This window comes from Eulemur rufifrons, chromosome 7 (assembly GCF_041146395.1).
Source record: "Eulemur rufifrons isolate Redbay chromosome 7, OSU_ERuf_1, whole genome shotgun sequence".
NCBI lineage: Eukaryota > Metazoa > Chordata > Mammalia > Primates > Lemuridae > Eulemur > Eulemur rufifrons.
This window is the reverse complement of record NC_090989.1, coordinates 44,091,264-44,163,352: the sequence shown is the minus strand read 5'-3', so window position 1 is coordinate 44,163,352 and position 72,089 is coordinate 44,091,264. Positions and strand designations below refer to the sequence as shown.

Here is a 72,089-nt window from a genome sequence, read left to right as displayed (position 1 = left end):
ATCTTAATAAAGCATAAAATCTTTGTTATCTAGACTAATTACTTAAAAAGAAAAATTTTAACAAATTCTAGTAACAGCAGATTAATAAACTATAAAAACTTTATCATTTTAACAGAGAATGCTAAATTCTAGTTTTGCATTAGTTTAGTTTTGCCATTTAGGCTCATTTTTCAAACTCTTATAATAAATCACTTCTAGCCAATTTGACCACATAAGATTCTCTATCTTTTCCCAACTGTATGTATTGCTTCAGTTTTTGTCCTTTTATTAATTCTGGAACAACCTGTAAAAACCCTCCAAACTAGATGCAATTACTCTCCCTTTAAAAAAAAAAATCCTCATACTTTGTAGCTTTTCTTATGAAAAAACTTCTTACTTTACTTGAACACATTGCACACAATGTTGTTTACTTTATAATTTCTAGTAGTTTTAATTACCATGCATTAACTAGAATTCTTAACTCTTAGTAAACTTAGTTTCTAGGATATAAGCAATTGCCATGTACCACACCAGCATTCTGCAGATTGCCAAATCTATAAATATACCATATCATAATTTCTAGAAACATGTGTTTCCTCATAGTACAATTTTTTAATGTTCTACAGGACATGTTTGCCTAAAAATCTTACCAAAATGGCACCCACAATGTGGAACTGGGCATCTTGGGTAGTTTGAGGCTCCCTGGATTCCAACAGATGGGGCATTTGGCTGCAGTAGTGTATCAGAGCTTATCACTGCCAGGTGGAGTGAAAGCCACCCATAAATGTCAGCTGCTTATGGTTACCCGACCCTGTGGCTGGGAATCCAAGGAAATCCCAGCAGCTGCCAAGAATCTTTTCATCTCAGGGACCCTCCCTTCTCTCTCCTCTGCATCAGTTGTCTGCAACGCTTTGTTGGTGAAAGGAAACAGAATTTGGGGAGTCAATGGGCTCCACGATTGAGTAAGTCACTCCAGTTTGTACAATTGGTAATTCCTTTCCTCACTGTTTGGCATTCTCCTCAGAATAATGTACTTTGTTCTTGTTTTTCTTGGAGTACCCAGTTGGAGAGGGAATAGTTGTCGGACTTTTACCTGAATTGAGAACTGGTTCATTTGCGTGTATTTTGTTTAATGCTCCCCAGGCTTATTAGGTGAGGTACAGTTCATTTGTTTGAAATATCTTGAATTTCTCCTTGTATTGAATGTTTATTTGTATTGGTGTGGAGTGTAAATGTGCTGTCTATGAGAAAGTTCAAAGGCATGCCAGGTTTTCTAGGACTCCAGCTGGTTAAATATTGTTGCTTGTTCGTGTGCACATATTTAAACTGAGGGGAAAATTACATCTAGAAAAATTCAGGGCTTCAATAGTCAATATGCCACTATAGCATTAAAATGCAGAGTTTGTTAAGCTATTTTCTGTTCTGCCTCCCTCAAATCTGCAGTTACTAAGCAACTGGTTTTGAGATAAAACTCATGATTTATTAATTCATGGCTACTTAGAGATTTTTGCTCCTTATCCAATTCTGCCCATTCTAGCTCAAATGTAAACATTGAAAACTCATTTGAAACTGAAGGGAAACAAGGGTAAAAGAAGCTTTTTAAAACTCAAACTGCCACAGAAACTGCTTTACGCACAACTTTGGTCCACAGTCTTCATTAGGGTAAATAAAGTTTAGCCATATGAAGAAACTGCAGTTTGCAAAATATAATTGGGATACAACCATCTTTTGCAAACTGATGAGTTTATATTATCTCATGGCTAAAATTCTGAGATAAAAGCTATTGAAATTTGTGTGCCTGTTTTTGTTTAGATGTGTTTTCTGTGTGTGCATATGTCATATATTATGTCCAAATGGTACCCAACTGGCCTGTAAATAAAAGGAGCTCTCATAAAGTAAGCAAATAAGAACAAATGCTTTTTACATTCATGTGAATTTAGCAATCTCTGATGAATAAAAAAATTATCAATAACATAAAAGTTAAAAAAAGGTCTTCAAAGTGGTCAGCATATATTTTTGCCTGGGTTTAATAGTCATTTTTATGTTTGAAGATGTTAAAGTTTGATGCAAAAGTTATAAAACTAAAAAGCCAGCAAAAACCAAATGATCTGTGTTTGTGGGATGTTTGATAAGTAAGACTTATTTAGTATTGTTGGTTTAATAAAAGCAGCTAGATCTCTTCAGTTATCAGGAAAAATATCCATGTGTTTAAGCTTCTTAGGTAAAAAGGTATGCCTAAATAAACATAAATATCAGTAAATTAGAATACATAAAACATCAAGTAATTAGGAGCACAAAATAGAAACTTTTGGTCAAAGATTTATGAATATGTTTTGGTTTTGGTCTCTTAATCCTAGTTGCAGATACAGTTTCTTCCATTGAGCTTACTGTCTTTGGAGAGGTACACACAAGGTTTGTTTCTGACTTAACTCTCTCATCTGATATTAACAGTACTGTTAGCAACTTAAAGCTGCCCTAGGAGATGTACTTGATAAAAGCTGAGATAAAATTGGAGGCTTTAGTTGTTCCTGTGGTCTTGCTCACTCTCGATTTGTTCTGTGATGCTGGTTGCAAGCTAGCTAGTTACGAGTACATTATGTTGCCATAGCAAAATCCTTTGCCTAGGAAAATTTGAAAAAGAATTCATGAACTGTTCATTTTTGTATTGTAAAATTTATTTTAAAATGAACAAAATAGTTATTCTTACAATCCAGTAAAAATCTACAATCTTACTCATTGGATGTCTCCAAATTTGCACTTAAGTTGGAAAATGTTTTGAGACTGTTTAGATCCGTTTTAAAAATATTGATTCCTTGATCTTGATCCTTATGTAAAAAACATGTTGTGACTTTGTGTCATTATTTGAGATGCTAAGGATTAATGTTAAAGGTTCACTTAGTCTACAGTTAGGTGAAGTCACATCAATAAATTTTATTGGGGATATTGGTATTTTAAAGTCACATCAACAAATTTTATTGGGGATATTGGTATTTTAAAAGATCTAAATAGTTAACATCTTTAAGTAGGTTGTATTCAAAAACTTATATTTATAGAACTTAGAAAAAATGTTACATTATTCAGAATGGCAAGTATTAAGAATACTTATATTTGTTTTCTCTGTAGTATTTTTTAAATTTAAAAGTAATATTTAAAACAATACTTTGTGATTCTTTCCTGGTCTGTGTTTTGAAATTCTTTTTCTTCTCTTTTCCCCATTTTTTTTTTTTATTTCATCTTATTGTTATGGGGGATACAGAATTGCAGGTTACCTACGTTGCCCATGTACCGCCTTTCCCCCCAAGTCAGAGCTCCAGGCGTGTCTGTTCCCCAGATAGTGTGCGTTGCACCCATCATGTAGGTATATATCCCTCCCTTCCCCAGCCCCCCTTCCCGAGTCAGCACCTTCAAGCGTTACCATTCCCCAATTTTTTTATGAAGATGCACTTAGACATATATTTGTTTAGACTTTAAATGACTTTCTTGAAGGCACACTTAGTCGCATAGGCTGTATGTGTCATATTCACAGGATTTTATAAAACAGTTAACAGGAAAATAACTTGAAATGATAATTAGAATCTAACTAAGCTGCTAAAGTAAATAAATTAGGTAGATAGAAATGAGATAAACAATTATGACAGAAAGGTTTAAGTTCCAAGTTGTCTAAATGGGCTTCCCATAAGAAGAAACAATTGCACTACAGAAGATTTTTCTTTATCTTTTGGTAACTGGCCTAAGAAACAAAGATTTTATGTTTTATCAAGATAATTCCTATATTGCCCTTATTAGGTTTTTGACGACTTGAGAAAAACTGAGCTTCACAAAGGAAAGGTTTTTACCTCAGTGTAAATTTCTTTTTTTTTTTTTTTTCATGCTAAAACAACGTATTTGTCGTTTATCTGAAATCCATCTTTAACTGGGTGTCCTGTACTTTATCTGGCAAGGGGAAGTCCTTAAAGTTTTAGGAACAAGAGAGTCCTCTGTGTCCAGTTGGGACAACTCATCTGCCTGTTGCGCAGCAGCTCAAGTCCAGGAGGAAGACCCCGAGTCAGGGCCATGCATGAGGAGGCAATGGCCATGGCCCCAGCCTGACCATGAGGACCTCGGTCCGTGTTATGGTAAAAATACGAACGAAGGGATGGATTCAGGGGCAAGTCCGATGTCTCAGTCCGTAGGGCTTGGTGACGGGCTAGAAGGGAGGCCGAGGAGCGTGGAGGTAGCAAGGATGAGTTCAAGGGTTAGGATCTGGGCTCGGCACGGTCACGGGAGAAATGGTGCAGAGGCAGAGAGGGAGTAAGAGGAAAGAGGGTGGACTTTTGAGTTCTCCTGGAGACACCCAGTGGGGAGGGCCGGCAAGGGGAGACGCAGAACTCAATTCCAGGGAGGGTGGGTTGGGGCTGTGGGTTCGGTGGTGGTGGCAGCTGAAGCAGGCGAGATGCAGACGAGACCTTCAGGGGACAGAGAGAAGCGAAGTCACACAGAGAGGCGGCCCAGGGCGGGAACAAAGCGAAGTCTGCTGTTGGAGAAATAGGTTCGAGTCTCCAGTCTGGGCTGAGAACTGAGGCTGATTTTTCTGTGGCCCAAAGGAATGAAAAACATTTTAGGTTTTCAATCAATCAGTGTAAATTTCTTATGGCCTTTAATGTCTTTTGATTATCACTCTTGGCTAGATAAAGTGCTATCATTTACAATAACCAGTGATTCTGCTTTGATTGATTGTTTTGACAATCAACATCTTTGACAAATGTCCTCCAAATCAAATCAAAGCTATATCAAATATTATTAATTAAGCCGTATGCTCTTAAGTTACAGGACCTTGACTCCTGGGTGTCTAACACCAAACTCAAGTGAACCAAACATTCATCTTCAGACCCAAGAGAAGGCAAAAACCAAAATGAATTGCTTTAATGAGACAAAGGACCACACTTGTATTCAGAGATATTGGGACTCATTTAATAGTTTTGCTTCTATCTAAATTAATATAATTTGTTACTAGATAATTTGAATATGTAGCTAGCTGTAAGCTTCCTTTTCTTGTAATTATCAGAACTAGGCATGATTTATAAACTTTTTGTTTAAAATATGGTTAATTCTTTGAAGCGGTCACAAAAAGCATTCTGATATAAGAGTCTCAAAATCCTTAGGCTCTAATGATTTTAACAAACGTTTATGTTTTGTATAGCACATTCCTATAAGTCTATAAATAAAACCAAAGTTACAGTAACTCAATGCTTATAGATAAGTTAATTTTGTAACCTTATCTTTGGCATTTTTGTTTTTTTCTTGTGTTGCCTAAAAAGTTTTAAAGGGTTAATGAATACCTGTTCAACTCCATTCCCATCTGTCTTAGAATATTTAATTAACTGTAAGTCTTTTGGCTTTAAGCCCCTTGGCCACAAGGGTCCCAGCAAAGGACGGGATGGATGCAGGGCAGGTAGCCAGACCAACCCAGCAATGATGGGACAAAATTGAAGTTTGGCCATTAATGCTGTCTCTGGCAAATCTTGGCCAAAAGGGAGAAAATGTAAACGTCTCTCACTGACTGAATGGACCCTCTCTTGGCAAAGGGGACCTCAGAAAACCTTAAAATTGAGTTCCTGGACATGAAAGGAAGGAAAATCAGACACACCACATTAAACCTCATCCCCTTTGGAGTTTGCCGTATTTCCTTCTAAGTTTGCTATAAATACATTTGTATGAGTGTATCCATGTGTGTGTAATTATATATGACAGTATATACTCTCTATATATAGTTTATAAAGTATATATGGCATATATTCTATAGATATCATATGTATTTTACATACATATGTACGTGTGTGTGCATATATATGTATATTGCAGAGAAGCGAGGATTAAGTCACTGACTGATTGACTGCCCCTTCTCTATATACTTCTATTATCCTCTGCTTAGTAACTCTAAATATACTAACCCTTTTCCTCAGTTATCTCTCTGGCCTAGTGGTCTTAGTTCTAGGGTTTGGATTACTTATACCAGGACACACAATGATTCAACAACTAGAAACACAACATTGTACCTGACACATGCATAAAATTTTAGAATGAAAACTATAATATTAGCTTCTTTCTGTATGTTTCTGTATGTTTGTATGCAGACATTTTTCTACCTCTAGATAGTATTCAAAATTAATTTCTAAAAGAGCTCTGTTTAATTCACTGAAGAAAGAATTTGTGTTTATATAAATTACGGATTCCTTAAACTCTTAGAAAAATAGGAACTAACCAAAATATTTTTCAAGTTCATGTGATATGGCCTAATCTTTGATAAACGAAAGCTAGTTTTGTAACTGAATGCAGGCTTGGCTGCCTGCTGCTTGAAAGCCAGACTCAAGGGATGAGGGGTTGGAGGAAGGAAAAGTGGGTTTATTCAAGAGCTGGCATCTGGAGGAGATGGCAGACTCATATTGCAAAGGCACCTCAAGTTTCTAACTCTGATGAAAGGCTTTCAAAGGGGAAGGAGGCTGGGGAGAGGTTGGCCATGTGCAACTCTTGTTTCTGATGAGTATCTCAAATAATGGGACATCTGGTGATTTGGTAGGTGATAGATGGCAGCAGAATTGAAGGTTAAGTGCTCAGCATTTTCCTCTAGGGGGAGTTCTGCAATCTTAATTCTATAGTTAGTTGCTCAAGATCCATTCCTGGAATTCTTAAGCTTGCACACAATTAGGCATTGTAAAGAGTTATTACTTAGCTTTAAGATGGGAGTGACTATTACTGATACCAATTCCTCACTGTCAATCTTGCAATATATTGCCACCTTGTTAGTCCTGTAACTATGTCTTCATAATGCCTTGTTATCATTCTATCCAATTATTAGATGCAAGATGGTGGGGAACAGAGTAAGACCAACCAGTGAATTCCATGAGCATATGCCATAGGTGTACTTCTTGTGTGCTGAAGTGAATTCCTTGATCCACTGTGGAATACTACAACTGTGGATAAAGAATTCTGGAAGTTCATGGATGGTAGTCTGGAAGATTCATTGTGTATGAGCAAGAAAAATAAGTATCCAGAGTACATGTCTATTACTTTAGGAGGAAAATCCTGCTACTTCTATAATGTAGTAGTTCAATGTAATTAATCTGCCATCTAATAGCTAGCTCATCACCCTGATGATTGGTGACATATCAGGGACTCAGTGTTGGTTCATGCTCCTAGCAGATTGGGCAGTCAGCAGTGGTCATAGCCAGGACAGAATGGTGAATGTAAGTCATGTTTCTGAAACTATGCATGGCCACCATCCCTGCCACTATGGCCACTTTTTTTATAGCTCATTGGGAGATGGCAAGAATGCCTGGAGAGAGAGGCTAGCTCGTGTGCACAAGAAGGGTCATCCTATCCACTTGATTATGAAAATTCTCCTCTGAGGTCACTCATTTGGAAATGTTCACATGTGATACAAATACTTTCATGTATTTTTCCATTTAGAGAGATGTATCCACATATCTTTCCCCCAAATTTCCTTATCACTAATTTTTCCAATAATATTCATTCCCAGTCTCTGACCATCCAGCCAAACTTTTAGCCACAGTCCAAGCATTGGTATGTAATTGCTGGCCTGGTTAATTCTCCTTTCAAACAAAGTGAACAACTAGGTGTACTGTCTGTGTTTACCCTCTGGGAGGATTTCTCTTCGACAAGTCCTTCAGGGATGTCCCAAAAAGGGGCTATAGTTCTACAGCTGTCCATTTTGTGGTGCCTGTGTATCATGCAGAATCATCTGTAAACCAGACCTGAATCTTCCTATCGTCTGTCAAGTGATCATACAAACTCCCCACGAAGCCACACGTGCAGTCTGGCAGAGAGGAGACCATGTAGAAGGTGTGCAAACCATGTGCTCATTCTTCATCAGATTTACTTGTCCCTTTAGGGCCTGTTTGGGCCCAATCACATCTATGCCACCTCCATTTGATGATGGAGTGCTGCTGTGCACACCCAACTTTATCACTCAGTGGGTCAGAGCTAACGTAGAGATCATAATGGTATCTCAGTTTACAGTATAACTGGGCTGCCTATGATTGAGCATTCAACCACCACTGAGGCTCAATAGCAGGAGTAGAGCTGTTTCTCAAAATGGGATTATTATCTGCAGAGGACTACAGAGGTTTGCTCCAGTATTCTAAAGGTGTGGACGGTGATTCACCTATACAGGTCGGTCAAATACCTCAAACAGCACGCTTTCGCACTATGTCTTGGACCTGTTGTAGACCTTTCTCTTTTCCAAGCCCTGCTTAAAACCAGCAGCTTTCTGGTCACTTGGTAAATGGGACAGAGTAACACAAACAAATGAGGAAAATGTTGCTTCCGTAATCCAAAGAGTATCACTAGGTATTTTGCCTCTTGTTGATGATAGGACGAGCTTGATGCAATAACTTCAGAAGAGATATCTCAACATGTCCTATACCACTTGACCCTTCACTGAGATAGAATGTTCCTGAATTGAAAAGACTACACAGACTGGATATTGCCATGCAGATCTTTTGTATTCCAAGATAGGCAAGAAAATGAGTAAGGAAATAATTACACAAAATTTAAGGGTGAGGACAATTTAAGTCACCTTCTACTCATACTAATAACGACCTCTGCACATCATAGTCCTTACTCCATCCAGCTGTAGAGTTTTCACAGTGATTCCTCTTTATCTATGTTATTTTTTCTTTACTTATTTTTTACTAGAAAATTTTCTGAAAGCAGGATAATTGATTAATGACTCTACGGAAAACTTTCCTGCTAACTTGGTGGTCATGACCCATGTCAGGCTACACTTTTAAAAAGAGAAACAAAAAACCTTTGATTGTGAAAATAGTTACATATCACTATTCAGTTATTAAATTTAAATGTTATAAATAAAATTTTATTTTTCTGAATGAATATTCATTAATAACTTCTGCTTAAAAGCAATCCTGAATGTTACCACCATGTACAATATCCTTCAATTCTTTTCCTCCTAGATGAATAAAAGATCCCATGTGATCTCATCCATGCTCTCCTTCTTGGTCTCATCCAGTTCCTTTCTACCAGTCACACTTACAAGCTTTTGTTTCTTCAATCCTGAAGGATGTGTGATAATTTAGCTTCTCAAATAATCAAGGCCCCATGGATAGTAGGTATTCACAGGCATCACCTTGTTAGAAAGAAAGACTCCTGAGCCCCACCACAGAACTACTGAAACAGGGTCTGCACCTTAACCAGGTTTCAAGGAAATTCATAGGCATGGAAATTTGGGAAGCACAGATTTAGGCCACCTCCCAAAGAAGTTCTTTGTCTTTGTCCTTTTTCCTCCCACTGACCTTTGCCTAATAAGATTATTCATCAGATTTTAGCTCATCTGGAAGCTAAGCATATGTCTGGAATTTGAGCTATATTTGCATGAGGAAGACACCTGTACTTGGGGTTGGCTTCTGAAGGGAATATCAATCTTGGACTTCATTAAAATCATGTTTTTATTAGCTTAGATGAGACTATACTAATCAAAGCACTCAGAACACCAAATTTTATGTGTAAACTGAAGTTTGCATAAAAAGTCAGAAGTGGGTAGGGGTCAGTGGCTCACACCTGTAATCCCAGCATTTTGGAGGTCAAGGCAGTAAGATCGCTTGAGCCCAGGAGTTCAAGATCAGCCTGGGCAGCATACACAGACCATATCTGTACAAAAATTTTAGAAATTAGCAGGCTTATTGGTGCATGCCTGTAGTTCCAGCTACTCAGGAGGCAGGCGAGTGGCTTGAACCCAGGTGTTTGAAGCTGCAGTGACCTATGATTGCACCACTGCACTCCAGTCTGGGTGACAGAGTGAGACTCTATCTCTAAAAAAAACTAAGCAAAACAAAACAAGTCAGAAATATCATCTGTTGTGGAAAATAGTGGCATAAAGTGTAATTTCAATTATTAAAACTAGAACTGTTTATAGTGACTTAATGTTTATGATTCTCAAGTCTGTAATACCCTATAGAATAATCTGGATCTCTCATACACATCTAAATCCACAATGCCCAGTTGAAGATCTTCACTTTGTCCTATAGGGAATCCTAAGACGCTCTTAGGGGAATTTCAGTTCTCCTCACTTTCCTCTCCTAGCAAAAACACAGATGTATAATTTGTGGACCCTGTATTGGAAGAAAAATTACATTAACAACATTTTCCTCACAATGAGAAAAGAAGCCTCTGAAATCAGTTAGTGTCAAAGAACTGCTACCCATGTTGTCGTCATTCCTGTGCTATTTATGCATTTTTTCTGCTTTAGAAAGTCTAATACTTTTAAAGGATCTCGATAATTTCTTATAAGTTATTGGTAAGAGTAATAAGTTTATAATATTTGTTATTCTTTAAAAAGAAGATTTAAAATGCTATCTAATTTATAATAATTTTCGATTTGGTTTACAGGATGCCAAAAGTGTCACAGGCAAATAGAACAAAAAAAGATGAATAATCTTCATATTTTTTTTTCAAGACTAAAATCTGGATGAGCAAAATAGGCGTAAAATTAATTGTCTCTATTCTTGATGATTTATTAACCTGTGTACCCAACTATAATGAGTTTATAAGATAAGTTCTGGTTAACTAGAATGTTCAATGCTATAATCATTATAGAAGAAATCTTTCTGATGATTCTTATATAAAGATTCATTCTGTGTAATCACACCCTCTGATTAAAACTTTTAAGATCTATCAAGTGATAACCCCTCTATGCCTTCACCATTTCTGATAATGATTTTATTGATTATATATGTATATGGCATAAAAACACATATACAATTGAATGTACAGAAATACACATATATTTTATTAAGTATTTTATATGTAAATAGTAATACCAGTAATAATTACATGTAAAAATATGTATATATCTCAAAAATATGTAGAAAATATACGTCTCCTACTCGAAGCACCATTGATGATTCATAAAGTACCCCCATACAAATCAAATTTGAGAATTTTTCATTATTTTGTAAATTGGAACTGCATGGAAGGAGACCCATTCCATATAAAATTCTACTTAAGTGAAATTATTGCCATTTGTTCTTGATATTGTCTGTATCAGGGTCCAGTCTTTGGCTTACTTGGTCATCCTAGCAAACAAGAAAACTAACAACTTGATGGAGAATAAAATGGTCTCAAATAAAGTCAGAAAGACTTCTAGATAAATTTAGTTCTAATTGCTGAAATAACAAAAATAAAGCATCATTTAATTATGGAATAATTTTTCAGGCAGTGACAATGTATTCACGAACAATGAAAAATTTATAAAGTAAAATTTCAAGCCAAAGACTCTTTATTATACCCAAATTCCATAGGAAAATAAACTTGATTTTCAGAGAGGAAAATGAGAAGAGTCTCAGAAATAACAACTATTCATGAACACCAGAGTTAATGCAAACATTAAACCCAGACCTCTGAAACTTTCCCTTTATTTTGTCTTCAAGCATCTTTGATATTTCCTCTCTTTCTCTTTTTTGGCTTGTCTTTCCTGAACTTACCCATCCATCACCTTGTTATTTTCTGCCTACATTTCTTCCTCCCTCTTGTTTTATTTTCACACACATTAATTTCCCTTACCAATTTTTCTGTCCCTTTTCTCCTCTGGATGTGTTCCTCTCCTTTCCGCTCACTTGTCAATCCTTTCTTTTGAAAACCTTTCTTAAAATGTTCTACAGGAGAAAAAAATTATATTAGTCTGTGAGTAGCAGATAAATGTCCACTGCTCTCCACATTCCAGAGTACTCTGTGTCATTCACCTGGCTGTTGTGACACATTTCCCATTCATTTCTCATTATTATCCCACCTTAATTCTATTGCATCAGGGAAATTGCTCTCACTAAAGCCACTAGAAATCCATCTCCGTAGTCTGTGATCTCTGTTCACTCTTTGTCCTGCAAGAGCATTTCTGTTGGCATTTGGCAATGTACTTTTTTGTCATTCTGTCTTTCCTCTCTTTATGTCCATGACACTCAGCTTTGTAGTTTCCCTCCTGCTTCTTCCCTTGATCACTCTGCTTAGTATCCTTTTCTTGTCTCTCTCTTGTCTCTCTTTGGACATCCAGGCCTTTGGGTAGCATCAGGAAATGAGTTTGCTGGATACAAATTGGCTCTAACATAGAAATTCTAGGGAAGTTAGAAGAATTAGCTGGAAAAGAATGGCAGGAACAGAAGGAAGCAAGGCAGCCACTCAACAGCCTATATCATGTCCCAAGGCTGGCTTCATAACTTTGGCTGTCACTGCTGCAGAACTTCCCATGACGCAGCTTATACTATCAGTGTCACTGTAATGGATACAGAAAGCATGTTCTGGAATCTTGATATTTCTGCCTTGTCTGCCTTTGCACTAATAAAATTTTTCTGTCCATATACATTTGTCTCCATGTCTCTATGTCAAAATCCAGGTTTGGTGGGTTTGATTGGACAAATCTAGGTCAAATCCTCTGTGTATGACCAAGACTCACATGGTAGAAAAGGGGAGCAGGTGTCAGACATCTAGTACATGACATCTATCCCTTTCATGACCTCTTTAGCATAACTTTTTCAAGTTTTGTCCTTGATCTTATTTTCTTTTCTCTGTGTACTCTTCAATGGATAAATCATCCATAACTATGCCTTCATCTACCCAATAACTCTGAAGCCATTATTTTTAGTAAAATTATATTACTAAGTACATCTGAGCTTCATGTTTAGAGGATACTCACACTACAAACTTGTCAATGCACCTGAGTTCTCAATCTATTTTGGATGAAAATCTCCTTAATCACCAAGTGACCTAATTTTCCTTCAATGACTTCTACTTTGATATCAACTATGTGGCTATATCCTAGTGACTCTATATTCTTATTGTTTTGGAATCTATTTCTTCATCCTTCTCATTATTCCCTACATCATATTACACATGGACTAAGTATTTTAATGCATTTTAATCACCAGAGGAGCATTTTTTAAAAAACAGAATATTTAATTGTATTTTTAGAATTAAAATAATTGAATTTATCTCATTTCCCAAAAATAGTTTCCATTTATTGCAGTAATATGAAATGAAATTAAAAGGCTACTGTAATAAGAGAATGGTTTTGTATCAATTTCTCTCCCCCAGTATTCACTTTATAAGTTTTAGGGAATGTTCTTTTATATTTTTTTCATTTCATTACAGGGGACGTGAGGATATGGAAAAAGAAAATGCGACATTGTTGACAGAGTTTGTTCTCACAGGACTTACATGTCAATCAGAGGGGAAAATCACCCTGTTCCTAGTGTTCTTGGTGATATATCTCGTGACCATCCTGGGAAACCTTGGCTTGATTGCTCTCATCTGGAATGACCCTCACCTTCACATCCCCATGTACTTATTCCTTGGGAGTTTAGCCTTTGTGGATGCTTGGATATCTTCCACAGTGACCCCCAACATGCTGGTCAACTTCTTAGCCAAGAGTTAGGTGATATCTCTCTCTGAATGTATGTTACAACTTTTTCTGTTTCCATTTGGTGGAACCACAGAATGTTTTCTCTTGTCAGCAATGGCATATGATCACTATGTAGCCATATGCAAACCTCTTCTCTATCCAGTGATCATGAACAATGTACTATGCACCCGGTTGTTAGTCTTGTCTTTTGTAGGTGGCTTTCTTCATGCTTTAATTCATGATGTTCTTATATGCAGACTAACTTTCTGTAATTCCAACATAATACATCACTTTACTGTGATATTATTCCATTGTTTATAATTTCCTGTACTGGCCCTTCTATTAATTTTCTAATGCTTTCTGTTTTATCTGGTTCAATACAGGTTTTCAGCATTGTTACAGTTCTTAACTCTTATACATTTGTTCTCATTACAATCTTAAAAAAGAAGTCTGTTAGAGGCATAAGGAAAGCCTTCTCCACCTGTGGAGCTCATCTCTTATTTGTGTCTTTATACTATGGCCCTCTTCTCTTCATGTATTTGCGCCCTGTATCTGCAGAAACAGAGGATCAAGATATGATGGACTCTCTATTTTATACTGTCGTAATTCCTCTGTTAAATCCAATTATCTACAACTTGAGAAATAAGCAAGTCATAGATTCACTCTCAACAATGTTAAAAAGAAATATTTAGTTCTCATACTAAATCTCTTCTTGTTTTAGTAAAAAGTTACAAAATTTTGTAGGTCAAATGTGGGTGTATTTTGTTAAATGTTCAAAGTTTTTTAATAATTATAATTGTCCTAGCATTTTAATGACTTAATATTCTGTACCTATTAAACTCCTTAAAATATATATGTATATAATTCAAATCATATAAAGAATTTTAATCAACTATTCATGTCATGTTAGATTAAAGCAGAGACTAATGAAAACATTTAAGAGATTAAATATTTTTCATGTGGCTTTATAGATTTACTAAGTGACAAAGTACTATAGCTCCTCTCAAAAGGATTTGAGTGGTATATATCATACAGCTGACAGAGTTATATAGTCTGGAGATTCATATCGCATTAACTGCATTGTGGAGGCAGGTTTGTGTTTACTTGAGCAGATGAAAATTCCAGGAAATCAGCTAACCTCAAACGTGAAAAGATCTCAAAAATTTTGTTATTCTAGTTTATTGAGAAATGGTGAATTTCACTTCTTGTAGGAATTTAACTCATATCACATGTAGAAATAATTAGAATGGTAATGCAATTATGAAAAAAAAAAAAAAGAGAGAGAGAAGTGAGTTAAGACTGTGAAGACAGGGCCAAACTTTATCATGATGCTTTTAGCTCCTTCTGTTTCTATCAGCCATGAAAATAGGCTAGTGGGCTCTCTCTGTTTATGATGCCCTCAAAGGCATCTTTTTGGCCAGGTGTGTTTGTATGATACTGGGCAATGTGGAAAGATTCCCTATTCAGAAAGCTAACAGATTAGATTGAAGAATTAAGTTAATGTGGGTGTAGAGACAAAGAGAAAAGTGGCAGAATGGAAAGTAAATGGTCTCGATCTTCCTGGAATTAGAATAAAAATGAAAGTAATAAGAAAGTGAAATCACTAATATTTCAGTAAGCCACTGAGATCAAGTGGCTTTAAATGCATATTACCAAAGATGAAATAATGTCAAGAGGGTATGGTCTCATAGTGCCCAGTAGGTGGCTGGAAAGGATTTAAAAATGAACAAGGGTTTGGATGTTTTGTGACTGAAAAGCCCTTGAATTTTAGTTTTTCTCACAATACCTCCTCTTTAAGGTTAATGAGAGATCCATTTTCAGGTCACCCACACCCTTCCTCTCTCAACGCTGAAATTCCACCGCCATTCCTACTGAGACCACACAGGCAGGCCCTCACCCTAAAACTACTCATCTGTCTGTTTTGCAAAACTCTAGTTACTATCCCCCCCATCCTTTATCCTCTCTTACTGCCTAAATACTGCTGCCAGATGATCATTCCTAAGCAGAACTCTGATTAAATCATATTCTGGTTCAATAACTTTGAATGGACTGTCATTACTATAAGACTATGTAAATATATTGTATATGTATCTAGATCCGAATATATACATATGGATACACTTATTTGTTAACATGTATGTACAGATTGTATGATATGCAGATATATATGACATGATATAGGTGATATACAGACAGTTTCTGGGTTACAGACAACCGAACTTATGGCGTTCCGCATTTACTACTGGACTCTCCCAAGGTTCCCCATAAGGATAATTTGAAATGAAATAATTAAATTTATAATTAGGAAACTAGTATATTTCATGCATGTAAACAAACCCGCATGGTCTAAGTGGTTCGTTGGTGCAGCACCTTTACACTAATAGCTAGTCTCATTGTTTCTACAGTTGCCTAAGCACAACATCACTTTCGTCTTAACTTTTTAATTCAATTTTGTGAGTCTTTATTTACCCTTGTGACCATGTCTCCAAAGTAAAAGTTGACTGCGAGTCCAGGTGAGCTTGCAGTAAAGAGAAAGGTGATTAAAATGGAAAGGAAAGTAGAAAGAATTTCACGTTTGGAGAAAGGCCAGATGCCATCACTCACTGGGAAAGCACTAGGCTTCAGTTGCTGGATTATCAGAACAATTATAAAGGGTAAAGTAAGAATAAAAGAACAGGTGAAAGCCAGTGCTCCGATGAAAACATCAATTATTACTAAGATGTATAGTGGATTATTGAAATGGAAAGATCATTATTGATTGAAGATCAAAATAAGCATAACATTCCTATTAGCCTAGGAATTCAAAGAAAGAGCACCATGGTTTCTGTAATATTATTACAATATAGGGGACGTGTCTGTCATGTGATGCTATACCAGAATCAGGTTGGAAAGTACGCTACGTTACGTTGAGTTAATAAAAACCCATTAAATCAGACTTTACCTTTAGTAGGTGTGATTCACCAGGCCTCTTAGAAAGGAATTTGGGCAAGGGAAAAATAGGTCAGAGTTCAATCTTCAGTAGCTATCTTGGTACAGCATATTGTTTACTCCACTTTTTGGCTGAGTATTCATAGTAATTATGATTTTATACATGCCATTCTTCTCTACATATTTCTTTTTCATTAGTAATATTGTAAGGAAATCAGGTAATTGATTAATGAATCTAACCAAAAAATATGCTCCTTGCTTTCCCCCATCTTGCCAGCGGGGATTAAAGTTAAAAAAAAACAAACACTGTAATGTGTAGGTAGTTACATACCACTATATAGATATGAAATCTAAATGGCAAAAATCTAAATTAAATTTTATTTCTCAGAATAAATGCTCATTGACCACTTCCTAAGTTAATGCTCAAAGGGAAAATCTAGGCATATTACAACCATGTTCATGATCCCTCCACAGTTTTTCTTGGTGTTGGGGTAAAGAACAAAGTCCTTCACCTGGCCTCCAAGCCCCCCGCAATCCCACTCATATCGCCTCTCTGGCTTCACCTGGTTCCTTCCTGTTTCTCTCTTTGATTGTCAGCCACATTTACCATTTACCATTCACCATTTTTTGTTTCTCCAATGATCTAGGTTCTGTGATAATCCAGGCCCTGCAATGACGAAGGCCCTGTGGATGGCAAGTCCACAGGCAGGGCACTTTGTTAGACAGGAAGACTCCTGAGCCCCACCCCAGAACTACTGAGACAGGATCTGCATCTTGACAAGGTCTCCAAGACCTTTCTAGGCATTAAAGTTCAGGAAGGACAGATCTAGGCCACCTCCCCACAGATGTCCTTTGTCTTTGATTGCCTTTACCCCTCCCTCTGAGCTTTGCTTGGACCGATTTCAGCATGACATTTGAACTAGACATATCTCTAGGATTTGAGCTGTAGTTTGCATGGGGAGGATAATTTTACCTGGAGTTTCCTTCTAAAGACAATCTAGATCTTTGGTTTCATTAAAATCATGTTTCAATTAGCTCAGATGACAGTATACTAATCAAAGCACTCAAAGCAACAAATTTTGTATATAAACTGCATTTTTCACAAACATGTCAGAAGTGTCATCTGCGGTGGAAAACATTGGCATAAAGTATGACTTCAGTGGTTAAAACTAGGACTGTCAAGGGTGACTTGGGGTTTATGATTGCAAAGGTAATGCCCTGTGGGACAATTTGAACTTCTCGTGCATGTCCAATCCTACAATGCCCAGCAGGGCCTCAAACTTTGTCCTGAAGGGAATCCTCATGCTCTCTGGGGGCAATTTCATTTCCCAACCTTTTCCTGTGTGAGCAAAAGCACACAGTTGTACAATTGGTTGACTCTTGTTTTCAAGGAAAATTTATATACACATTTACTTAGCTTGGGATATGAAGCCACTGAAATGAATCAGTGTGCCAAGAATTGCTACCTATGTTTTTGTCATTTTTGTGATATAATTGTATTTATTTCTACTTTAGAAAGCCTAACACCGTTAAAGGATGTCCACAATTTCCGTCAAGGTGAGTGAGAAATGATTTCTATAATATTTATTATTCTTTATATACAAAGTTAAAACTTTTATTTAAGATTGGGTTTATAAGAAGTCAAAACAGACAGGTGGAAATAAAAACTCTTAGTGAATTATCTGTATTCTTTATTTTTACAATTAAAGTCTGGACAAACAAATGAGCTACAAGACTAATTTTTCTCTTTAACAATTTTTATTACTATGTTAATTTATTACCCTATTAATTTTATTATCCAGGGTAATTTTATTACCCTGTTAATGACCTGATAAGGTAAGTTTTGGTGAGCCAGACACTAATTTAAAACTGAGTTTAAAGATTCAATTGCAATGATTGTTATATATGTTTTTGTTGATTCTAATAAAAAGATCCATCCTATTTAATTAAACATGTATTCTTATTAAAACTTTTAAGGTATTGCTTAAATACTTAGCTCATCTATCCTTTCACTAACTTCTAAAAATAATTTAATATATATTTAAAAGATACCCATACCCAAACAGAATTTGACATTGTCAATTATTTCAATTATTTCTTATTTGAGATTGCATGAAAGAAAGTCCATTCCCAATTCAATACATCTGAAATTATTACTGTTAGCCATTTATATAGGCTGGTTTAGGTTGAATTTGTGGCTCAATGTTATTCTGCCAAAAAAGGAAAATTCCTGGAAAAGAATTTGCTGTCAAGTAAAGCCAGAAGAATTCCTAGAGTGAGTCACTTCTATTAACTATAATAAAAAAGATAAAGTAACTTTTACATATGAAAAGAACTTTCAGATAGTGCTAATATAGTTATGAACAACACAAAGTTTTTAAGTAAATTTCCAAATTAGATCTCATTTTCATATACAAATTTCACAGGAAACTAAAATGTAATTTTGAGTAAAAGTAAAGAAAATAGCCCCAGAATTTGCATCTTTTAATGAACTCCAGAGTTAAGACTTACATTTACCCCCAAGCCTCTGAGCCTTTTTGTTTCATTCTTTTTCAGCCTTTCTCTAATACTTCCTCTCTCTCTCTTCTCTGCCTTGTTTTTCCTATACTTATCCATATGTCCTTTTTGTTCTCTGCCTATTTCTGGTTTTTTTTGTTTTGTTTTCTTTTGTTTTCACCACCCAGATTTTCCTTTTCAGTTCTCCTGTCCCCTTTCTCCTCTCCCTGCCTTGCTTTCATCTCCTTACTTTTGAAACCTTTTATTAAATATGGAGAAGTCTTACAGAAAAAAATGTTTTGTATTTGTCTATGAGCAGAAGACAAATGCTAACTTCCCTCCATATTACCTAGAGTGTTCTACTTCACACCCCTCACTGTTGTGCCTCCTGTTTCCCATCCATTTCTTATTCTTCTCTGACCTTCATTCTATCACAAATGGAAACTGCTTTCACTAAAGCCACTAAACTCTTATTTTCATACTCAGTAATCTCTGTTCACTTGTCCGGCTGGAGCATTTATTTTGGCATTTGGTCCAATACTTCACTTTGTCCTCTTTGAGTATTGTTCTTCTCTTTGTATCTATGACACTCAGCTTCCCAGTTCTCCTCTTGCTTCTGTAATCTTTCTCCTCAGTATCTTTATCTGGTCTCTCCCTTGTCTCTCTTTTGTTTCAGCCAGGACTCTTGGTTGCAATAGGAATTTATTCAATGGATAATGGCTCTAATACAAAAGAGTAGGTAAGTAGGAGGAATCCACTGTAAAAATGGGCAGGAACAGAAGGAAGGAAGGCAGCCAGTCAACAGCCAAAATCATGTCTCAATACTAGCTCAATGAAAGCTACTCTTACTGCTGTTGAACTTTCCAGTGCCACAATTCACACTATCAACTTTGTTGCTGTGTGTGGGATGTATCTACTGGAGTCTTTTTTTTTTTTTTATTTCAGCATAATATGCGGGTACAAATGTTTAGGTTATGTATATTGCCCTTGCCCCACCTGAGTCATATTGCTGTTTTGGCTGCCTTTGCATCCAAAATTCTTCTTGCCCCCGTTCCATTGTTTCCCACTCTCCAAATTCCAAATCTATGGTGGTGGATTTGACTGGCCAAACCTAGATCAAGTCTCCTCATTCTAGGTGCAAGATGGATGGAAAGCTCTAGAGTGGGTAGTAGTCTCTGTGGCCACCAAGAGTCACATGGTAGAAGAGGGGACTAGGCTTTGGCTATCAAATAAATGGCATATATCCACTTTATACCCTGGTTAATATGACTTTTTTCCTCTCTGTTCCTCTTTTACTTTTGGCTCACTTCTCCAATGCATATGGCATCTGTAACTATGTCTTCATTATACGAATGACTCCTATGTCATTATTTCTTTATTACTAAGCTCTAATAGAGTCCTACTCCTACTTACATCTCACTGGGATGGTCAGAGGATGCTCGTTCCAACACATCTGCCAATGAATCTGGATTCTCAACATCATTTTGAATCACCAAGTGACTCTTCCTTGCATTGACCATCCCCTTCACATCTAACATGTCATGGGGCCCTGCTGACTCTGCATTCTGAATTATTTGGGATTTATTCCTTTGTCCTAGTCGGTCCCAATGTCTTATCATACATAACTAGGTACTTCACATCATTTGAAGCACCTGAATAGCATTTTAAGAATGCATATTCCTATATTTTTTTCTTGAACCACTGAATCTATTTCTACACTAATCCCCCATATTATATAATTTGGCAAGAAAGCTCCTCAGACAATTCTGATGTGGATCTGGTTTGGGTTCCCTGGGTAATAGAAACTGCTTCCTGACTGGTATCTCTGGCTCCAGTATCTCCTTTTTGCAGCTGATTTTGTACAGGACCAATTGTTTCATTTAAAAGAAATCTTAAATGCCATTCTCTGTTGTAAAAGTTTTCATTCATGTCTATTGCTTGAACAATAAAGTTCAAGATTCTTCAAGTCTTAGAACTCATTGTATATTCCTGGCCTTACAAAGATCTTTTATGTTGACACTACATTCATGGGCTAGACACAGGATTTTTATACCACCCTCGATAGTGTTCACAGTAATTTAGCATGTGCTTATGATGCCTCTACATTTTTTCTAAATCTGTTTATTTATGCACATTCTATGGACTGAAACAATTTCATTTTTCAATTCATTCAATTACCCTTAAAATACTCTCCTCTAGTGTAATAAATGAAAGAGGGAATTCTGGTAAGTATGTGGTTTTATTTCAACTCCCCTCCTCTAGTATTCCCTTTATAAATCCTTAGTGAATATGCTTCTTACTTTTATTTCATTTCAGGGATGTGTAGTGAGGACATGGAGAAGGAAAATGCCACATTGCTGACAGAGTTCATTCTCACAGGACTTACATATCAACCAGAGTGGAAAATCACCCTGTTCCTGGCATTCTTGGTGATATATCTCATCACCATCTTGGGAAACCTTGGTCTGATTACTCTCATCTGGAATGACCCTCACCTTCACATCCCCATGTACTTATTCCTTGGGAGTTTAGCATTTGTGGATACTTGGTTATCATCTACAGTGACCCCCAACATGCTGGTCAACCTCTTAGCCAAGAGTCAGATGATATCTTTTTCTGAATGCATGGTACAATTTTTTTCCTTCGGAATCAGTGCAACCACAGAATGTTTTCTCTTGGCAGCAATGGCATATGATCGCTATGTAGCCATATGCAAACCTTTACTCTATCCAGTGATTATGACCAATTCACTGTGCATCTGGCTATTAGTCTTGTCATTCCTAGGTGGCTTTCTTCATGCCACTATTCATGTGGGTTTTTTGTTCAGGTTAACCTTCTGTAATTCTAACATAATATATCACTTTTACTGTGATATTATACCATTGTTAAAAATTTCCTGTACTGACCCTTCTATTAATTTTCTAATGGTTTTTATTTTGTCTGGTTCAATACAGGTATTCACCATTGTGACTATTCTTATCTCTTATACATTTGTTCTCATTACAATCTTAAAAAAGAAGTCTGCCAAAGGCATAAGGAAAGCCTTCTCCACTTGTGGAGCTCATCTCTTATCTGTGTCTTTATACTATGGCCCTACTCTTTACATGTATGTGCACCCTGCATCTCCACAAGCAGGTGATCAAGATATGATGGAGTCTCTGTTTTACACTGTCATAATTCCCTTGTTAAATCCAATTATCTACAGTCTGAGAAATAAGCAAGTCATAGATTCACTGAAAAAAACGTTAAAGGTGAATGTTTAGATCTCATACTAGCATGTATTCTCTTTCTATTAAAGGTCACAAAATCATGCAGGTTGGATGTGGGTATGTATTGGTGCAGGAAAGATTTTTTCAATCACAATTGTCCTAACTATTTAATGACTTGAGGTGTTAGTACCTAATAAACTCCTTAAAATATTTGTGTATATTATACAAAAGTTTTCATATAAGGACATTTAGTAAAGTGTTGATGGCATACTGGAATAATAACAGCAGAAAACAAATGAAAACCTTAGAGGAGTGGGAAACCTGTGGCCTCAAGGCCACACGTGTCCCTCCAGATCCCCTTTTATTAAAATGATTTGTTATGTAAAATTTGGATTCAGTCAAAGGGCCACACTCAAGGATCCAGAAGGCCACATGTGGCCCCAAGGCTGCAGGTTCCCCATCCCTTTCACAGGTTTGTAGACTAGAGATTCATATCACATTCACTCCATAGAGAGGACAGGTTTGTGTTTGGTTGAACACAAGCAAATTTCATGAATTCACCTAGCCATCAGAATGTCTTTTTTCTACTTTACTGGGAAACGGTTAATTTCTCTTCTCATAAAGATTCAGTTCACATATCCTACAGAGAAATAAATAGAAATTGGAATGAGAAATAAGTGAGAAGGAAATTAAAGCAGTGGAGGCAGGAATAAACTCTGAGAGGATGCCCTTAGTTCACTGTATTTCTGTGAATAAGGAGAGGCCAGTTGCCTCTCCTCAACTATGATGCCTTCTAAGGACCTTTCTAGCTATATTTGCATGTTCTTTGGCAATCTGAAAAGCTTCACTAATCCAGAGGCTAACAGATTAGATTAAAGAATTAAGTTGGGGTGGGTGTAGAGAAAGGAGAGAAATTGCAGAATAGCAAGAAAATATTCTCAATCTTCCCAGAATTTTATAAAAAAGAAACTAGTAAGATAAAGAAATTGGTGATATTTAAAGGTTGTTGGAATGTGTCTTTGATAATGAGGGACTTTAAATTAATATTACAAAAGTATAGATTGTGTTATTATCACATAGTGCATAACGAGTGCTGGAAAAGACATGAAAATGAGCAAGAGTTTGGATGTTTTGTTCCTAAAATACCTTCGATTGTTAACTTTGCTCAAACTTGATTCTCTTTCATTATAGCAAGTGATCCATCTTCAGATCACCCCTGTCTTTCCTCTCTCAACACTTGAAAATACATAAATTTCTCCTAACACCACTCAGCCCCTCACTCTAAAACCTACTCAACTGTGTGTTTTGCAAAACACAAGTCACTTATCTTTTCCATCTAACTGTCACACTCTTACCTTCCAAACACTGCTGCTAGATGACGCTTCATAAACAGGACTCTGATTAAAGCATATCCCTCCTCGATAGCTTTTCATTGATTGTCATTGCTACCAGATTATATACATATAAGGTATATGTACCTAGATATGAATATAGTCATGTACTGAATAATGATATTTTGGTCAACATTGGACCATATATGGGATAGTGGTCACATAAGATTATAATGGAGTTGAAATATTCCTATCACCTAGTGACCTCGTAGCTGTTGTAATGTCACAGCACAGCATATTATTCATGTGTTTGTGTTGATGCTGTTGTATACAAACATACCGCATTGCCAGTCATATAAATGTATAGCACAAACAATTATATAGAGTACATGATAATTGATAATAAAAATAAATGGCAATGTGATTACTATACTATAATTTGTATCCTTAGACTGTACTTCTACTTATGAAAATTCTTAACTATAAAACAGCCTCAGGCAGGGCCTTCAAGAAGTATTCCAGAAGAAGGCATCTTTGTCATAGGAAATGAAAACTCTATGTGTGTTCTTGATCTGAAGAAAAGGAAAAAAATGGCCTCAGTCTTCCCAAAATTAAAGAAATTAGTAAGATAAAGAAATCAGTGAGATTTAAAGGAAGAAGTAAAAGACAATTATAGTTATGATCCTAACTCTCTGTAGGCCTAGGCTAATGTGTGTGTCTGTGCTACTGATAAGAACATTTTAAAAATTAATAAAAAATTAAAAATAGGAAAAAGCCTATAGAATATAAAGAAATATTTTTTACAGGTGTACAATGTGTTTGTAATTTAAGCTAGTTATTACAAAGGAGTCAAAAGTTTAAAAAAATTTAAAAGTTTATGATGTTAAAAAGTTACAGTAAGCTGAGGTTAACTTAGTATTGAAGAAAGAAGAAGTTTTTATAAATTTAGTATATCCTAAGTTCACAGGATTTATAAAGTCCACAGTAGTGTACAGAAATGTCCTAGTCCTTGACATGCACTCACCACTCACTCACTGACTCACCCAGAGCAACTTCCAGTTCTATAAGTTTCATTCATCATAAGTGCCTTATATAGGTTCACCATTTTTATCTTCTATATGATTTGATATTTTTACTCTACCTTTTCTTTGTTTAGGTATGTTTAGATATACAGATACTTACCATTGTGTTTCAATTGCCTACGGTATTCAGGACAGTAATATGCTGTACAGGTTTTTAGCCTAGGAGCAATAGAGTATATCATATAGCCTGTGTTTGAGGCTATACCATCTAGGTTTGTGTAAGCACACTTTAAAATGGTCACACAATGAGAAAATCACCTAATGACACATTTCTCAGAATATATCCCCATAGTTAAGCAACTCATGACTGTATATAACTATGCACATGGTTATTTGTTCATGTATATCTATAGATTTTATGATATACATATAAATATCTAAATATAAATGAATGTGTGTATATGTATAAGTGTGTATATATGTCACTCATCCTCCAGTATCCCCAGGGGATTGGTTTCAGGACCTCCCTTGGATACCAAAACTCATAGATGCTCAAGTCCCTGCTATAAAATGGCATAGTATTTGCATTTAACCTATGTACATCCTCTCGTATACTTCAGATCATACCTAGATTAGTTATAATACCTAATACAATGTAAATGCTTTGTAAATAGTTGTTATACTGTATTGTTTATGGAATAATGACCATAAAAAGTGTGTATCTACTCAGCACAGATGCAATTTGTTTCTTAAATATTTTCAATCCACAATTGGATGAGTCCACAAATGCAGAACCTACAGATACGAGGGCTGACTATATATAACTTTGTCATCCTGCATTTGTTTACCCTGCCATTTGATTTCCTTTGAAAAGAAACCTTGGTTTAAACTCTGGAGTCTCCTCCTCCACAATTGTGCTAATGGAACCTGTGTTATAGCCAAAATTAGTTACTAAGAGACTTCTGAGCATACCTTAGTCTCTCAGACACATGCTTTTTCTCAAACAGGTCCCTCTACAGGAAAATCTCCCTGTCCTGTCTGCACCCATTCTCATTTACAAGTGAGACAGCATTCTTTCTTCAAGATGTCAAATATTCCTGCTTCCATGATGCATTTCCTGATTGCAGTAACTTATTTGAAATATGCAGCAGTTTATTTATTCTTCTTATGCCAAAATTGGCTTTGCATAATACTTATTTTTGGCCCAAAGGATCTTCTAGATTACAATTTAAAGTCCTACTACTCTTTCTCTCTTTTGAAGTGTGTAGACAGTGGCTTACACACAAAAGGCCCTAAATAAGTATTTGTGAAATATTTTTTAAATTTAAATGAAACTGACAACACAAATCCATAGAATGCAGTGAGGTTACATGATTCTTTTTTAATCTTGATATGAGCTCAAGGAGATTACCTGGCCTGGGATGGCTACTGCATGTCAACTCACCTTATATTTCTTTCATGACAATTAATAATATTCTATGCCTAAATAAATTATTTTTGTTCTTATTAATAAGATTAGCTTGTGGGATAGAGTATTAGAAAGTATCAAGGAGAAACTATTCATTTAGATGCTTGGTTTAAAGGATATAAAATATGTAAGTATTTAATACAAATATTATTTATTCTGTATTTGTGAAGGTCCAGTTAGCCTGATTAGATAAGGCCATCTGTCCCTTTTTTGTTTCCTTAACAGATACCTCATAAGCCCCAGGAAATTGTGTGAATGGAACAGAATTCCACCGTTGTTCCTCCTTCTTCCTAAGAATTCATATTATTTTGCATATGTCCATAGTTTGTTGTTTATTATTGCTATAATATTTCCATTCTACTATTGGTTTCCAGTCAATTATCTAGATTTTTGCTCATTTGTTCAATGTTATGACCTAAAGACTAGATAGATGGGTTCTATAAGCATCTGGTATCTCTTCTGCCATTTTAAAAGTCTGTTTTCTTAATTGGCCTTTTCTTTGAATGAGAAGGTAGACATCAGGCTATGAGTATGTGGCTGAGTGTGTAAACTGTCAAAGTCATACTTTAGATTGGGTGAGTGTGCAACAGGTCCTCTCAGAAATTCAGACTTCTGCATTCTTCTTTTATGCATAGCTAGTCTATAGATTCCTCCTCTCTAGTTTGTCCTGCAGTACAATCCCTACTATTTTATGCCTTCCTGAAATTTACCAAAATATAAACTCAGTTGGTATGATCCCATTCTCATATCTTGTATAGATATATTTGTGTGTGTGTCATTTTTGTCATTTTAAGAAGTATTAAGAAAGACTTAAAATATATTTCTGTTATATATTCTACACCAAGTCTGAAGACCTGAGAACCATAAGTGCTGAGGGTAGGAGAAGATCAATGTCCCAACTCAAGCAGCCAGCCAGAGAGCAAATTTAACCAACCTCTGTTCCATTCAAACTCTAAATGGATTGGATGATCCCTCTCACACTGAGAAGGGCCAACTGCTTTTCTCATTCTACCAATTCCAATGCTAATATCTTTCAGATATACCTGCACAGACATAACCAGAAATAGTGTTTAACCAGATATCTGAACATCTCTGGCCCTGTCAAGTTGACATATAAAAGGACCCATCTGATGTCTACTGCTTGTCAACTTGGCACCCATAAGAATCTTCTTAAACTAAGTCTCCAAATAAAACAATAACAAAGTCACAAGTTCAGTTAACTTGATACAACTATCCTGCATTCAACAGATAACTCAAGAATATCTTCCCCAGAATTGAAGATAAAGTACTTTGTTGATATTTACTGTTTCCTTTGATACCCAACAACTGAAATATTATGATGTAAAATTGACAATACTTAAAAACTATCTACAATATAGAGTCAATATATCTTATGTTACATGGTAAGGAAATAATAGGGGAAAGAAAACAAAGATTTTTGCTATCCATACACACACAAACACAAATTTATTCATAGCAAACCAAGGTGTAAATACTCATGGGAATTACATTCTTCATTCCTGTCACTATTCATGTGGTCAAAACTGGTATATATAACCAACCTTCTTCCATTGCCCATTCCTTATTCTGATTGCCCTTAGTAAGCACCTCAACCAGTCGAGGTCCTTGACCTGGTATCTTTCCTCCTTTTTCTACTATTGCTGGCCAATCTAGCTAGTTGTCTCTTGATTCCTTTTTTCTTTACAAAGAACCAACTTTTTTATTTCATTGATCCTTTGTATTGTTTTTTTGATTTCCATTTCATTTAGTTGGCTTTGAACTTTATTATATCTTTTCTTCTGCTGGCTCTGTGTTTGGTTTACTCTTCTTTTTCTAGTTCCTTGAGGTATGACATTAGGTTGTTAATTTGTGATCTTTATGTCTTTTTGATGTAAGAATTTAAGGCTATGAACTTCCCCCTTAGCACTTTCTTTTATGTATCCCATAGATTTTGGAATCTTGTGTCACCTTTGCCATTCAATTCAAAAAACTTTGATTTCTGTCTTGATAGTGTCAACAACCCAAGGATAGTTCAGCAGCAGGTTGTTTAATTTTCATGTATTTGTGTAGATGTGAGAGTTCCTCTTGGAGTTTATTTCTTGTTTTATTCCAGTATGGTCTGAGATATACATGGTATAATTTCAATTTTTCTAAATTTGCTGAGACTTGATTTACGGGTTAACATGTGATCTATCTTGGAAAATGTCTAATGTGCTGATGAGAAGACTGTATATTCTACAGTTTTTGTGTAGAATATTCTGTAAATGTCTGTTAGGTCCATTTGTTCAAGTCTCATTGAAGTCCAATATTTCTTGGTTGACCATGTACCGCCTTTCCCCCCAAGTCAAAGCTCCAGGCGTGTCTGATCCCCAGATAGTGCGCATTGCACCCATCATGTAGGTATATATCCCTCCCTTCCCCAACCCTCCTTCCCAAGTCAGCACCTTCAAGCGTTACCATTCCCCAAACAGTGCGCAATGCACTCATTGTGTAGGCATACCCCCATCCCCTCCCCCACCCCCACCTCAGTCTGATATCCGATTGGTGTTGTTCCCAGATGTGTATTTAGGTGATGTTCAGGGAAACCAATTTTCTGGTGAGTACATGTGGTGCTTATTTTTCCATTCTTGGGATACTTCACTTAATAGAATGGGTTCCAACTCTCTCCAGGAGAACCATAGAGATGTCGTATCTTCATTATTTCTTATAGCTGAGTAATATTCCATGGTATACATATACCACAGCTTACTAAACCAATCAGGTATTGATGGGCGTTTGGGTTGTTTCCACATCTTTGCTATTGTGAATTGTGCTGCTATAAACATTCGGCAACATATGTAACCTGCAATTCTGTATCCCCCATAACAATAAGATGAAATAAAAAAAAAAGAAAAAAAAAAGAAGAAAAAAAAGAAAAAAAGAATGACAATGAGGTGATTTCTGATAGTAGAAAAGACATAGACCTGAACTTATGCTACTTTCTCACTACTAAATAGTAACTAAGTTTATGAGGTTGGTAAAAAGCTTGAAAGACCCAAGTAATTTCTAATTTTTCAAAGAACTGGTTTTCATTATCTTTGCTGATGCCTGGTAGGAATTATAGAAATAAAAGAGATGGTCCCTTTACTGGGGCTCAAGGATTTGTCCATGGATAATATACAAGGAAATAAAGAAAGAAAATTCATTAAGGGAATGATTTTTCAATTTCCATACTAAAACGTTACTACATCACAAGTATAAAAATGATTCAAAACAACTTGAATGACTGTTTTTATGTTATTAAATGGACACTTTGCTGAGAACTTTGTTAAGTACTTTGAAATATGATAAAGTCCTCTATGTTTTATTAATTTCAGAAGATTTTTAAATATTTTACTATGCTGTTTTTTCTAATTGTTCCCTTTTAAGCAGAATTTAACATTAGATCGTTATTTACCATTTTAAGGACTTTTCTCCAACTTAAGCTACATCTTGAGATGACCTCTGGAAGCCCTATATCATGGGCTTCCAGTTTCAGAAAAGACATCATATAATACCTTGGACTTTCCTTGAGGTTCTCCTTAGTTCTTTTCACAAACCAGATTCTTCTGTTTTGCAAAAACACCTCAGGAAAATCTTTCTAAAGCTTGTCTTTCCATTATTAATATTCTGTTAACTTACTTTTTTCTCTTCATACTATTTCTGAGTTATGTGATTTTAAAAATCTATTATCTATATCTGTGTAGGTTTTGTCCACTTGGAATTATTTTATTTTACCAAATTATGATAATGTAGGAATTCTAAAGATTTTTCTTCATTTCTTGGCTCTCCCTTATTGATTTTTCCTCCAGGAGACCCTTAGTCTCCTAGGAATGTGCTTTAGGATCTTTAATACCTGCTGGGGATTAAAGAGAGAATGGAGTGGGTTTAGTAATCTGGAAAAAAATGCCACTGAGATACCCATGAATAGTGTGAATAAGTCAGAAAAAGTGAAGTAAAGAGACTGGAGAAAATAATCACCTTTATTAATTAGTTTTTCCCAGAATCATACTCAGTCTCACGGTTTTCTGGAAACTCAAATTGCTCAACATCTTGTAAATCACATAGACCTCATTGTTCCTATAATTGACCTAATGAGAAAATTATTTTTAAATAACACATTTTAACAGATATTTCAAAATTACTTTGTTGTATTTTACTATTGCCATACAAATAAAAATACGATTACTAAATTGAAGTTTTATGAAAAAAAAAAAATTTCTTGGTTGATCTTCTGCCTCAATGATATGTCTAGTTCTGCCAGTGGAGAGTTGAAGTCCCCAGCTATTATTAATATAATGTTGCTGTTTATTTCTTTCCTTAGAGCAACTAGAATTTGTTTTGTGAATCTGAAAGCTCCCACGTTAGTGCATATATATTGAGGATTATTATATCTTATTATTGAACTGAACCCTTAATCATTATATAAGCCATCTTTGCTTTTTTGTATTGTTGATTTAAAGTCTATTTTATCTGATATGAAAATAGCTACTCCTGCTTGCTTTTGTTTCCTCTTACATGAAATATTATTTTTACCCCTTTACCTTGTATCTATGAGAGTCTTTGTGAGTTAAATGGGTTTATTGGAGATACCATATATTTAGCTTGGGCTTTTTAATCCATTCAGCCAATCCACATATTCTAAAGGGGGTATAAAAGCGATCCACGTTCAATGTTAGTATTGGTATGTAAAATACTGTTCTGGTGATCATTTTGATTGTTACCTAGTTGATTTGTTTTCTTTCTTTATTACTGTTTTATAGGAGCTATGAGTTTTAACTTTTGAGAGTGTTTACACTGGTGAGTACTCATCTTTTCCATGTATGGAATACTTTTAAGCATTTCTTATAGGGTAAGTCCAGTGGTGACAAATTTTGCATAGTGTTTGCTTATTTGGGAAAGACTTTAATACTCCTTTATTGATGAAACTTAGTTTTGCAGCATATAAAATTCTTGGCTGGTAGTTTTTCTATTTAAGGAGACTAAAGATAGGTCCCCATTTCTTTCTGGCTTGTTGGGTTGATGTTGAGAGGTTTGCCGTTAGCTGGCTCTTTAAAAATACCCCTCAGGTGAATAAATGAATTATACTACCTAGTCCATGTGTAATATGATATTGGGAATAATTAAAGGGATGAAGAAATAGATTCTAAAACATTCAGGATATAGAATCACTGTTACTTAGGAAAATATTTGATATCAAAGTAGTCAGAGAAGGAAAAAGTAGTCACATGGTGATTAGGTAGATTGTCATCCAACATTGAGATGAGAAACCAAATGCATTGGCAAGTTTGTAGTGTGAGAATCCTCTGAACATCTGGGTAAAATGTATGTAGTAACATAATTCTACTAGAAATAATGACTTAAGAGTCTCTGGAGTAGTTAAGGGCATAGTTATGGATGATTTATCCATTGAAGAATACAAAAAATAAAGAGAATAAGAGCAAGGACAAAACTGGAGGAAGTTATGTTAAACAGGTTATGAAGAAGATAGATGTCATATACTGGATGTCTAACACCTGATCCCCTTTCTAACATTTGTTTTGGTGGGAGACAAAGGATTTGACCTAGATTTGTCCAATCAAATGCACCAAAGCTGGACACAGATATAGAGAGATGGAGACAAATGTACATGGTCAAAATATTTCAGTGCAAAGAAGGCAGCCAAGGCAAAAATATCAAGATTACAGCATATGCTTTCTGTATCCACTATAGTGGCCCTGATAGTATAAGCTGTGTCATTGGAAGTTCTGCAACAGTAACAGCCGATCTCGTGAAGCTAGTGTTGGGACATGATATTGGCTGTTGACTGGCTGCCTTGCTTCCTTCTGTTCCTGCCATTTTTCCCAGCTTACCCTCCAAATTCCCAAAAACTTTTATATGGAATTGGGTCTCCTTCTATGAAGTCCCAAATCACAAAATAAAGAAAAATTCTCAAATTCAATTTGTATGTGGGTTCTTTAAATCATTAATTCTGGCAAGGGTAGGAGAAGTATATTTTCTACATATTTCTGAAATATATATTTATATGTATAAATTATTATTGCTGGTATTACTATTTGTATATAAAATAAAATATATGTGTATTTCTGTATCTCAATTGTATATATATTTTATGCCATATATAATATAATCAATGAATTATTATCAGAAGTGGTACAGAGGAGTTATTATATAATTGATAGTCCTTAAAAGTTTTAATCAGATGGTATGATTACACAGAATTAATCTTTATATCAAAATTATCAGAAAGATTTCCTAAAGAAGAATCACTAGGACTTGAATTGTAAAACTCAGTTTTAAAGCATTTAACACTCTAGGTAACCAGAATTTATCTTATAATCTCATTGTAGTTGGATGGGTAAACTAGATAACAAATCATTGTTAAGGGAAACAGTTCATTCTACGGCTACTTTGCTTATCCAGAGGTTAGTCATAAATATAAAACATGAAGATTATTCACTCCTTTTTGTTCCATTTGTCCCTGGCATTTTGGCATCCTGTAAACCAAATCTAAAATCATTATAAATTAGACAGCATTTTAAATTTTTTTTTTAAAGAATGAAAAATATTATAAAATAACTTCTCTCTTCTCAATAATTTGTAAAGAAATCATGGAGATCCTTTAAACATGCTAGGCTTTCTAAAGCAGAAAAAGATACATAAATAGCACAGGAATGACAATGACATGGGTAGCAATTCTTTGCACACTAATTGATTTTGGAGGCTTCATTTCTAATCTCAGGAAAATGTTGTTTACATACATTTTCTTTCAACATTAAGGATTAACCAATTATACATCTCTGAAATTCCATTAAGAGTGACTTAGGATTCCCTTAGGACAAAGTGAAGATCTTCAACTGGGCATTGTGAATTTAGATGTGTGTGAGGGATCCAGATTATTCTACAGGGTGCTATAGACTTCAGAATCATAAAAATTAAGTCACTATAAACAATTCTACTTTTAACAATTGAAATTACACTTTATGCCACCATTTTTCACAACACATGACACTTCTGCCTTGTTTTGTTTTGCTTTTTTAGAGACAGAGTCTCACTCTGTCACCCAGGCTGGAGTGCAATGGTGAAATCCTAGCTCACTGTAACTTCAAACTCTTGCTGAAGTGTACTTCCTGCCTTCCAAATTACTGGAACTAGAGGCATGCACAAACAAGCCTGCTAATTTCTAAAATTTTGTAGAGATATGGTCTGTTTCCCAGGCTGATCTTGAACTCCTGGGCTCAAGTAATCCTTCTGTATTGGCCTCCCAAAGCATTTAAGATTACAGGTATGAGCCACCATACTTTACCCACTTCTGACTTTTTATGCAAACTTCAGATTATACATAAAATTTGATGTTCTGAGTGCTTTCATAACTATTGTCTCATCTGAGCTAATCAAAACTTGATACTAATGAAGCGAAAAATGAAGATTCCCTTCAGAAGCCACCTCAAGTAAAGATGTCCTCCTCATGCAAATTATAGCTCAAATTCCAAACATATGCTTGGCATCCAAATGAGCTGAAATCTCATGAGACAGCTTACTAGGCAAAGGTCAGTGGGAGGAAGAAACACAAAGAATTTATTTGAGAGATGGCCTCTTGTTGAAGATAGGAGGCACTTGATGTAACGTTAGAAGAGATATCTTAACATGCTTCACACCACTGGATACTTAGAAATTTCACTGAAATAGAAAGTTCCTTAATTAAAAAGACTACCCACAATGCATGCTGCCATGCAGTTTTTTTTTTTTTTTTGTATTCAAAGATAGGCAACAAATGATTAATGAAATGATTACTCAAAACTGACTTGGCAATAGTTACACATCACTATTCAGTTATCAAATCTAAATGGTATCTAAATATTATAAAACAATATTATTATTTTATTATTATAAAATAACTTCTCTCTTCCCAATAACTTATAAAGAAATCATGGAGATCCTTTAAACTGTGATTGAGACCACTCACTACGTCTAGTGACCCGCTAGCAAAATTTGCTTCTTGTTCCTGCACTTTCATGCTCTGTTGGCCTAAAAGTTTTAGGTCCAAAGGGGGAATGTTTATTCCAGGATACACCCCATGATTCAATTACACTGTAAATTAAGATTGCCAGCTGATCATGTTGATCATCTCATCCCTCTGAATGAACAGACAAAGAAAGAAATGACTGTGTTCATTGGGGTGATCCTAACTACTAAGGAGAAGTTGGACTACTAATACACAATGGAGGTAAAGAAGACTATGTCTGGAATATAGAAGATACATAGGAGATCTCTCAGTGTTACCATGCCCTCTGGTTAAGGTCAATGGAAAACTTCAACAACTCAGTCTATGAAGGACAATTATTGACCAAGAATCATCAGGAATAAATGATTCACTGCACCAGGGAAGAAACTGCCACCACTGAAGTGCTTGCTGTAGGAAAAGAGAATATGGAATGAGTAGTTGAAGAAGCTCATAAATACCAGCCTTGAACACATGACCAGTTACTGAAATGAGGACTATAATTGCCACAAATATTTCCTCCCTTTTTGTAATCAATGTGTGTGTATACAGAGATATGAACATATATAATATATACATAGCAAATATTCCTCTCACATATCACATATTCCTTTATCACATCATGTAAGATGTGTTGACTTTACATCACAGTTTGTAAATACTATTAATATTACATCATACTACTTCAGTTGCCAGATGTCAAAGAGAAGAGTGAACATTACCTAAAGACTTAACTTCTTCTTCTGAAGAAGGTGTTCATGAGTTGACAGTTATATGCAAGATAATTGCATCAGTTAGCCAGTAATCTGATTCCTTTTATTCATTCCCAGTCCTTAAGTACTGTTTAAGAAGGTGCATAAGGGTGCCAAATTGACAATGGGGAGACTTGTGATGGACATTTTTATGTGTCACCTTTACTTGGTCATGATATGCCCAGATAACTTGTTAGAAATGCTTTCTGGATATGTCTTGAGCCTGTGTCCAGAAGAAAATCACACCTGAATTGGTGGACTGAGTAAAGTAGTTGGTACTCCCCAATGTGGATGGACTTCATCCAATCCATTGAGGGCCTGAATGGAACAGGCAGATGAAAGTTGAATTCACTCATCTCTTCCTGACTGATTGAACTGGGACATGGCTCTTCTTCTGCCCTTGGTGTTTCTAGTTATCAGGTCTAGCTATAAAGCCTATTTAGTTAGGAATCTATACCGTGAACCCTATGACTCTCAAGTTTTTGTTTTCTTGGGTCTCCGGCATGAAGATTCCAGATGTGGTATTTTTTAGCCTTCATAATAGCATGGGCAATACCTCATATTAAATCAGTATCTTTCAAAATCTCTCTCTCTCTCTGTCTCTCTGTCTCTCTTGCATGTGCTCTCTCTCTCTCTCTCTCTATATATATATATACACACACACACAACACATATATTTGTGTGTATATAGATAATATTCTCTCTATCCATATACATACACACAGATTTCTATTGATTCTCTTTCTCTGGAGAATCCTAATATAAGTATTTGCTATATACTTAGTGAATTTATTTATTTCTCTTCAAAGGTAGAGGAAACCTCTTGATGCCGCAGTTAACTACTGCCCTCAAATACATGTTACTTAGAAGGCTTCTTCTAATATGATGCAAACATTACATCATTATATCACTTGGAACAACTTCCATATGAAAATCTTAGAGAATAATGGTTCAAAGGTTGATTCATTTTCACAGGTTTTCTCTAAAGGACAGAGGTCCTTCCCAGTCACCTTACTGATAGGTGACTATATAGTTTGATTTGCAATCATTACTATCAGTCTTCCTTCTCATGAAAAAGTAATAAAAAACCGTACAGTATTTCACCCTTTGAAATAGGTACCCCGTTGAGTTCTGCAACCACCTGCCCCAAACAAGGACAAAAGTACAAAGGAGAGGATGGAAACCTTTAGAATAATTTTATAGTGCTATAATGACTATAGGATGTGTAGAAATTCTATTTTGACTGATCTCTAAATAAGCTGAATGAGAAAAATTTTGCTTAATTGATTATTTAAAAACAATTGTTCTCTAAGTGTGCTTTCAAACCAAGAGCATCAACATTGCTGAATCAAAAACTCTAATGATAGAGCTTATCAATCTATGTTTTTACAAGCTCTCCAGGTGATTACAGTTCCCACTGATGTTTTAGAAACATTGTTTGAACAGAAGCAAACAAATAAAAGGAGTCTAGACAAAAGAGGTTCTGATAGACACCCAATATGCAAATATTTAAGATTCTACCCTAGCTAGTTCACAACCCAGACTCTGAGAAATATTGTTTTAGTTTTGATTGGTGGTTGTTAATTTTTTCCTAATTCCTAATTATGTTATTTGTTTCAGCACATTCTGGGATTATAATGTTAGTAATTTCCTGAATAGTAGAAAGTATTATAAAATGATGAGGAAAATATCTCTATACATTTACATATGTACAGAGAGACTATAAATTCTTCTAAATCTCCAGATTGAGGAATGAATACACCTTAATTCTTAATACTGTTAATAACTGAGAATATTTCTATCATGTTATTAGCGTTTCAATGGGATAGTTTTTAATGCGACATCAGCAGTATGCCAGAAAACTGGGTGAACATAGCAAATAGAATATTATAATTTATATATAATTATTCATTAAGTAATATATACATATTTCTTTTTAAGTGTAATTATGTGTAGTTTCTTTTTAAGGGAAGCAGAATATCTAGTCTAAAATTCAGGCTTTGCACAAGTGTATATTTTACCTTTTCTGTAACATCCTACTATGGGAAAAAAAATTATTTACTAAAGGGAATAAATATATGAAACAGGTAAGAATGGGATCACACTAAGAGATTTTGTTGAATTTCAGAAAAGTATAAAGTAGTGGAGATTGTACTGAAAGACAAACCAGAGAAGAGGAATCTGAGGACTAGACATGTACAAGAGAAGGCTGCAGATGAAGTTTGAGTTTCTGAGAAGCTCCCACCTGCCCCTTCCATACTCACTCAACTTAAAGTAGGAAACACAGGCTACATAACTGACTACATAACTATACTCATAGTTTCATGTCTATCTTCTCATTCAAGGAAAAGGCTAATTAGGAAAATAGACTTTAAAAAAGGCAGAAGAAAGAGACACTGGATGCTTTTATTACCAATCTAGTCTTTGGGTCATAACAAAAAATGAATAAGCAAAAGTCTAGATTATTGACAAGAAACCATTAGTACAATGGAAATACCATAGAGTAATAAAAATGAGCAAACTAAAGACATGCAATAATATGGATGCTCTAGGGTGAAAGAATAACAGCAGCTGATTGTCATCCATTTACTCCCTCCCTCGGGTTTGCAGGTATCTCTTGGAGGAACAAAAAAAGAGCAAATGGCCTGCTCACCCAATCAGAAACCTGCAACCAATATAGGGTGTATGTGATATGAGTATCCAGACTACACAGCTCTATTCACTGTATGATTTATCATACAGTTCTTCTCAGAGGAGCTACACAATTTTATCTTTTCGTGTTTTTATAAAGACACATGAAGAACATACTACTTCTAAAATGTTTTCCTTTGCTTTCTACTTTAAATATTCTAGTATGAGAGGAACACATGATTAAAATTTTATGTATGTTTTCATATAGATAAAAATATTCTCAGTTTATTGAATAAAAACACATTAAATCATTAGAAAGCTAGGATAATTGCATTTGCAAAAACCGTTCAACAAGAACAAATTTATACCCACATCTAACTTGAAAAATTTTGTGTCTGTTTTACTGAAAAGAGAAGAGAGATTACTAGAAGACCTAAATTTTTCCCTTTAATGTTTTTTTCAATGAGTCTATGACTTGCTTATTTCTCAGGCTATAGATAATTGGATTTAAGAAAGGAATTATAACAGTGTAAAATAGAGAGTCTATCATGTCTCGATCATTAGATTGTAGAGATGCAGGGAGCACATACATGAAGAGAAGAGGGCCATAGTATAAAAACACAGATAAGAGGTGAGCTCCACAGGTGGAGAAGGCTTTCCTTATTCCTTTGACTGACTTCTTTTTTAAGATTGTAAAGAGAACAGAGGTATAAGAGATGAGAACCGTCAGAATGGTGAATGCTTGAATCGAACCAGCAAAAATATAAACCAGGAGATAATTAATAGAAGAGTCAGTACAAGAAATCTTTAACAATGGGATAATGTCACAGAAAAAGTGATGTACTATGTTAGAATTACAGAAGGTTAATCTGAATAAAAAACCCACATGAATACTAGCATGAAGAAAGCCACCTAGGAATGACAAGACTAATAGCCGAACACATAGTGCATTGGTCATAATCACTGGATAGAGTAAAGGTTTGCATATGGCTACATAGCGATCATATGCCATTGCTGCCAAGAGAAAACATTCTGTGGTTACACTGATTACAAAGGAAAAGAATTGTACCATGCATTCAGAGAGAGACAACATCTGACTCTTGGCAAAGAAGTTGATCAGCATGTTGGGGGTCACTGTGGATGATAACCAAGTATCCACAAAGGCTAAATTTCCAAGGAATAAGTACATGGGGATGTGAAGGTGAGGGTCATTCCAGATGACAGTAATCAGACCAAGGTTCCCTGTGATAGTGACGAAATATATCATAGAGAATGCCAGGAACAGGGGGATTTTCGAATCTGGTTGATATGTAAGTCCTGTGAGAACAAACTCTGTCAGCAATGTTTCATTTTCTTTTTCCATGTCCTCACTTGGTTTCTTCTGAAATAAAATGCAGTAAATGTAAGAAATACATATTTACTAATATTAATATTTAATATAATTTGATTCTGGGAGAACAATTTAAAGTAAAGCAAAACTATTATCAGATCACCTCTTTTTTTATTTCAGCATATTATGGGAGTACAAAAGTTTAGGTTATGTATATTGCCCATGCCCCCCCAATCCCCCCCCCCAGTCAGAGCTTCAAGCGTGTCCATTCCCCAGACAGTGCACATCACACTCATTGGCCTAGGCAAAGAATTTATGAGGAAAACCCCAAAGGCAATCACAGCAACAACAAAAATAAATAAATGGGACCTGATTAAATTAAAAAGCTTTTGCACAGCCAAAGAAACAATCATGAGAGCAAACAGACAACCTACAGAATGGGAAAAAATTTTCACATGCTACACATCTGATAAAGGACTGATAACTAGAATCTATTTCGAAGTCAGTAAAATCAGCAAGAAAAAATCAAAGAACCCTATCAAAAAGTGAGCAAAGGACATGAATGGAAATTTTTCAAAAGAAGATATAAAAATGGCTAACAGGCCGGGCGTGGTGGCTCACGCCTATAATCCTAGCACTCTGGGAGGCCGACGTGGGTGGATCGTTTGAGCTCAGGAGTTTGAGACCAGCCTGAGCAAGAGTGAGACCCCATCTCTACTAAAAATAGAAAGAAATTATATGGACAGCTAAAAATATATATAGAAAAAATTAGCCGGGCATGGTGGTGCATGCCTGTAGTCCCAGCTACTCGGGAGGCTGAGACAGGAGGATCGCTTGAGCTCAGGAGTTTGAGGTTGCTGTGAGCTAGGCTGACGCCACGGCACTCACTCTAGCCTGTGCAACAGAGTGAGACTCTGTCTCAAAAAAAAAAAAAAAAATGGCTAACAAACATATGAGAAAATGCTCAACATCTCTAATCATCAAGGAAATGCACATCAAAACCACAATGAGATATCACTTAGCTCCAGTGAGAATGGCCTTTACCAAAATGTCCCAAAACAATAAATGTTGGCGTGGATGTGGAGAGACAGGAACACTAATACACTGCTGCTGGGACTGCAAACTAGTGCAACCCCTGTGGAAAGCAATGTGGAGATACCTTAAACAGATACAAGTAGACCTACCATTTGATCCAGCAATCCCATTATTGGGCATCTACCCAAAAGTCATTCTATAACAAAGACATCTGCACCCGAATGTTTACAGCAGCACAATTCACAATCGCAAAGATGTGGAAGCCACCCAAATGCCTACGAATACATGAGTTGATTAGTAAAATGTGGTATATGCATACCATGGAGTATTACTCAGCTATAAGAAATAACGGTGATATAGAATCTCTTATGTTCTCCTGGATAGAGTTGGAACCCATTCTACTAAGTGAAGTATCCCAAGAATGGAAAAATAAGCACCACATGTACTCACCAGCAAATTGGTTTCCCTGATGGGTGTATACTTACAGATCACCTTTTAATTTTACTTATTACTACTATAATGAAGGAAACTTTTTAGGAAATAGAAGAAGAGAAAGAAAATACAATTATTTTCATTTCAAAAAATGTGCAGCAGATTCAGAGAAAATGAGATGCTTTCTGCTTATGTGCCAAATCTGTGGGGATATGATTGAATATGGTAAGGAAATCCAGTGTCTCGGACATGGATTCAGCATCAAGGGAAAAGATATTGGAAGGTCCAGGATTAACAAAGGAATTCAATGCCAGGATGAGGATCTTGAACTTTAATTCTCAGGCAATAGTTATATACTGAAAACTTTTCAAATAGGGAGTGGCATTATGAGATTTTTTAAAATGAAATATCTGATAATATAGAAAACAGGCTGCAAGTATGGGAAAATAGAGTCAGGGTTACTAATCAGGAAGCTGCTACTATTTTCCAGGGTTTTCCCTGGGACAGATTAAACAACAGAATTCTCTGGGGGAGCTGTTTGTGAGAAATATAGATTACAAGGTAATATTGCAGAAATAGACATAGTAATAAAAGAATGGAACCTAGGAATCTTAATTTTGAAACTGTTCTCCAAGTGATTCAAATACATGTGAAGTGATTAGACCATGAGAGGTATGGAAATGATGGAACAAAGAAATAGATTCAAAGAATTCAGAATATAGAGTCATTAGGACTCTATATTCTTTGTGGTGCATATTCTTTGTGGAGGGGATAGTTAGTGAGGGAGAGTTCAGTCACTTGGTTACGGGGTAGAAGTACATCGAAATTGATATTGAGGACTTAGGGGCATTGGCAAAATGTGGAAGGATGGTCCCCAAAACATTTAGGTGAGATGAACTTAGTCTCATACATCCATTAAATCTAAAAAAAAAAAAAAATGATGACTTTGGAGTCATGGGAATCAGTGAAGGCATAGTTATAGATAAGCTATTGATGTCAGACAAAGGGACAAAGAGAAAGGTAGACACTTGAGGAAGTTATATTAGAGAGGTGAAAAAGTATGCATTATAGTTCCCTTTTGCTTTCTATGGTTTCAGTTATCTGTGACCACTGCAGTCTAAAATATTACATACAGTATGGTATTTTGAGACAGATAGGTCACATCGACATAAATTTTACTAATTATAGTGTTATAATTATATTTTATTATTTGTTATTATTGTTAATATCTTACTGTGCCCAACTTATAAATTAAACTTTATCACAGATAGTGTGTATAGGAAAAAAAATAGTACGGTATACATAGGATTCAGTATTATTTGATTTTTCAGGCATCCACTGAGGGTCTTGGAACATATGCCCTGCAAATTAGGGGAGACTACTATGTATGTCATTTATTAGATGACCAAAACCTGATCCCCTTTTCTACCAGGTGATTCTTGGTGGTGAACAGAGGCTACTACCCACTCTAGAAGCCAAAAAAGCTGACATTTTCCCATCCCCTTTGCACCTAGAATAAGGGGATTTGATCTATGTTTGCTCAGTCAAATCCCCTCAGACTAGCTTTGGAACATGGAAAGAGAGAGGCAGTTATAAAGTCAAAGAGAATTTTGGTGGCAAAAAAAGCCAAGGCAGACATATCAAGCCTCCAGCAAATTCATCCTGTATCCACAATGACACTGACATTGTCAGGGCATCTGAAAGTCAGCAGCAGTGAAAGCAGCTTTCATTGAGCTAATGTTGGGAAATGATTTTTGCTGTTAACCAGCTGTCCTGCTTCCTTCTTTTAGTGCCCATTTTTTCTAGTTGGCTCTTCAAACCATAGCAACTTTTCTGTGTCAGAGACAATATCCATTTAACAATCAACTTTCCTGTTGCAACCAAGGCTGTGACTCACAAAATAAAGACTACGGGGAGGCCAGAAAAGGATACCAAGCAGAGTGATCAGAGAAGCAGGAGGGATGCTGAAAATCTGAGAGTGTGAACATAAAGACAGGACACGTATTCAAGAAGGACAAAGTGAAGTACAGGGCCACATGTCAAAATAAATGATCTTGTAGAACAAAGACCAAACAGAGATCATTGAGTGTGGAAATTAGGAAATAATTAGAGGCTTTATTGGGAGAAGTTTTCATTTTATGATAGAATTAAGGGCAGAGAATAATGAGTATTGAATTGATAACAAGAGACACAATAAATGAAATAAGATGGAGCACTTTAAGAAATGAGAATAGTTGACATTTATCTGCTGCCAAGGAAAAAATGTAAATTTTTTCTACAGAATTTGTAACAAAAGTTTTCAAAGAGAGATGAGTGGAAATATATGGAGAGGAGATTTTTATTATCTTAACAGAGAGGTGGAAGGGAAATTTAAATGTCTGAAAAGAGAACAAGGAGGAAGAAGAAATATAGGTAGAGAATAACAAATGCCTATATGAATTATAGTAGAAAAGACAAACCAAAGAAGTTGGAGAAAGGAAACATCACAGAAAGGCTAAAGACTAAATAAAGGGGAAAGTTCATAGGCTTGGGAGTGAGGGGTAAATATTTTTCTTAACCCTAAGATTATTAAAAGATGTCAACCCTGGGATTCTTTTCTTTTTCAATTATTCAAAATACAAAGTTTATGTTCCTTTGGTATTTTGGCATGAAAGAGAGATCTGATATTAAATTTTACCTTACAAACTTTGTGTTGTTCATAAGGATACTAACACTGCCTGAAACTTCCTCAAATAATTAAAAGTTGTTTTTTATTGTTTTTACAATAATTACAACTGACATTCCCTCGGAATCTTACTGATTTTACTATTTGAGAATATTTATTTTGTCCACCAATTTTTGTAGCAGAATAAAATAAAGTCAAAGACTGTAACCTGATACAGGTTATATAAATAGCAAAGCCAATAATTCCAGTTGTTAAATGTATTTTTATTTGATATGGCTTCCTTTTATGTAATCCTAAATTACTAAATAATCTGAAAATTTTCAAATTGAATTTTTGTATGGGTACTTATTAAGTCACAAATACTGCAATTTAAGAAGTATTAAACTGATCATTGGACAGATACTTTCTCCATATTTCCTACTATTAGTATATACATAATTATGTATATTAATAGTATTTTTTATATAACACTAAGATAAATCACTATCACAAGTGGGTGAAAGGATATAGGAGCTAATGTTTAAGTGACTTATCTTAAAAGTTTTTTCAGAATATATATTTAATTCAACAGCATGGAGTTTTATATTTGAATCATCAGAAGATTGCTTGTATAAGAATCATTAAGACATAAATCTTTAAACCTAGTTTTAAATTATTTATCTTTTCAATTTATCAGAACTTATGTTATAAACTCATTACACTTAGATAATCAAGATAAAAAGAACATTGTTAAAGGGGAAAAATCAGTCATAACTATTTTGCTTGTCCAGAGTAAGTCATGAAAATAAAATATACAGAAAATATACTATTTGCTTGCTATTTCTCACCTGTCTATTGTGTCATCTTATAAATCCAGTCTAAAATTATTATAAATTAAACACCGTTTTTAACTTTCTATATATAAGACAGTGAGTAATATAAAAATCATTTCTCTCTTACCTGTATCTTAAAAGAAATTGTATAGATACTTTAATAGTGTTAGGCTCTCTAACATGCAAAAAATACAATAACATAGGAACGCCATTAACAAAGGTAGAGATTTCTTGCACAGTGATTCATTTGTGAGTTTCATTGCCCAAGCTCAGAAACATGTTGTTTATATAAGTTTGCTTTGGACCCAAGAGTCAACCAATGGTACAAGTGTGTGCTTTTGCCAGAAGAGTAAGGAGTGGAAAACTGAAATTCCCTTAAGAACACCTGAAGATTTCCTGTAGGAAGATACAGGGAAGCTCTTCTACTGGTCACTGTGGATTTGGACAAATTGTCCCACAGGTCATTACAGTCTTCAAAATTATAAACATCCATTAACTATAGGCAGTTCTTTTAACAACTGAAATTACATTTTATGTCACTATTTTCCACCACAGGTGTCACATGTGATATTTCCAGACAAACCTCAGTTTACATACATAAAATTTGTTGCTTTGATGACCTTGTTTAGTACGATCTCATCTAAGCTCATCAAAACATAATTTTAATGTAGCCAAAGATCTAGATTTGTTTTAGGAGCAAGCTCCAGGTACAGTTGTCTTTCTCATGCAAATTGCAGGTCAAATCAAGACATATACTGGTTCCCCATCTTTTAGCTGACTGAAATCCTATCAGGCAAAGGGGGAAGAGCCAAGGAAAAACCAAGACAAGGGAACTCAGTGGGATGATCAATGATATTGAGCATCTTTTCTATTTGTTCTTATTTGTCGTCCATATTTCTTCTTTGGTTGTCTGTTTAAAACTTTGGCACGTTTTAAAATTATGTTTTGTTATTATTGAGTTCTGAGACATCTTTATATATTCTGGATACAAACACTTTACCAAATATACAACTTGAAAATATTTTGTGAAAGTCTATGAGTTGTTTTTTTTTAATTTTAACAACATTTTTGAGAAGCAAAATCTTTGAATTTGGATAAAGTTAATGTAACATTTATTTTCTTTTACAGTTAATGCCTTTAGTGTTGTATTTCTAGGTTGTATATTTAGGTCTATGATCAATTTGATGAAAATTTTTGAACATTATCAGGACCAAAATTGCTTTTTGCTCATGTATATCCTATTGTTCCAACATAATTTGTCACAAAGCCTATTCATTCTCCACTGAATTACCTTTGCATGTTTGTTAAAAATTAGCTGTCCATATATCATGGGTTTCTTTCTTTATCTTTGTTCTATTCACTTTATTTGTCGATCTTTACAACAAAACCACACTGTCTTGATACTGAAGTTCTAAATTTAGGCTTAGGGGTTCAACCAAGAGATTCCTGGAATTGATAAATGAATTCACTAAAGTCTCAGGATACAAAATCAATACACACAAATCAGAGGCATTCATATATGCCAGTAACAGTCAAACTGAGAACCAAATCAAAGACTCAATATCCTTCACAATAGCAACAAAGAGAATAAAGTACCTAGGAATATATTTAACTAAGGAGGTAAAAGACCTCTACCAGGAGAACTATGAAACACAAGGGAAGAAAATAGCAGAGGACGTAAACAGGTGGAAAACCATACCATGTTCATGGGGCAGCAGAATCAACATTGTTAAAATGTCTATACCCAAAGTGATCTACAGATTCAATGCAATCCCTATTAAAATACCGCCATCATTTTTCAGGGATATAAAAAAAATAATTTTACACATCATATGGAATCAGAGAAGACGTATAGCAAAGCAATCTTAAGCAAAAACGACAAAATGGGAGACATCAATTTACCAGACTTCAAACTATACTACAAGGCTATAGTAATTAAAGTAGCATGGTACTGGCACAAGAATAGAGACAAGACCAGTGGAACAGAACTGAAAACCCAGATATAAAACCATCCTCATATAGCCATCTAATCTTTGACAAAGCAGACAAAAATATACACTGAGGAAAAGAATCCTTATTCAATAAGTGGTGCTGGGAAAACTGGATAGCCACATGTAGAAAACTGAAACAGAGTCTACACATTTCACCTGTAACGAAAATCAACACATGGTGGATGACAAACTTAAGGCGTGAAACTATAAGAATTCTAGAGGAAAACATTGGAAATACTCTTCTAGACGTTGGTCTAGGCAAAGAATTTATGAGGAAGACCCAAAAGGAAATAACAGCAATAACAAAAATAAATAAATAAATGGGATCTGATCAAATTAAAAAGCTTCTGCACAGCCAAAAAAACTATCACAAGAGCAAACAGACAAGCTACAGAATGGAAGAAAATATTCTCATGCTACATATCCCATAAAGGGCTGATAACTAGAATCTATTTAGAACTCAGGAAAATCAGCAAGAAAAAAATCAAACAACCCTACTAAAAAGTGAGCAAATGACATGAACTGAAACTTTTCAAAGAAGACAGAATAATGGCCAAAAAACATATGAAAAAATGCTCAATATCTCTAATCATCAGGGAAATGAAAATCAAAACCACAATGAGATACCACTTCTCCCCAGTGAGAATGGCCTTTATCAAACAGTCCCAAAACAATAAATGTTGATGTGGATGCACAGAGATAGGAACACTCATACACTGCTGGTGGGACTGCAAACTAGTGCAACCTCTGTGGAAAGTAATATGGAGACAACTCAAAGAGCTACAAAGTAGAACTACCATTTGATCCAACACTCCCATTACTGGTCATCTACCCAAAAGAACAAAAGACATTCTATTAAAAAGATATTTGCACCAGAATGTTTATAGCAGCATAAACATTCTATATGCAAAGATGTGGAAGCAACCCAAGTGCCCATCAGTACATGAGTGGATTAATAAATGTGGTATATGTATACCATGGAATACTATTTAGCTATAAGAAACAACAGTGATATAGCACCTATTTTATTATCCTGGATAGAGCTGGAACCCATTCTACTAAATGAAGTATCCCAAAAAGGGAAAAATAAGCACCACATGTACTCAGCATCTCAATACCTAAGTGCACATATAGGAATAACACTCCTCAGGCATCCAGCAGATGAGGGGGACGAGGGAATGGGTATATACATACATAATGAGTGCGATGTGCACCATCTGGGGGATAAACACACTTGAAGCTCTGACTTGGGTGGGGAGAGCCAAGGGCAATATATGTAACCTAAACATTTGTGCCCCAATAATATGCTGAAATAAAAAAAATGAAGCACAGTATTTCAACGTTTGAAACAGATGCCTCATTGAATTCTGCAACAACCTGCCCCAAATAAAGACAAAAGTACAAAGCAGGGGATGGAAATATTTAGAATAATTCTATAGTGCTCTAGTGCTATTTAAGTAATGAATATAGGATGTGTAGAAATTTCATATTGACTGATCTCTAAATAATTTGAATGAGAAAAATTTTGCTTAACTGATTATTTAAAAACAATTGTTCCCTAAGTGTGCTTTCAAATCAAGAGCACAAGCATTGCTGAATCAAAAACTTTAGTGATGGAGCTAATCAATCTGTTTTCACAAGCTTTCCAGATGGCTACAATGCCCATTGAAATTTGAGAAACATTGTTTTAACAGAAACAAACAATGAAAAGGAGTCTAGACAAAAGAAGTTCTCATAGACAGCTAATAGGTTTAATAGTTAAGATTCTAGCACAGCTAGTTCAGAAACCAGACTCTAAAAAATATTGTTCTAGTTTTGATTGGTGGTTGTTACTATTTTTCTAATTCCTAATTATTTTATTTCTTTCCACATCCTCTAGGATAATTATGTCAGCAATTTCCTGAACATTAGAACATATTGTAAAGTGAGGAGAAAAATATGTATATACGTGTATATATCTAAAGACAGAGAAACTATAAATTCTTTTAAATTTCTAGATTGAGGAATGAATACACCTTGATTCTTAATACTCTTAATAATTGAGAATACTTCTATCATGTTATTAGTGTTTCAATGGATAGTTTTAAATTCAACATCAGCAGTGTGCCAAAATACTGAGTGAACATAGCAAATAGAATATAATTTTTTATATATATTAATTAAATGATATATACATATTTATTTTTAAATGGAATTATATATAGTTTCTTTTTCTTCGTATTTGAAACTTTAAATATATATTCCTTTTTTGAAACAAACATAAATATATACAACATATATTTATGTCATAACTAGGTAAAAGTCACTCCATTCTACTAAGTGAAGTATCACAAGAATGGAAAAAACAAAAAAAAAACACCACAGGTACTCACCATCAAATCGGCACCAACTGATCAATCTTTATGTGCACACATAGTAATAACATTCATTGGGTGTCGGGCAGGTGGGAGGGGAGATGAGGGGATGAGTATATCCATACCCAGTGGGTGCAGTAAGCACCATATGGGGGTTTCTTTTTAAAGCAAGCAGAATATCTAGGCTAAAATGCACTATTTGCACAAGTGTATATTTTACCTTTTTGCTAACATCCTACTTATGGGACAAATATTATTTACGAAAGGGAATAAATCTATGAAAGAAATAAGCATGGGATCACAGTAAGAGAAGAGAGACTTTATTGAATTTCAGAAAAGAATAAAATAGTTGAGATTGCACTGAAAGACAAACCAGAGAAGAGGAATCTGTGGACTAGACATGTACAAGAAAGGGCTGCAGACGAAATTTGAGTTTCTGAGAAGCTCCCACCTGCCCCTTCCGTACTTAACCTGGAGTAGGGACTCGACAGGTTATATAACTGACTATATACTCATAGATTCACATCTATCTTCTCACTCAAGGAAAAAGCTTATTAGCAAATCAGACCTTGAAAGTGGCAGAAGAAAGAGACACCAGATGCTTACATTACTAATCTAGTCTTTGGGTCATAACAGTGAATGTTTAAGCAAACATCTAGATAATTGACAGGAAACCATTAGTACAGTGGATATATCATGGAGTAATAAAAATGAACAAACTAAACACATAAACAATAATATAGATTATTTTGGGTGAAAGAATGACAGCAGGTGGATTCTCATCCCTTTACTCTCTTCCCTGGGTTGTGCAGCAAGTATCTCTCAGAGAAACAAAAAAAGAACAAATGACCTGTTAATCATATGTACTGGACCTCTGGATATAAAAAATAATGATATATGTTTTAAGTACATATATTTTATATTCTTTTGTTGATAAGATTGAATAACTTCTCTCTGATGTCAGTCTACCCCAGGAGCCTGTGGGATTTGGTAGATAACAGAATTCCTGGGATTTTGCTCTTCTCACCCAAACAGAAACTGCCACGAATACAGGGTATATGGGATATGAGTGTCGAGCCTATACAGATCTATTTGGTGTGTGATTTATCATACTCAAGTTCTTCTCAGAGGAGATACACAATTTTACCTTTTCATGTCTTTATAAAGACAAATGAAGAATGCATAACCTGTAAAATATTTTCCTTTGTTTTCTGCTTTAATATTCTAGTAGGAGAGGACACATGTTTAAAATTTCATATACATTTTCAAATACATAAAAGTAATTTAAGTGTATTAAATACTAACACTTTAAGTCATTAAAAATCTAGGACAATTGCAATTGCAAAAAACGTTCGACATGTACAAAATTATACCCACATCTAACCTGAAAAATTTTGTGACTGTTTTACTAAAAAGAGAAGAAATATTACTAGAAGACCTAAACTTTTCCCTTTAATGCCTTTTTCAATGAGTCTATGACTTGCTTATTTCTCAGGCTATAGATAATTGGATTTAAGAAAGGAATTATAACAGTGTAAAATAGAGAGTCTGTCATGTCTGGATCATTAGCTTGTGGAGATGCAGGGAGAACATACATGAAGAGAAGAGGGCCATAGTATAAAGACACAGATAAGAGGTGAGCTCCACAGGTGGAGAAGGCTTTCCTTATTCCTTTGACAGACTTCTTTTTTAAGATTGTGAAGAGAACAGATGTATAAGTGACAAGAACAGTCACAATGGTGAATGCTTGAATTAAAGCTGCAAAAATATAAAGCACGAGATAATTAATAGAAGAGTCAGTACAAGAAATCTTTAACAATGGGATAATGTCACAGTAAAAGTGATCTATTATGTTGGAATTACAGAAGGTTAACCTAAATAACAAACCTTCATGAATAGTGGCATGAAGAAAGCCACCTAGGAAAGACAAGCCTAGTAGCCAGATGCATAGTTCATTGGTCATAATCACTGGATAGAGTAAAGGTTTGCAAATGGCTACATAGCGATCATACGCCATTGCTGCCAAGAGAAAACTTTCTGTGGTTAAACTGATTGTAAAGGAAAAAAATTGTATCATACATGCAGAGAGAGAAATCATCTGACTCTCGGATAAGAAGTTCACCAGCATGTTGGGGGTCACTGTGGATGATAACCAAGTATCCACAAAGGCTAAATTTCCAAGGAATAAGTACATGGGGATGTGAAGGTGAGGGTCATTCCAGATGAGAGTAATCAGACCAAGGTTCCCCACAATTGTGATGAGATATATCACCAAGAATACCAGGAACAGGATGAGTTTCCATTCTGGTTGTTGAGTAAGTCCTGTGAGAACAAATTCTGTCAGCAATGTTGCATTTTCCTTTTCCATGTCCTCACATGGTATCCTCTGAAATAAAATTCAGTAAATGTAACAAAATATATATTCACTATGCATTAATAATTACTATAAGTTAAAATTGGGGTAGGGAGTTCCAATAAAACTCATATAAGATCACTTTTTAATTTTATTTATTACTGTTAAACTGAAGGAAGCTATTTAAGAAATACAAGAAAGGAATGAAAATACAATTACTTTCCTTTCAAAAATTGTGCTGGATTTAATGGATTTATACAAAAGGAGATACATTCTGTGCTTGTACTAAATTGGTGAGGACAAGATTAAATACAGTAAGGAAATCCTGTGTCTGGACCTGGATTCACCATCAAGGGAAAAGATGTTGGAAGGTTCAGGATTAACAAAGGAATTAAAAACCATGTTAATGATCTTGACCTTTAATTCTCAGGCAATAGTCATGCACTGAAAACTTTTAAAATGGGGAGGGGCATTATATTTTTTAAATCAAATATTTGATAGTGCAGAAAACAGCTTGCAAGAAGGGGAAAATGCAGTCAGGAATACTAGTCAGGAAACTGCTACTATTTTCAAGGGTTTCCCCAAATACAGATTACACATCAGAATGATCTGGGGGAACTGTCTGTGAGAAATGTAGATTTCAAGGTAATACTGTAGGAATATACACAGTAGTACAAGAATGGAACTTGAGAATTTTCATTTTGAATTCAAATTTATGCAAATATATGTGAAGGACAAAGTGAAGTGCAGATCCAAATGCCAAAATAAATGCTCCAGTACAACAAGGAGTGAACTGAGATCATTGAGTGTGGAAATGAGGAAATGATTAGAGGCTTTTTTGGGAGCACTTTCCCTTTGATAATAGAATTAAGGTCAGAGAATATGAGAATGAAATGGGTACCAAGTGACACAACAGTAAGTGAAATAAGATGGAGCACTCTAAGAAATGAGACTAGTTGGAATTTGCTGCCATGGACAAATGTAAATTTTTTTCTATAGAATTTTTGACAAAAGTTGTCAAAGGGTGAAGAGAGGAATATATGGGGAGGAGACTTTTTTTTTTATTTTAATACAGAGGTGGAAGGGAAATTTGGATGGGTGAAAAGAGAACAAGGAGGAAGAAAAATAGGTACAGAATAATAAATGCATACAGGGATTAGAGTAGAAAAGACAAACCAAAGAAGTTGGAGAAAGGAAGCATCAGAGAAAGGCTGAAGACTAAATAAAGGGGGAAGCTCATAGGTTTGGGGAGGGGGATAAATATTTGTGTTAACCCTAGGATTTATTAAAAGATGTCAACCCTGGGCTTTTCTTTTTCTGTTATTCAAATTCAAACTTTGTTTTCCTTTGGTGATTTTTCATGAAAGAGAGATATGATTGTAAAGTTTACTTTACAATCTTTGTGTTACTCATAAAGATACTAGCATTGCCCTAAACTTCTTTACATATTTAAAAGTTGCTTTATCTTTGTTTTGACAATGATTACAACTGACATTCTGTAGGAATCTTACTGACTTTACTATTGAGAACATATTTTATCCGCAAATTTTTTAACAGAATAAAATAAAGTCAAAAACTATACCCTGATCAGGCTATATAAATGGCAGAGACAATAATTCCAGCTGTTAAATGTATTTTTATTTGATATGGGTTTTTTTATATAATTTTAAATACCAAAATATCTGAAAATTTTCAAATTCATTTTGTGTGTCTTTACTTAAGTAATAAATGCTGCAATTTAAGAAGTAATAACTGATCATTGGAGAGATATTTTCTGTATATTTCCTAATATATGCATATGTGTACACATGAAGATTTTGATATGTACATAATACTAAATTAAATCACTGTGGTGAAGGATCTAGGAGCTAATATTTAAGTGACTTACCTTAAAAGTTCTATTCAGCATATATATTTCATACAACAGACTGGGTTTTTTTATTTTAATCATACATTGCATACTTTAAAATCGTTAAGACATAAATCTTTAAACCTAGTTTTAAATTATTTACCTTTTTAATTCACCAGGACTTATAAATTCATCATAGTTAAATTTACAAGATAATAAAATATTGTTAAAGGAGAAAAATCATGCTTATAACTATTTTGATTGTCCAGATTAAGTCATGAAAATAAAATATAAAGAAAAATTATTCTTTGTTTTCCATTTTTAACTGGACCTGGCATCTTATAAATCCAACCTAAAATTATTATAAATTAAACAGTATTTTTAACTTTCTTCATAAAACCTAGTTATATAGAAACGATTTCTCTCTTACCTGTACCTTAAAAGAAATTGTGTCATTTCTTTAATAGTGTTAGGCTTTCTAAAGCACAAAGAATACAATAGCACAGGAATGCCATAACAAAGGCATCAGTATCTTGCACAGTAATTCATTCTGTAAGTTTCATTTCCCAAGCTCAGAAAAATGTTGTTTATATAAATTTGCTTTGGACACAAGAGTCAACCAATGGTACAAATGTGTGCTTTTGCCAGAAGAGGAAGGAGTGGAAAACTGAAATTCCCATAAGAGCACCTGAAGATTTCCTGTAGGAAGATAAAGTGAAGCTCTTCTACTGGGCGCTGTGGATTTGGACAAATTGTCCCATAGGTCATTACAGTCTTTGAAATGATAAACATCCATTAACTATAGGCAGCTCTTTTAACAACTGAAATTACATTTTATACTCCTATTTTCCACCACAGGTGACACTTGTGAAATATTAAGCAAACCTAAGTTTATATGTATAAAATTTGTTAGTCTGAGTACCTTGATTAGTACGGTCATGTCTGAGCTAATCAAAACATAATTTTAATGTGGCCAAAGATCTAGATTTCTTTTAGGAGCCAACTCCAAGGAAAGTTGTCCATCTCATGCAAGTTGCAGCACAAATCCAGACATACACTATTAATAGCTCCCCAGCTTTCAGCTGATAGAAATCCTACTAGGAAAAGGGGGAGGAGCCAAGGAAAAACAAAGACAAAGGATTACAGTGGGATGAGCAGGGAAGTTCAGCACCTTCTCTAGTTCTCACTTGTCATCCATACTTCTTCTTTGGTTAATTATCTGTTTAAATCTTCTGCAAATTTTTATATTATGTTTTGTTATTATTGAGTTCTGAGACCTCTTTATATATTCTGCACACAAACACTAAACCTAATACAAAATTTGCAAATGTTTTCTGAAAGTCTATGAGTTGTTTTTTTTTTTAATTTTTTCATTTTAACTAAGTTTTTGACAAGCAGAAACTTTGAATTTAGTTAAAGTTAATTTAATATTTTTTTCCTTTTATAGTTCATGATTTTAGTGTTGTATTTCTAGGTTGCATGTTTAGGTCTATGATCCATTTGGATGCAATTTTTGAATATTATCAGGACCAAAGAGCCTTTTTTTTTTTTTTTTTGCTCATGTGTATCCTATTATGCCAACATCATTTGTCATAAAGCCTATTGTTTCTCTCTACTGAATTACCTTTGCACCTTTGTCCAAAATCAGCTGTCTATATATGACGGGTCTATTTCTTTATCTCTGTTCCGTTCACTTTATTTGTCTATCTTTACAAAAATACCACACTCTCTTGATACTGAAGTTCTAAATTTAGTCTTGAAATCAGATAGCGGTAGACCTCCATGCTTGTTCTTCTCTTGCAAAGTTGCTTTTGGCTATTCTGCATCTTTTGCATTTTCGATGAGAATATTATATTCATGTTGGAGCTTTCTACAAGAAATCCTGCTGGGATTCTGATAGATATTTTATAAAGTATCTGGATGCATTTGAGGAAATTTTATATTCTTCAATATTAAGTCTTTTGACCTTAAACATAATACATCTTTCTATTTATTTAGGACTTCTGTGATTTCTCTGAATTTTTAAATTTTTCACAATACAGGTCTTCCATATCTGTTTCTTTAGAGTTCTAGCTTCTTTTTATTCACTGAATTTTAGTCTTTACAAATAATCAAGTAACTAAGGTATTGAGGCGAAACAGTATTTCCACTTGAAGAACTGTTAACATGCTCTAATTTTCTGTAAATGCATTGGGTGAATTAAAAAACATTGACACAATAAAATATTTTTTTCAATGCCATAGATCACTGCATATATGTTTACGAAAAGCTATAAACATTCATCTCTCCTTTATTTGCAGGACTTACATAGAATTTTCAACTTATTAAGGTAAAGACATTATGTTCTAAAACATAATGAAATTCTTTTTTTTTTTTTTAGTGTAAATAATTTAAGACAACTTTATTTCGAATATCATATGGATGCTTAATTCCATTGTTATGATCCAAGTAGCCCGAATTAGTCTTTCTTTGTGGTTTTTTTTTTTATTTCAGCTTATTATGGGGGTATAAAAGTTCAGGTTACATACGTTGCCCATGTACAGCCTATCCCCCCGAGTCAGAGCTCCAGGCGTGTCCATTCCCCAGACAGTGCACATTGTACTCAAGGCTTGATGTTTGTTTTCAAACCCATATGGATAGGCAACTGTGACCAAAGCAAATTTTTATCTATTAGATAAAGCTCATCTTCCCAGGACATGTTATCTATCCATCATCAACACTTCTTTTGTATTAGAGGTATGGGATGGGAATTAGTAGCAAAACCATCAATTTACTTTAATGAATCATTAGTCCCCTCTTAGGTTTTATTTTTAGGATTTAGCCATCAGCACCAGAATTCCGTGCATTTTTTTTTTTTTATAAATTTAGAGAAGTTAGAGGCTGCATTGATTCTTACCTGCCTACAACCTGACAAACAATTGAGAATTCAGGATTTCCTAAATACAGAAAACCCCCAAAGCATACTTGATCCTGCTCCTGTCTCAAAACACAGAAAATCTTCTCAGTTATTGAAACAATATGTTCACCTTTGTTTTCTTCAAAGAAGACTGTTTGGTATTAAACTCTTTAGAAAAATTAAGCACCAAAATGCAGAATACCATGTTTTAGATGGATCTACTCTATAATGCTAGCCTCAAGGCACAAAGAGTATCCTAGCTTGAACGATGTCTTCTTTTATTCAAGGAAAAGGTGATGAGTGGTAAATGGAAGAAAATTCACTTTAAAATAATGATACATTTCAGTCTTGTCTTATCAAGATTACTAGAATTGCAAAGTGTTGAAATCTAGGGAGGGAATGTCCTTTTCTCTTTCCACTGTTCTTTAACATTTAGAGTGACAAAACTCAGATCAAGCCTGTGGGTGCATTTGGGAACCAACTCCAGAGCCCCACTCTGGCCTGCTGTAGAGAATAGACAGGATATAGGTAGACCACACTCCAGCATGAACTGACAGCCAACCCCATGTTCCCATGGTTTGAATCACTTACTCTGATATAGAAGGATAACTGTTTATACTAAGTTCTTGCAGCACTTTCTCAAGCTAGTAATTTTGTAACAAACCTCTTATGACAAAAGAACTGTACACTTATGTTGGTATAATAAGAGCTCATGCACAGAAGGGTAGTATTGACTACATGAAAACTACCGAAAAAGCCAACAGTCTTCCTTGGTGTTTTCATATCAGAAAAGAGATTTCAAAGCTGATTAAACTGTACGAAGCAGGAGTCTAAAACCACATAAACACTATTGTTTAAATCTGATGGTGGCAACATCAAATTTCTTCAGATATTATTAGAGGGAAACAGAATTTCCTAATAATAGTGTCCAAATATTTTAGGCACACTTAAGCATGTTACACTTTTACTAAAATATTTTGAAGATTTGAAAAGTTTATACCCTAGTATCTGGTAAGCTTGGCTTCAGCTAAATGACTCTATGGGTTTTATCACTTTTAAACACATGTGTTTTAAAGACAGAAAAAGTAGAACTGAAAGAGCAAATGTAGGCAACATGAAAACAATTATTTTTAGGTCTACATCTTACACTTTATAACATACTCACATTTCTACCCAAATATCCTGTTTACAAGTTTGAAAGGCAAAGAGCAGCAAAGAATCTAAACAATTGCATCATCGACTGCATTGAACAGAATTAATACTGTTGTCCCTATTCCCCATTTTCTAAATCGAGAAGGACATGGTAACTGCCATCGTATACATACACTTCACTTTTTGAAGTTGGAAACACTGTGTAGTTCACATTACACTGGGTTTCCACAGAGCTGAACTGAGACTGCTTCATGTTCCAGGACAAATCAGTTAGAAGAGAGTGTCCCTTGCTGTTTGTGTTTCATTGCTGGTGAAGAACAAAGTTCCCAGGATTTCAAAACCAGAACTCATAGACTCTGTTTCTGTACTGTTCAGCTGAACATTACTTTCTACAGCAGGTATGTTTTAGCACAAATTTTGTGTGTCTGTGTGGGGAATCAGTACTCACAGAAAAGCTGGAGTGTTTCAGATATTTCCTGGAGGCAAATGAGTGCTACTGTCTAAAAAGAAATATGTGTCTGCACATCAAACATCAAACATGGCAAGGCGTAAGAAGTCAGAATTTCCCCTACATCTATATGAGTGAGCAAAGTGTCTGAGGGTAGGAAGTCATTTTGGGTCTCTCTGTCCTGTGATTTCAAGACTTGTTCAGTGTTCATAGGGCTAAGTTCACTCTCTTCAGTTTGAGTCTGGACATTTGAGGCTGAAAAAGAACTCTTTCATTTTAAAATCTGTTCTGGGATTCTGGGTTGGGCCAGATGGGAGCTGAGTGTCAGGCCCAGGATTCAGGTTAGGTCCAGGATTGGGGTCAGACAAAAGGCTACAATTATCCAATATCTGACAAGACACATGACTTGACAAGGTGTTTTCTAAATACTTAGTAAATCTGTGGTTTGTGTCTGATTATCTGTCATGTTCTGTGACGGAAGCACACTATTCTATGCACTGAAATTTATAATTGTTGCAGATTTCTTATTATCTTAGGGTCATTCTGAGATAGCAAACCATGACTTACTGTCTCTGCTACTAAACTGTGGCTTATATTATAAAGTTATCTGTAGCAACATCATTTGATGAAGGAACATTTTCAAAAATGTCTCTGCACATTCTGGGTTGGTCCATCTGTATGTGGTAATCTGTGGGTTTTTGAGTCCCTTTGGCTTCAGTTTCTCTGGACACCCCACCTGACTGGAAACAAGCATCTATGAACGCATCAGTCTTAGCACCTACAGATGATATTACCTTAGAGCTGAACACTTATAGAAAGAGACACTGAGAATCAAACAACAAATCTGTTTGAGGACAAGACCACACAGAGGTATCAGGGCTAGCCCACTGTAAGAAGGTATAAAGCTCTATGAGGCATATGATGGTTCTGTCAGTATACTGTTTGAAGAAATTCTTTTGACATGTGTTCCCTAGTTTCTGTAAACAGTTAGATGGATTTTTTCCCAAGTTCACTTAAACATCTGTACTAACAGGCTCAATTTTAGAAAGCAGTAGGCTGTCCTTAGGAGAGCAATCCTCTGAATCTAGGCTGAGGATAAGGGCTCCTATCTACAAGGGCAGTAAGTGCACAGCCCCTGTGTTAGAGCCCTGATGGGCACCTAATACGACAGGCTGGGTGAAGAACTCAGCTGTGGGCACAAAGACAGGCATAGGAGAAAATTGAATCATTGGTGATTCTCCCAAAGCCACTTAGGGCTTGGTAGAAGCAACTTCTGGGAATCTTTTTAGAGGTGTCAAAAGAGTCTGCTTTCAGGTAGTAGAGCTACAAGATTCTACAAAAGATGCTACTAGCCTTATTTCCAAAAATTCTAGTTCTTGAGTGTCTCATCTAGGGATTGGCTGGTTGCTAAAAGATTCAATGATCTTACTGGACAGCATGTGCCTATGCAGACAGTTCTCCACTTTCATTTTCATACTAAGTGGATCCCTTTGGTCTGCACGGATCTCATGGCCAGTTCCATAGATGCGGGACTATAATGAGATCCCACTGTATACCATACAAAGTGCTGCACTTGCTACGTTTATGCTTCTCAGCATGCATATTTATAAAGGGCTGTTTAACAAGAGAAAATCAAGAAAATGGTCTGTCATGTCTTTGGCATGCTTCAATTAGACAACAATAGAACTTCCATATGGTTTTCAAATCTTTTCTTTTCATTGAATTTACTTTGCTGTCCTGCCGACGCTGTTTCCTAACCAGTGAAATGTTGAACAAGGCCTGCTGGGAAGGATCTTGCCACAGCTGTGGGTGGCACATATGATGCTGCTCCACCTGGCCCAGGACAGGTCGCTCACAGAGGGCAGCATCAGTTCTCATGCTTGACTGCCCCTCACCCAGGGTCCCTACAGCACTTATAGTCCCTAGGTGGCAGCAGCTCTCCTGGGGAACCCTAATACAAACACTTAGTATACACTTAGTGAATTTATTTATTTGTCTTGAAAAGCAGAGGGAAATACCTTGATGCCACTGTTTAGCAATTGTCCTGAAATACATTTAACTTAGAAGATTCCTTCTAAGATGATGTAAGCATCCCATTGTTATACACTTGGAACAATTTCCATATGAAAATTTTAGAGTAATGGTTCAAATGTTGATTCACCTTCACATTTTTTTCTAAAGGACAGAGATCTTTCCCATTCACCCAACTGATATGAGCATATATAGTTTGATTTGCAATCATTGCTATCAGTCTTCCTTCTCATGAAAAAGTAATAAAAAAATACACAGTATTTCAACCTTTGAAACAGATGCCCTATTGAATTCTGGAACAACCTGCCCCAAATAAAGACAAAAGTACAAAGCAGGGGATGGAAACCTTTAGAATAATTGCATAGTGCTATAGTGCTAGTTAGGTAATGAATATAAGCTGTGTAGAAATCCCATATTGACTGATCTCTAAATAATTTGAATGAGAAAAATTTTGCTTAACTGATTATTTAAAAACAATTGTTCCCTAAGTGTGCTTTCAAATCAAGAGCACAAACATTGCTGCATCAAAAACTTTAGTGACAGAGCTCATCAATCTATTTTTTCACAAACTTTCCAGATGACTACAATGCCCACTGAAGTTTTAAGAAATATTGTTGTAACAGAAACAAATAACAAAAAGGAGTCTAGACAAAATAGGTTCTGATAGACACCTAATAGCTTTAATAGTTAAGATTCTATCACAGCTAGTTCACAACCCAGACTCTAAGAAATATTCTTCTAGTTTTGATTAGAGGTTGTTATGTTTTTACAAATTCCTAATTATGTTATTTCTTTCCACATCATCTAGGATAATTATGTAAGCAATTTCTTGAACAGTTTAAAGTATTATAAAATGATGAGAAAAATATGTATATACATGTACATATATAAAGACAAACTATAAATTCTTTTAAATCTCCAGATTAAGAAATACATACAACTTGATTCATAAAAATATTAATAATTGAGAATACTTCTATCATGTTATTAGTGTTTCAATGGATTTTTAAATTCAGCATCAGCAGTGTGCAAGAAAACTGGGTGAGCATAGCTAACAGAATATACTTTATATATATGTGTGTGTGTGTGTTCATTAAATAATATATACATATTTCTTTCAAAATGGAATTACATGTAGTTTCTTTTTTTTTTCATATTAGAAACTTAAGATATATATTTCTTTTTTGAAACAAGCACAAATATATACAACATATATTTATGTCATAACTAGGTAAAAGCCAGTCCATTCTACTAGGTGAAGTATCCCAGAATGGAAAAATAAACACCACATGTACTCACCATCAAGTTGGCATCAACTGATTAATATTTATATGCACACACAGTAAGAACCTACATCAGGTGTCGGGCAGGTGGGAGGGGAGACGAGAGGATGAGTATATCAACACCCAGTGGGTGCAGTACGCACCATCTAGGGGTTTACTTTTAAAGGAAGCAAATATCTAGGCTAAAATGCACTATTTGCACAAGTGTATATTTTACCTTTTTGCTAACATCCTACTTATGGGACAGAAATTATTTACTAAAGGGAATAAATCTATAAAATAAGAATGGGATCACACAAAGAGAATAGAGATTTTCTTGAATTTCAGAAAAGTATAAAGTGGGTTGAGATTGTACTGAAAGACAAACCAGAGAAGAGGAATCTGTGGACTAGACATATACAAGAAAGGGCTGCAGATGAAGTTTGAGTTTCTGAGAAGCTCCCACCTGCCCCTTCCGTACTCACTCAACCTAGAGTAGAACTTGACAGGTTATGTAACTGCCCATATACTCATGGTTTCACATCTATCTTCTCACTCAAGGAAAAGGCTGATTAGGAAATCAGACCTTGAAAGTGGCAGAAGAAAGAGACACCAGATGCTCATATTACTAATCCAGTCTGTGGGTCATAACAGTGAATGAATAAACAAATGACTAAATAATTGACAAGAAACCATTAGTACAGTAGATATATCATAGAGTAATAAAAATGAACAAACTAAAGACATAAACAATAATACAGATTTTTGGGGGTGAAAGAATAACAGCAGCTGGATTCTCATCCCTTTACTCTCTTCCCTGAGGTGTGCAGGTATCTCTCAGAGGAACACAAAAAGGGCAAATGACCTGGTTTAATCATGTGTACTAGACCTCTGGATATAAAGAATAATGATATGTGATTTAGGTAGATACATTTTATATTGTTTTATTGGTAAGATTGAATAGCTTGTCTCTGATGTCAGTCTATCCCAACAGCCAGTGGGATTTGATAGATAGCAGAATTCCTGGGATTTTGCTCTCCTCATCCAAACAGAAAACTGCAACCAATATACGGCATATGAATATCCAGGCTATACAGCTCTATTTGCTGTATGATTTATCATACCCAAGTTCTTCTCAGATGAGGTACACAATTTTACCTTTTCTTTTCTTTACAGAAACAAATGAAGAACATATACCCTGCAAAATGTTTTCCTTTGTTTCCTGCTTTAAATATTCTAACACAAGAGGACACCTAATTAAAATTTTATGTATGTTTTCAAATACATAAAAATATTTTAAGTTTATTAAATACTAAGACTTTAAGTCATTAAAAATCTTGGACAATTGCAATTGCAAAAAACATTCAACATGCACAAAACTATACCCTCATCTAACCTGAAAAATTCTGTGACTGTTTTACTAAAAAGAGAAGAAGTATTACCATAAGACCTAAGCTTTGCCCTTTAATGTTTTTTTCAATGAGTCTATGACTTGCTTATTTCTCAGGCTATAGATAATTGGATTTAAGAAAGGAATTATAACAGTGTAAAATAGAGAGTCTATCATGTCTGGATCTTTAGTTTGTGGAGATGCAGGGAGCACATACATGAAGAGAAGAGGGCCATAGTACAAAGACACAGATAAGAGGTGAGCTCCACAGGTGGAGAAGGCTTTCCTTATGCCTTTGACTGACTTCTTTTTTAAGATTGTAAAGAGAACAGATGTATAAGAGACAAGAATAGTCAGAATGGTGAATGCTTGAAGTGAACCTGCAAAAATATAAACCAGGAGATAATTAATAGAAGTGTCAGTACAAGAAATCTTTAACAATGGGATAATGTCACAGTAAAAGTGATCTATTATGTTGGAATTACAGAAGGTTAACCTAAATAAAAAGCCTTCATGTATTATGGCATGAAGAAAGCCACCTAGGAATGACAAGACTAATAGCCGGATGCATAGTTCATTGGTCATAATCACTGGATAGAGTAACGGTTTGCATATGGCTACATAGCGATCATACGCCATTGATGTCAAGAGAAAACTTTCTGTGGTTAAACTGACTGCAAAGGAAAAAAATTGTACCATGCATTCAGACAGAGATATCATCTGACTCTCGGATAAGAAGTTCACCAGCATGTTGGGGGTCACTGTGGAAGATAACCAAGCATCCACAAAGGCTAAATATCTAAGGAATAAGTACATGGGGATGTGCAGGTAAGGGTCATTCCAGATGAGAGTAATCAGACCAAGGTTCCCCACAATGGTGATGAGATATATCACCAAGAATACCAGGAACAGAAGGATTTTCCACTCTGGTTGTTGACTAAGTCCTGTGAGAACAAACTCTGTCAGCAATGTTGCATTTTCCTTTTCCATGTCCTCACATGGTGTCTTCTGAAATAAAGTGCAGTAAATGTAAAAACTATATATTCATTATGCATTAATAATGAGTATAAGTTGAAATTGGGGTAGTGAAATTGAAATGAAACTCTTATCAGATCACCTTTTAAATTTATTTATTACTATTAAACTGAAGTAAACTATTTAGGAAATAGAAGAAAGGAATTAAAATATAATTACTTTCCTTTCAAAATGTGTAGGATTTAATGCATTTAGACAAAAGTAGATACATTCTGAGCATCTGCTAAATTTTTTAGGACAAGACTGAATACAATAAGGAATTCCTGTGTCTGGACATGGATTCAGCATCAGGGAAAAGATATTGGAAGGTCCAGTATTAATAAAAGAATTAAATACCATGTTAAGGAACTTGACCTTTAATTTTCAGGCAACGGTCATGCACTGAAAATTTTCAAATGGGGAGTGGCATTATGAGATATTTTTTAAATCAAATATTTGGAAGTGTAGAAAACAGATTGCATGAAGGGGAAAATGGAATCAGCAATACTTATCAGGAAACTGCTACTATTTTCCAGGGCTTCCCCCAAAACAGATTACACGTGAGAATGCTCTGGGGGAGCTCTTTGTGAGAAATATAGACTACAAGGTAATACAGTAGGTGTATACACAGTAGTACAAGAATGGAACCTAGCATTCTTAATTTCAAAGTGTTCTCAAGGTGATTCAAATGTATGTGAAGTGACTGGACCATGAGTCATATGGCATTAGAAGTGATGAGGAGAAAAAAGTAATAGATTCAAAGAATGCAGAATATAGAGTCATTAAGGACCGGTGCATATTATGCGTGGAGGGGATGGTTAGTGAAGGAGATATCAGTCAATTGGTTATTGGGTAGAAGTTCTTCAAATACTCAGATTAAAGGTTTAGGAGCATTGGCAAAATGTGGAAGGAAGGTCCTCTGAACATTTAGGTGAGATATGCTTACTATCATATGTCTATAAATATTTTAAAAAATGAATGACCTTGGAGTCATGGGAATCATTGAAGGCATAGTTATAGATGAACTATCCATTTCAATGTATACAAAAGAAAGGGATGATTACGAAGATAGAGGTGTTAGAGAGGTAAAAAAGTGGGCACAGTAGTCCCGCTTTGCTTTCCACGGTTTCAGTTACCTGTGACAAACAGCACTCTGAAAATATTACATACAATAAGATATTTTGAGACAGAGAGGTCACATTGACATAATTTTTATCAGAGTATACTGCTGTAATTGTAGTATTTTATTATTTGTTACTGTTGTTAATACATTACTGTGCCCAACTTAAACTTCATAACAGGTACTATGTATAGGAGAAAACATAGTGCAGTATATGAAGTATTCAGTTGAGATTTCAGGGATCCAGTGAGGGTCGTGGAACAGATGCCCTGCAGATAATGGGGGACTGCTCTACATGTCATTTATGAGATGACAAACACCTGATCCCCTCTTCTACCATGTGATTCTTGGTGCTCAGCAGAGGCTACCACCCACTCTAGAAGCAAAAATGCTAGCAAGATACTTTCGCATCCCCCTAGCACCTAGCTTAAGGGGACTTGATATATGTTTGCTCAGTCAAATCCACCCAAACTAGATTTGGAATATGGAGAGAGAGAGACAATTACGAGGTAAAGGAGAATTCTGGTGGCAAAGAAAAAAAAAGCCAAGGCAGACATACCAAGGCTCCAGCAAATGTATCCTGCATCCACCACAATGACACTGACATTGTCAGTTAGGGCATCTGAAAGTGAGCAGTAGTAAGAGGAGCTTTCATTGAACTAAGTTGGCACATGATTTTTGCTGTTGACCAGCTGTCCTGCTTCCTTCTATTATTGCCCATTTTTCCAGCTGGTTTTTCAAACTCTAGCAACTTTTCTGTGTTAGAGACAATATCCATTCAATAAACTAATTTCCTATTGCAACCAAGGCCCTGACGCAAACAGAAGAAAGACTACTGAGAGCCCAGAAAAGGATACCCAGCAGAGTGATCAGAGAAGCAGGAGGGATGCTGAAAAGCTGAGTGTGTGGACATAGGACAGGACAGGTATTCAAGAAGGACAAAGTGAAGTACAGGGCCACAATAATATAAGGCAAAAATAAATTCTCTAGTAGAACAAGAAGTGAACTGAGACCATTGAGTGTGGAAATTAAGAAATGATTAGAGGCTTTATTGGGAGCACTTTCCCTTTGATAATAGAATTAAGGTCAGAGAGGCCGGGCGCGGTGGCTCACGCCTGTAATCCTAGCACTCTGGGAGGCCGAGGTGGGCGGATCGTTTGAGCTCAGGAGTTCGAGACCAGCCTGAGCAAGAGCGAGACCCCATCTCTACTAAAAATAGAAAGAAATTATATGGACAGCTAAAAATATATATAGAAAAAATTAGCCGGGCATGGTGGCGCATGCCTGTAGTCCCAGCTACTCGGGAGGCTGAGACAGGAGGATCGCTTGAAGTTCAGGAGTTTGAGGTTGCTGTGAGCTAGGCTGACGCCACGGCACTCACTCTAGCCTGGGCAACAGAGTGAGACTCTGTCTCAAAAAAAAAAAAAAAAAAAGAATTAAGGTCAGAGAATAATGAGACTGAAATGGGTAACAAGTGACAGAACACTAAGTGAAATAAAATAAAGCACTATAAGAAATGAGAATAGTGGGTATTTGTCTGCTGCCATGGACAAATGTAAATTTTTGCTATAGATTTTTTTTTTTTTGACAGAAGATGTCAAAAGGAGAAGGAAGGAATATATGTAGAGGAGATTTTTTATTACTTTAACAAAGAGGTGGAAGGGAAATTTGGATGGATGAAAAGAGAACAAGGAGGAAGAAAAATAGGTACAGAATAATAAATGCATACAAGGATTAGAGTAGAAAAGACAAACCAAAGAAGTTGGAGAAAGGAAGCATCAGAGAAAGGCTGAAGACCAAATAAAGGGGGAAGCTCATAGGCTTGGGAAGGAGGGTAAATATTTGTCTTAACCCTAGGATTTATTAAAAGATGGCAACCCTGGGATTTTCTATTTTCATTATTCAAAATTCAAAGATTGTTTACTTTTGGTGATTTTCGCATGAAAGAGAGATTTGACTGTAAGGTTTACTTTACAATCTTTGTGTTATTCATAAAGATACTAGCGCTGCCCTAAACTTCTTTACATATTTAAAAGTTGCTTTATCTTTGTTTTGACAATGATTGCAAGTGACATTCTCTAGGAATATTATTAATTTTACTATTGAGAACATTTTTTATCCACAAATTTTTTAGCTGAATAAGATAAAGTCAAAGACTATAACCTGATCAGGCTATATAAGTGAGAGAGACAAAAATTCCAGTTGTTAAATGTACTTTTATTTGATATGGTTTCCTTTTATATAATTTGAAATAACAAAATATCTGAAAATTTTCAAATTTAATTTGTTTGTGGGTACTTCAGTCATAAATGCAGCAATTTAAGAAGTAATAAACTGATCATTGGAGAGATATTTTCTGTGTATTTCATACTATATACATATGTACACATTATTAATATTTTGAGATATAGATGATACCAAATTAAATCACTGTCCGGGTCAAAGGATCTAGGAGCTAATATTTAAGTGACTTACCTTAAAAGTTTTATTCGGAATATATATTTAATTCTACAGATTGGGTTTTTTTATTTTAATCATCACAAAGGTTGCTTACATTAAAACCATTATGACATAAATCTTTCAACCTGGTTTAACTTATTTACCTTTTTAATTAACCAGAACTTAGCTTATAAATTCATCATAATTAAATTATTAAGATAATAAAACATTGCTAAAGGAGAAAACTCATGCTTACAACTATTTTGAGTGTCCAGATTAAGTCATGAAAATAAAATATGCAGAAAATTTACCATTTGTTTTCCATTTCTCACCTGTCCTGGCTTCTTATAAATCCAACCTAAAATTATTATAAATTAAACAATATATTTAACTTTCTACATAAAAGATAGTATCATAGAAAGCATTTCTCTCTTACCAGAAACTTAAAAGAAATTGTGTAGTTCCTTTAATAGTGTTAGGCTTTCTAAAGCACAAAAAAACAATAGCACAGGAAAGCCAATAACAAAGGCATCAGTTTCTTGCACAGTAATTCATTCTGTAAGCTTCATTTCCCAAGCTCAGAAAAATGTTGTTTATATAAATTTGCTTTGGAAAGAACAGTCAACTAATGGTACAACTGTGTGCTTTTGCCAGAAGAGGAAGGAGTGGCAAACTGAAATTCCCATAAGAGCACCTGAAGATTTCCTGTAGGAGGATAAAGTGAAGCTCTTCTACTGGGCACTGTGGATTTGGACAAATTGTCCCACAGGTCATTATAGTCTTGAAATGATAAACATCCATCAACTATAGGCAATTCCTTTAACAACTGAATTTATATTTTATGCCACTATTTCCCACCACAGGTGACACTTGTGGTATATTCAGGCAAACCTACGTTTATATGTGTAAAATTTGTTAGTCTTAGTACTGTGATTAGTATGGTCAAGTCTGAGCTAATAAAAACAGAATTTTAATGTGGCCAAAGATATAGATTTCTTTCAGGAGCCAACTCCAAGTAAAGTTGTCCATCTCATGCAAATTACAGCTCAAATCCAGACAGGCATTATAAATTGCTCCCCAGCTTTCAACTGATAGAAACTCTACTAGGCAAAGGGGGAGGAGCCAAGGAAAAACAAAGACAAAGGACTACAATGAGATGAGCAAGGAAGTTGAGCACCTTCTCTAGTTCTTACTTGTCATCCATAGTTATTCTTTGGTTAAGTGTTTAGATCTTCTGTATATTTTTATATTATGTTTTGTTAGTATTGAGTTCTGAGACCTCTTTATATATTCTGGACACAAACACTATACCTAATACATAATTTGCAAATGTTTTCTGAAAGTCTGTGAGTTGTTTATTTTAATTTTTTCATTTTAACTAAGTTTTTGAGAAGCAGAAACTTTGAATTTCGATAAAGTTAATTTAATATTTTTTTTTCCTTTTAGAGTTCATGCTTTTAGTGTTGTATTCCTAGGTTGTATATTTAGGTCTATGATCCATCTGGATTCAATTTTTGAATATTATCAGGACCAAAGAGGCTTTTTTTTTTTTTTTGCTCATGTATATCCTATTATTCCAACATCATTTCTCATAAAGCCTATTATTTCTCGGCTGAATTACATTTGCACCTTTGTCCAAAATCAGCTGTCTGTATATGGTGGGTCTATTTCTGTATCTCTGTTCTATTCACTTTATTTGCCTGTCTTTACAATAATACCACACTGTCTTGATTCTGAAGTTCTAAATTTAGTCTTAGAATCAGATTGCTGTAGACCTCCACACCTGTTCTTCTCTTGCAAAGTTGCTTTTGACTAGTCTGCATCTTTTGCATTTTCCATGAGAATATTATATTCATGTTGAAACTTTCTACAAAAAATCCTGCTGGGATTCTGGTGATATTTTATTAAATCTATACATGCATTTCTGAAAATTTTATATTCTTCAATATTGAGTCTTTTGAACTAAACAGCGTAAACCTATTTATTTGGACTTCTGTAATTTCTCTGAATTTTTTTATTTTTCACCATGCAGGTCTTCCATATCTGTTTCTTTAGAATTCTGGCTTCTCTTTATTCACTGAATTTTCGTTTTTAGGAGTAATCAATTCAAGTAACTAAGGTATTGAGGCAAAACAGTATTTGCACATGAAGAACTATTAACATGCTCCATTTTTCTGTAAATATATTGGGTGAATTAAAAAACATTGTCAAAACAAAATTGTTTTTTAATAGCCATAGATCACTGCATATATATTTACAAAAAGCCATAAACATTCAGCTCTCCTTTATCTGCAGGACTTACATAGAATTTTCAATATTAAGTCAATGACAGTTCTAACACATAATGAAATTCTAACTTAAGGGTTGATGTTTTTTTTTGAAGCCCATATGCATAGACAATTGTGACCAAAGCAAACTTTTATCTACTAGATAAAGCTCATCTGCCCAGGACATGTTATTTCTCCATTATCGACACTTCTTTTGTATTAGAGGTATTGGATGGGAATTAGTAGCTAAACCATCAATTTACTTTAAGGAATTATTAGGCCCCTCTTAGGTTTTATTTTGAGGATTTAGCCATCAGCAACAGAACTCTGTGCATTTTTGATAAACTTAGAGAAGTTAGAGGCTGCACTGATTCTTACCTGCCTAAAACTTATCAAACAAGTGAGAATTCAGGATTTCCTAAATACAGAAAACCCCCAAAGCATACTTGATCCTGCGCATGTCTCAAACACAGAAAATATTCTCAATTATTGAAATAATGCATTCACTTTTGTTTTCTTCAAAGAAGACTGTTTGGTATTACTCTCTTTAGAAAAATTAAGCACCAAAATGCAGAATACCATATTTTAGATGCATCTATTCTATAATTGCTAGCCTTAAGGCAAAAATAGTATCCTAGCTTGAACAATGACTTTTGTTATTCAAGGAAAACGTAATGAGCGGTGAATGGAAGAAAATTCACTTTGAAATAATGATACATTGCACTCTTGTCTTATCAGGCTTAGTAGAAGTACAAAGTGTTGAAATCTAGGGAGGGAATGCCCTTTTCTCTTCCCACTCTTCTTTAACATTTAGAGGGACCAAACTCAGATCCAGCCTGTGGGTGCACTTTGGGAACCAGCTCCAGAGCCCCACTCTGGCCAACTGTGGAGAACAGACAGGATATTGGTAGAACACATCCCAGGATGAAATAATAGCCAACCGCACGTTCCCATGGTTTGGTTGACTTACTCTGATATAGAAGGATCGCTATTTATGCTAAGTTCTTGCCATTCTTTGTATAGGCAGTAATTTCATAACAACAAACCTCTTATGATGAAAGTACTATACACTTATGTTGGTATAATAAGAGCTCATGCAGAGAAGGGTAGTATTGACTACATGAAAACTACCACAAAAGCCAAAAACAACTGTAGTTTTCCTTGGTGTTTTCATATCACAAAAGAGATTTCATAGCCCATGAAACTGTAGGAAGCAAGAATCTAAAACCACAGAAACACTGTTGTTTAAATCTGATGGTTGCAGCATCAGATTTCTTTAGATATTACTATAGGGAAACAGAATTTTGTAATAAGTAGTGTCCAAATATTTTAGATGCATTTAAGTATGTTACAATTTTACTAAAATATTTTGAAGATTTCCAAAGTTTATACCGTAGTACCTGGTAAGCTTGGCTTCAGCTAAATGACTCTATGGGTTTTATAGGTTTGAAACATATTTTTTAAAGACAGAAAAAGTAGCTCTGAAAGAGCAAATGTAGGCAACATGAAAATAATGATTTTTTAGATCTACATCTTATACTTTATAACATACTCACATTTGTACCCAAATTTCCTGTTTACAAGTATGAAAGGCAAAGAGCAGCAAAGAATCTAAGCAATTGCATCATAGACTGCATTGAACAGAATTAATACTGTTATCCCTATTCCCCATTTTCTACATTGAGAAGGACATGGTAACTGCCATCGCATACATCCACTTCACTTTTTGAAGTTGGAGACTCTGTGTACTCAGCATACACTGGGTTTCCACAGAGCTGAACTGAGATTGCATCATGTTCCAGACAAAATCTGCTGAAAGAAATTGTCTCTTGCTGTTTGAGATTCACTGCTGGTGAAGAACAAAGTCCCCAGGGTTTCAAAACCAGAACTCATAGACTGTTTCTGTACTGTTCAAGTGAACATTGCTTTCTACAGCATTTTTTTTTTTTTTAAGACAGAGTCTCACTCTGTTGCTCAGCTAGAGTGCCGTGACGTCAGGCTAGCTCACAGCAACCTCAAACTCCTGGGCTCAGGTGATCCTCCTGCCTCAGCCTCCCAAATAGCTGGAACTACATGTGCCGCCATGCCTGGCTAATTTTTTCTGTATCTATTTTTAGTTCTCCAAATAATTTCTTTCTAATTTAGTAGAGATGGGGTCTTGCTCTTGCTCACGCTGGTCTGGAACTCCTAAGCTCATACGATTCACCCGCCTCGGCCTCCAGAGTGCTAGGAATACAGGCGTGAGCCACCATGCCCGGCCAGCAGGTATGTTTTAGCAGCACAAATTTTGCGTGTCTGTGTGGGAATCAGTACTCACAGAAAAGCTGGAGTGTTTCAGATATTTCCTGGAGGCAAATGGGTGCTACTGTCTAAAAAGAAATATGTGTCTGCACATCACACATGGCAAGGCGTAAGAAGTCAGAATTTCCCCTACATCTATATGACTGAGCAAAGTGTCTGAGGGTAGGAAGTCATTTTGGGTCTCTCTGTCCTGTGATTTCAAGACTTGTTCAGTGTTCATAGGGCTAAGTTCACTCTCTTCAGTTTGAGTCTGGATATTTGAGGCTGAAAAAAAACTCTTTCATTTTAAAATCTGTTCTGGGATTCTGGGTTGGGCCAGATGGAGCTGAGCGTCAGGCCCAGGATTCATGTTAGGTCCAGGATTGGGGTCAGACAAAAGGCTACAATTATCCAATATCTGACAAGACACATGACTTGACAAGGTGTTTTCTAAATACTTAGTAAATCTGTGGTTTGTGTCTGATTATCTGTCATGTTCTGTGACGGAAGCACACTATTCTATGTACAGAAATTTATAATTTTTGCAGATTTCTTATTATCTTAGGGTCATTCTGAGATAGCAAACCATGACTTACTACTGTCTCTGCTACTAAACTGTGGCTTATATTATAAAGTTATCTGTAGCAACATCACATGATGAAGGAACATTCTCAAAAATGTCTCTGCACATGCTGGGTTAGTCCATCTGTATGTGGTAATCTGTGGGTTTTTGAGTCCCTTTGGCTTCAGTTTCCCTGGACAGCCCACCAGACTGGAAGTAAGCATCTATGAACGCATCATCCTGAGTACCTACAGATGATGTTACCTTAGAGCTGAACACTTATGGAAAGAGACACTGAGAATCAAACAACAAATCAGTTTGAGAACAAGATCACACAGAGGTATCAGGGCTGACCCACTGAGAAGAAGGTATAAAGCTGTATGAGGAATAAGATAGATCTGTCACTATGCTGTTTGAAAAAATTCTGTTCTTTTGACTTGTGTTCCCTAGTTTCTGTAAACAGTTAGGTGAATTTTACCCAAGTTCACTTAAACATCTGTACTAACAGGCTCAATTTTAGAAACAGGTAGGCTGTCCTTAGGAGAGCAATCCTCTGGATCTAGGCTGAGGATAAGGGTTCCTATCAACAAGGGCAGAAAGTGCATAGCCCCTGTGTTAGAGCCCTGATGGGCACCTAATACGACAGGCTGGGTGAAGGACTCGGCTGTGGGCACAAAGACAGGCACAGGAAAAAACTGAATCATTGGTAGTTTAACCAAAGCCACTTTGGGCTTGGTAGAAGCAACTTCTGGGAATCTTTTTAGAGGTGTCAAGAGAATCTGCTTTCTGGCAGTAGAGCTGCAAGAGTCTTCAAAATATGCTACTAGCCTTATTTCCAAAAATTCTAGTTCTTGAGTGTCTGGTCCAGGGATTGGCTGGTTGCTCAATGATTCAATGGTCTTAATGGACAACATCTGGCTTTTCATTTTCTTACTAGGTGAATCCCTGTGTTCCACATGGATCTCATGGCCAGTTCCATAGATGCGGGACTATAATGAGATCCCACTGTATACCATACAAAGTGCTGCACTTGCTACGTTTATGCTTCTTCTCAGCATGCATATTTATAAAGGGCTGTTTTACAAGAGAAGATCAAGAAAATGGTCTGTCATGTCTTTGGCATGCTTCAATTAGACAACAATAGAACTTCCATATGGTTTTCAAATCTT

The 72,089-nt window shown here is 35.4% G+C and overlaps 4 protein-coding genes and 2 pseudogenes across 4 annotated transcripts; 2 read left to right on the top strand and 4 right to left on the bottom strand.

Annotated features, from left to right (window-relative positions):
- The first annotated feature begins 13,144 nt into the window (after positions 1–13,144).
- LOC138386374 (olfactory receptor 5H2-like) lies at positions 13,145–14,073 on the top strand (annotated as a pseudogene).
- Positions 14,074–21,123: 7,050 nt separating this feature from the next.
- LOC138386205 (olfactory receptor 5H8) lies at positions 21,124–22,068 on the top strand. Its single transcript, XM_069472490.1, has one exon. It carries the CDS (start codon positions 21,124–21,126, stop codon positions 22,066–22,068), a length of 945 nt encoding a protein of 314 aa, XP_069328591.1.
- Positions 22,069–37,671: 15,603 nt separating this feature from the next.
- On the bottom strand, positions 37,672–38,637 carry LOC138386204 (olfactory receptor 5H8-like). Its single transcript, XM_069472489.1, has one exon. The coding sequence runs from the start codon at positions 38,599–38,601 to the stop codon at positions 37,672–37,674; it is 930 nt and encodes a 309-aa protein (XP_069328590.1). The 5' UTR covers positions 38,602–38,637.
- Positions 38,638–49,295: 10,658 nt separating this feature from the next.
- Positions 49,296–50,270, bottom strand: LOC138386203 (olfactory receptor 5H8-like). Its single transcript, XM_069472487.1, has one exon. The coding sequence runs from the start codon at positions 50,223–50,225 to the stop codon at positions 49,296–49,298; it is 930 nt and encodes a 309-aa protein (XP_069328588.1). The 5' UTR covers positions 50,226–50,270.
- Positions 50,271–56,283: 6,013 nt separating this feature from the next.
- LOC138385704 (ATM interactor pseudogene) lies at positions 56,284–58,433 on the bottom strand (annotated as a pseudogene).
- A 2,865-nt stretch (positions 58,434–61,298) lies between these two features.
- LOC138386202 (olfactory receptor 5H8-like) lies at positions 61,299–62,249 on the bottom strand. Its single transcript, XM_069472486.1, has one exon. The coding sequence runs from the start codon at positions 62,226–62,228 to the stop codon at positions 61,299–61,301; it is 930 nt and encodes a 309-aa protein (XP_069328587.1). The 5' UTR covers positions 62,229–62,249.
- Positions 62,250–72,089: the final 9,840 nt, after the last annotated feature.

Excerpts from the sequence above, each read along its gene's own strand:
- LOC138386205 (XM_069472490.1), top strand. The coding sequence starts at position 21,124 with ATGTGTAGTGAGGACATGGAGAAGGAAAATGCCACATTGCTGACAGAG.
- LOC138386202 (XM_069472486.1), bottom strand. The coding sequence starts at position 62,228 with ATGGAAAAGGAAAATGCAACATTGCTGACAGAGTTTGTTCTCACAGGA.
- LOC138386204 (XM_069472489.1), bottom strand. The coding sequence starts at position 38,601 with ATGGAAAAAGAAAATGAAACATTGCTGACAGAGTTTGTTCTCACAGGA.
- LOC138386203 (XM_069472487.1), bottom strand. The coding sequence starts at position 50,225 with ATGGAAAAGGAAAATGCAACATTGCTGACAGAATTTGTTCTCACAGGA.